The 71900-nt window shown below is 45.1% G+C and overlaps 1 protein-coding gene and 1 long non-coding RNA gene across 2 annotated transcripts in view; one reads left to right on the plus strand and one right to left on the minus strand.

Moving 5' to 3' along the window:
• The first annotated feature begins 11717 nt into the window (after nt 1–11717).
• LOC113992526 lies at nt 11718–33631 on the plus strand. Its single transcript, XR_005565893.1, has 3 exons — nt 11718–13266; nt 25817–25916; nt 30214–33631. It is a non-coding gene; the product is annotated as an uncharacterized LOC113992526 (long non-coding RNA).
• Nucleotides 33632–71554: 37923 nt separating this feature from the next.
• BRINP1 (BMP/retinoic acid inducible neural specific 1) overlaps nt 71555–71900 on the minus strand; it is a 90425-nt gene continuing 90079 nt past the window's right edge. The window contains exon 8 of the mRNA XM_027729917.2: nt 71555–71900. This exon is cut by the window's right edge and continues 1410 nt beyond it. The gene's annotated coding sequence lies outside the window, so the exon portion shown is untranslated.

The following is a 71900-nucleotide window of genomic DNA, read 5'->3' on the forward strand; positions in this document are numbered from 1 at the left end:
ATTAGCCGGAAAATTACAGCTGGGTTTTGAAGCAATGGCAATACACGAGCTTCTCACAGCTTGGGCTTGGAGAGAGGAGGAGAAGAGGTGCTGTGGGGAGGGGATGGGGCTGTAGGGTGAATTCCAAGCCTGCCTCACCTTTTCTGCTTTCCTGCAGGCTTGTACACGCTCACAGAACACAAAACTCACAGCTCTTCTCCAACACACAGACACAAAACACACATCGCCTCTCCGGGATCAATATTCCAGCCCAGACTGCAGAGAGGAATCAAACAGGTCCCTGGAGAAGTTTTCTTTGGCTGCTCAGAAACAAACAGGCAAACAAACACGGAGATAAAACCCGAGAGTTGCCTCACGATAGCATTTGCTGCCTGTGTTTTGCAGAAGAGGCTAATTAAGGAGTGTGCCTTGGATTTTGGGGACCCCAGCTTTCATTTAAAGGGGGCTTGATTTCCAGAGTGAAGCTGCTTTATTCCTGGACATCACAGCAAATCCTTCTGCGTATTTCCCCCTTTATTTTCCCTTTCAGAACTGCAGACATCATTAGGAGATTGACATTAGGAGTTCTGCCATTGCTGTGAACAGGGACAGCATTTTAGTCCCTAGTCCAAAAATGGTGGAAATCGGAGGATTAGGATTTAGGGGAAGCACAGAGAAATATTTTCCTGTGTCCTGATTCTCTGAGTGGTGAAGGGTAAGGCAAGCCAGCTTTAAGGGTCCTATCCTTCCCCCTAAAACACCTCACTTTAGGCCATTCTCAGCCTTTGGGAGCAGTTTTGATGTGAAAGATCCTTCTACCTGTTTTAAATTTCAAACCCCCGTGAAAGCAGATTTCCCAATCTGCCTGTGAACTGAGGTACTAATGATGGAATGATTAGGAAATTGCAAAATAAATTCTTTTAAGATTACTTTGTAATGGTGCAAATCCAACTAATTTGTTCTTTGTTCATGCCACTGGACCAGGTCTAGATAAATGGCTATAAGTAGAAAAGAGTCAGCATGGGTCCAGATTTTTTATTTTATATATAGTTTTCATAATTCCAGCCTCTGATGCTCCCATCCATGTAATTTTCCTCTCTGAGAATGCTGTGTTGATTTCACACAGGGCCCTGCATATACTAAAGCTGGTCCTTGAAGAAGAATTAAGTATTTAGTTCAGGAAAAAATACCAGACAGGAAGAATATAATGGGACTGTTGGTATTAATGCATCCTCCAAGCATATAATGAAGTTCCTTCAGTTGTCTTGCACCCCTCGGTGTCCACCAGGAGACCAGGGACAATGGAGCTCCTCCTGCTATTAAAAAATAAACAGTAATAACAACAATGGCAATAAACATTCACGCCACAGAATTTTTCCAGATGAACAGGAATTTCAAAATTAATGTGCATGGCTATTCAGTGGTTATTGCAACTTCCTCCTGTTGTGAATAATAAGACCAGGGACAGATGATTCAACTCAGCCATTGCAATTGAAAGACTGATACTAACTAAAACCTCTTCTGAGAAATCTTTAGAGATTTCATCTATACATATATATGTGTAAAATCACCAACTATGCTTGAATAATGAAGGACTGTGAAAAAAAAAAATGATCTGAGGAATACCATAAGCAAAAATAGAAGATAAACTCCTCTGATAAATAATGTATTGCAAACTACTGAGCTGAGTCCATTCCACCTTGCACAGGTTTAAATCCATATGGAGCATTCCTTCTCTCTGTGGGCAACCTCTTCCCAAATGCACTGAACAAAATATATGCAAAGTCTGTTTCTCTTGAATATTTCAGACCACATTAGACAGTTCTGCCCCAATCAAACTGCCTTGCCTTAGTCACCCAGGAAAAAAATAATTGGCTGTGTTAATGCTTGGATGCACCATATCCTAAAATACCATGGAATCAGCAGGGATTGGAAGCTGTGGTAGTTTGAGTCATTGGAGAGACATCAGTTGGCAATCAGGGTGGGAGTTAGACCTAAGTCCTTGTGGGGTGAAAGTATCTTGAGCACATGAATGATGCCAAAGGATTGGTGTGTTTTCTGGCCCCAGGTTTATGGTTGTTGCTGTATCAGAGGTCAAAGACTGGGGAAGGAGAGCTGAGAGTGGCATCTTCAGCAGCAGGTTTAGATTCCCCTGTGTTTGACACTGCTGGGTCCCCCAAACCAGCTCCTCAGGCTGGATTGAAATGCCCATGTCCCACTCAGCCCTTGCCATCAGGCCAAGGGTGCTCTCCATGCCCTGCTGGGGGGCACCTGCAAGAGGGGGACAATCTCACCCTTGTATTCTATCACCCCTCTAGTACTTAGTTCCCCTAAACCCTATTTCCCATTTCCACTCTCATTTCCTGGGTAAACACACATATTGCCTGTGTGAGAGGTGATTCTTATGGGTTATCACCATTTTCTCTGCAAGAGGAACCTGCTGCCCACTCTGCTTCCTCCCACTGACTTGTGCCCTGGTTCCCTGGGATGCAGCCTGGCTGTCTCTCAGCACTGCCCTGGCCTCCTGCACCTCTCCAAAGCAGACACAGGTCTGCCAGCCAAGCAGCAGGAGAGGGGAGAAGGATTAAGGGAGTGGGGAAGTTAAGATAAGCACTTTGAAAAGTCAGAATCACAGAATAATCTGAGTTGGAAGGGACCCAGAAGGATCATTGAGTCCAATTCTTAAGTGAATGGCTCATACAGGGATCAAACCCATGACCTTGGTGTTATCAGCAAGGAGAAACCACAACAAACTCCAACTGGCCCAGGATAATTTCTGCTTCTGGGCAGAGGCTGCAAGGTCCTCAGTGACATGAGAAGAGGTTTCTAATGGCATCAAGTGTTTGTCATCCCTTTTTGCCTTTCTCCTACACAAACCCATGCCCACTGACAATGAACCCACATCCAAGCTCTGCTGTTCCAAATCTGGAAGGTGTTGGCTGAGGGAGGGGAGGATGTACTGAGTCATGGTCTCCATGCTGCATCTAGAACTTCTGGGGCTCACTGATGGAAACAAAAACGAGCTACCACCCACAAAAGTCTTGTGACAGAGGCTGTGCAGTCATAGTTCAGGCCTGTCAGTGAGGTTGGTGGGGTGTGAAAGACCTCACAGCCTCCCCATTCCCTGGAGCTGAAGTCTGGCCATGAGAGATTGGAACTCAGTCCAGTGGAAACAGGGATGTCTTGGTTGGTTGGTTGGTGGGGAATCACTGGGGTGGGTCTTCAGGGTTACTCAGAAACACATTTTTATGCTTCTACATCTATGGCCCCAGCAAATTCAGTGGCTGCTGTTTTGGTGAACATGCAGCTGAGTTTTGCTGTCTGACCAAGTGGGAAGTCTCTGGTAACAGCAATTCTCTATGTGGGGCTCTGGAAAATGTAGAAAAGACCTGCTGCTTCTTCTTATATAAGAGGTATAGAATAAGGGCGAGAGAAAGAGGGCATGAGGTAGGAGAGAGCAAGATGCAGAGGAGAACATCAGCAAAAAGAGGGAGTAGAGAGTGTGTGTTGTTAAAGAATCAACAATATGTGTAGAAAAGGGAATTACCCAGGGGAGCAGAGTGTGTGTGTGGAGCTGGGAGAAATGTTATGGAAGAAAGATATTAAGGCGAAGCAGCTGATATTTGAAATGTTATTTGAAGAGAAGGTTTAATCTGATAGGGCACAGACAGAATTAATGGGTTTTCAATGAGTTGCAAAGCGCTCCGGGACAGTGCTGGGAACAGAGCGAAAGTTCTGCTGCTGGAGGTCAGAGCCACATCCTGTTACGACCCGCCCCAGGAAAAGGGGAGAGGGGGGTAACTCAGGTTCCATCAAAAATTCCTTTGGGGTGGATTACAGCGAAACAACACTAAATAATCGGTGTATGAAAACATATATGGATAAGATTTATTTTAACAATTTTGAATCAGTAGGTAAGTTAACATTTTCGGGTGCTGTAACCTTTCTAGGGAGGAGAAAAATGCATAGGGGAGAGAAAGACAGGGTGAGAGTAAGGGAGAGCAAGAAAAAAAAAGAAGATGAGATAATCACCGCCCACTGGATCCAGCGATGTCTTGATCCGCAGGCGGTGGGGGGAGAAGGAAAAGCAAAAACCCCCGCCAAAACCCCAAAGTCACCAGTCAAAATCCATATATTTAGCACCTCCCCCAGGGCGGGGAGCCGTCCCCATAGGTTGGCGTCCCCCTTTTTTGGCGCGGAGTCCACGAGGAGGGCGTGGCAAACTCAGCTCTTCCCGCCTTTTCGGGTCTTGACATCTTCTGCACTGAAGGAGGGGGGGGATGGGCCCAGTTGCCCACCAGAAAGTCAAAAGCCTGTAGAAGTCTCCCAGAATGCATAAATCATTAACTGTTTCAGTCTCTGACACCACCCCGTGATTTATGCATTCAATGATTTTTTTTTCTTCTCTGTGAATCTTCTTTGTGGGCGGTGCTTCTCGTAACAGGAAGACAGAAGAGTAAAGGAAAGGAAGAGATAGCCCCAATGCACTGCAATTCTCCTCTCTCAAAAAAACAACTTTATAATAAAATAGTAAGCTAATTTGTATTAGCTACTCTCTCTCCACCCCGTGAGTGATCAGGGTGAGTAATAGGCTACAATCAAATTTCTTAACATTAATAAGGTTACAAACATATATACATACTTGAAATTATACATCAAAAACATTGAGTTACTTGGGAGCTGGTAAAAGGCTTTCTTATGTTCTCTTTGGGCCTAAATTTAGTTCTATTTGTTAAATTTAACCAAATATGAAATTCAATGCCTCTCAAGGCAGAGGGCTAACGTATATAATACATATTTGTATGATTTCAAATATGCATGAATACTTGTACTAACTCCCAGGTTATATTTGGTTGAGTTTAGATATTTAAAAAGACAAAATAAACTTGGCAATAATTAAACTAACAATACATCTCAGGAAAACTACACAAACAAGTTAACAATCCTTAATACAAGTAATTTTGGGAGTAGGGGAACACAAACACAATGTTTGTGGTAGGTTCAAAACTATTAGGATCATGACATTTTTAAGATAAAACACATGCAAACAACCAATGTGGTAAAAAAAAACAGTATAACTCTTCAGTTCTGTTGTCACTTCATGTTGTCATAGGATAATGAGAACTAATGATAACAGCAGCAGAAGGCTTTATCGGTATCATGTGGTGTGATCTCTTCTGCTGGTAGGTTTCTGCAAAAAGAACAAATCTGGCCCATTGCGGACCAATTGTTAAAAAGAAGGAAGAATCCATCGAGTGTTTATTCGATGGTCCTTCTCGTGAGCATCTGTGGCTACCCATGTATGAGGGTTAACCAGGGTTTTCAGAGTGAGTGGCACTTGTCCCACAGAGGGTAGATTTACTAATACGGGTTGGCCTGGATAATGGAGTGGTTTTACAGGATCTTTACTTTTGTTTTCCCTCAGTACAATAGTGGGGGGTTCGGGGCAGAATGCTGTAATTCGAGGGCAACCGTTTATTCCCCATCGGCTATTGATTTTGGTTACTGCATCAGAAACTCTGGAGGCCCATTCAGGGTTATGAGGTTTTATGGCTCGCTTTAGGAGCCCATTGGTACGTTCCACAATACCATTTGCTTGTGGATAATATGGAGTGTGGAAGGTCCATTGAATTCCCTCTTCTCGGGCCCATTCTTGTACCACCCCGGCAGTGAAATGGCTCCCATTGTCTGATTGGATAGACTTTGGTTTGGGTAGATAACTGAACCATAGCTTTAGAGTTTTCACAGTATTCTCTCCCGTGGCTCGTCGCACAGCTTCAGCCAGGGTTAATCCTGATATTATCTCTACCCCAACCAGGATGTATTGTTTTCCATAAGAAATTCTGAAAGGACCAATGTAGTCTACCTGCCAGGTATCCCACAATCCCTTATTATCCCTCAGGTGCAGGGGTGGATCTTTCAGTGGATCATGATCTTTCAACCTGGTGCGGCATAGACTACAGGCAGAGATCACTGTGTTGCACAGCTCCCTGGTAACTGGCCACCCTCTACTGATTGCTTCTTTAAACAGATCTCTGTTTCCTGAGTGGTCTCTTTTTACATGTAACCATTCTAACAGACGTTCCCAATTTTGTCCCTCTCCCTCTATTGTTATCTTAGCTAACCGTGTCAGTGAGTCTACTTGATTGTTTAACAGATGAGCGGGGTTGTTATCTGTTTGGTGTGCAGCAACCCATCCCACAAGGAATGTTTTTTGTTTAGCTATGTTTAGGATCTCTTTCCATTTTTCTTGTTGCCACACTGATATTTGATTCACTTCCCATTGATTTTGTTCCCAAAAAGGGAGCCATTCTGTACATCCTTTGAATACTGCATAGGAATCTGTGTAAATGTATGTGTCTCCTTCAGTGTCTGCTTCTCTGGTAAATACACTCCATACTGCTACTAACTCCCCGACCTGAGCACTCCCTTCTCCTTCTGTCACTACCCTGTCCCCTGAATCAACATGTAGGGCCACGGCTCGATATTTCCACACTTTTCCTTCTCGTCTGGCAGAAGCATCTGTAAACCAAACATTTTTTAAGTGAGGTTCAAAAGCGGGAGCAGGTTTTATACAGGAAGGAGGAGGGTTTGAATCAGGTAGCTTACAAGATTGTTCTTGTATTTGGAGTATTTTTGGAGCTCCTTCAGTTATTTGACGAGAGTGATAGTAATGATCAATTTGCGCATACCATCTCCGGACTGTTTCTCTCTGAGCTACCCCTGCAGGAGGGGGGGTTCCAGATATCACTGGCTTTAAAACCTTAAAAGGCCCTCGCAGGATGATTGATTGGTGTCGAATTGTCTTCTCTGCTTCCTGCAGGGCTAAACAGACCACAAACAGGCCTTTTTCCCAAGCAGAGTATCGTTTTTCAGCATCTTTTAGGCTGCGAGAAAGAAAACCAATGGGGCGAGTGGGACCTTCAGGTCCCCGCTGCCACATATGTATGGACAGACTGTGGATTGCAAATCCCCATTCAATTTGGAGTGGATCTGTGGGATGTATGGGCCCCAGAGTTTGGTATACATTAGCTTCAAAGATTAGTAATTTCAGGGCTTCTTCATGCATGGGGGTCCACTCCCATGTTGTTTTTTTTCGTGTCAGGTCATACAGGGGACGAGCAATAATGGAGAAATCTGGCACATGTTTCCTCCAAAAAACCAGCAAACCTAAAACATGCTGGAGCTCTCTTTTACTCTCTGGCATCTTTACTTGCTCTAGGGTGTTTAAGGTTTCAGGAGGGATGCACACTGCTCCTCCTTTCCACCATATACCTAGGAATTTTACTTCGGAGGAGGCAAGCTGTACCTTTTCTGTGGGAATTTGGAGCCCCAGACTTTCTAGGTGAGTGATAATATTTTTCTGGGTCTGGCTCACTGGTATGACATCGGAGCCACCAATTAATATGTCATCAATATACTGATATACCTTAGTTCCTTCTTCAGGAGTAATTTGAGCCAGCTCCTGTGCGAGTGCATGATGGGCCAGGGTAGGGGAGTGTCGGTATCCCTGAGGTAGGCGAGTAAAGGTATACTGATTACCCTCCCAGGTAAAAGCAAAACGATCTTGGTCTGCCTCCTGTAAGGGAACCATAAAAAACATATCTTTGACATCAATAGTTGCAAGAATTGGATGGGCCTGCTCCTGAATTGTAGCAATCAGCTCAGCTATGTTTGGTACTGCAGCTGTCAGGGGGCCACTGTTAGAGTTGAGCCGTCGATAATCTACTGTGAGCCTCCAATTTCCGTTAGGTTTGCGAACAGGCCATACCGGCGAATTGTATGGTGAGTGTGTAGGGACAACCACTCCTTGCTCCTGCAGTTCTGCAATTACTGGAGCAATTCCTTCACGTGCCCCTAAAGGGAGTGGGTAGGGTTTTACGTTTGTTATTTTGGAAGGAGGCAGACTTGGAGCGGTTTGTAACAGACGGACAGAGAGGGATGGGAGACCAAACACCCATTCTCTCCCTCTGGCATCTGTCCAGGCTCGACCCTTTAATAAATCTAACCCCAGGATGTTAGCTGGTAGTGGCCCCACAATCATGGTAGTTTCTGTGGCTGTCTCATCTCCCGGTAACCAGCATTTTACTCGAGCAGTGTATTGGGGTTGGGATTTGCCAAAGGCATCGGTTACCCATATTTTTTTTTGTCTGGCTTAATGCCACACTGGGTAGCAGCTTCAGTTTGGAGTGCTGAGACCTGTGCACCCGTGTCCACCAGGAATGTAACCAAAGATTTAAAAGGGCCGAGAGGAAAAGTGATCACCATATCTCCCTGGTTGTTTTCTGTGAGCCTTCTCATGTAAACCCACTGACCGCTCCCCGGTTCACTTAATGGGAGCGGCGAGTCCCGTTTCTCAACTCGGGATTGGTTAAACTGAATTCTGGTGGGGCTGAGGGAACCACAGTGTTGGATTCCTGGGGAGGGTTGCCCCCAGGGGGTGACTCACGCTCTTTGATCTTATCCCACTGCTTTATCAAGTGTTCCAAATTAGCTGTGGGTAGTTTATCCATCACTTCTCGAGGAATTCCTTTCTCGATACCCTCCACCCACAAACTGTACCTTGTTCGCTCACTGGGTGTTGCACTTTGCTGACGATTACCTGGCAAAGGTGATTTTCGGATCTCTCCTACCCTCCTGATATCTGTTTTTTGCTTAACACTACTTGTATCAGAGACCCCCAACTGTCGACCAGTAGTTACCAATTCTTGGGCTACCTCTAACCAGGTCATCCCCAGTGGAGCACCCCTTCTTCTGGGGGTTGTCATTATGCGCTCTTGTAGTTGTTTAGCATGAGTTTTTAGTGCATCAGGCAGGCCTCTTATCAGGGCAGGAAATCTTTGTGGATCCGCTTCGAGTTCCATAGGGGAATGCCGCTGCGAGTCCAACAATCTTGTATGGATTAATTGGAGGCATGCAGCTTTTTGTACGCTTTCGACAATGTGGCCAATTGTGGGGGTTTTAATTGTGTGAGGATCTCCCCTTTCGATAGGGTCTAACCCGCCTGCCCAGTAGGCAGCTCTCTGGGTCAGCGGCCACGGGGCTCGGTTATCATTTGTGGCCAGGAAGACCCCTGGGCCCCAAAATCCTCTGGCCTCATCCTCACTTAACAAAATCCGATCCCCTCCTGTAAGGGACACTCTCCACACATATTCAGTCTCTGATTCACTGGCTTTACGACTGTATTTTTCCTGAATTTTGGCCAGTGCTTCCCCCGTGTACGGGGTAATTCGTGTGGTAGTTTGCCGATCTGCCCCCTGGCCAGTGGTTTCAGTTTTAATGAGGGGACGCATATGTATTGCCTCGTCCTCCGGGTAACTTTGCTTCAACTCTTCTAATTCCCCAGAGGGGTACAGGGATTTGTTAACATCTACCGGTTTAGGGTATTTTGAACTAATGTCTCGCAATTCACAATTTTTCATTTCCAGTATCTTCTTAAGCCTTTCATTTTGTTTCTCCTCATCTTGCAGAGCTGATCGAAGCAATGAGTTAATCTCTCTCTCCTTCTCCAGTGCCTGTCGTTCAGCAGTTAACTGCTGGCGTTCTTTTCCTAATTGCTCCTGTAATGCCTTCATTGTCTCTTGAAGAGACCTTATCACCTCACCGGTAGATTTTTGAATAGCCTCTTTTTCTAGCTGGTCCTGCAAAGATCTCATTGACTCTTGGAAAGATTTTATCCCTTCACTTACAGATTTCTGAATAGCTGATTTTTGCTTTTGCACTGCTCTAAGGAACACGCCTAAGACAGCACCCACAAAAAACAATTCTAAACCAAGGATAGCTATCAGGAGGGAATAATCCCCATATAATTCAACCTGGGGTGTCATCCCCTTTGCCTCAGTCATTAACCCAGCTTAGGTTAATGTCTTTCTCCCCCTTAACCCTCTGAGGGCTGGTTTGACTCTCTCCTGGAAAACCTTTCAACAGGTCCAGGTACCAGAGAACCTTTCAACAGGTCCAGGCCACACCAAGAAACCTTTCAACAGGTCTGATGTGCCCGGGTCACACCGAGAGGAGAAAAATTCTCACTATAATTTTACAGCGAGGGGACGGTCACCATTTGACTCGCCCTCGGTATCAGTTTTAGAATACACCGATTACTCCACCACATCCAAAGGATCCTGCCGACTACGCCAAAAATGTTACGACCCGCCCCAGGAAAAGGGGAGAGGGGGGTAACTCAGGTTCCATCAAAAATTCCTTTGGGGTGGATTACAGCGAAACAACACTAAATAATCGGTGTATGAAAACATATATGGATAAGATTTATTTTAACAATTTTGAATCAGTAGGTAAGTTAACATTTTTGGGTGCTGTAACCTTTCTAGGGAGGAGAAAAATGCATAGGGGAGAGAAAGACAGGGTGAGAGTAAGGGAGAGCAAGAAAAAAAAAGAAGATGAGATAATCACCGCCCACTGGATCCAGCGATGTCTTGATCCGCAGGCGGTGGGGGGAGAAGGAAAAGCAAAAACCCCCGCCAAAACCCCTAAGTCACCAGTCAAAATCCATATATTTAGCACCTCCCCCAGGGCGGGGAGCCGTCCCCATAGGTTGGCGTCCCCCTTTTTTGGCGCGGAGTCCACAAGGAGGGCGTGGCAAACTCAGCTCTTCCCGCCTTTTCGGGTCTTGACATCTTCTGCACTGAAGGAGGGGGGGGGATGGGCCCAGTTGCCCACCAGAAAGTCAAAAGCCTGTAGAAGTCTCCCAGAATGCATAAATCATTAACTGTTTCAGTCTCTGACACATCCCCAGCACAGAGCAAGCCAGGGAAGGAATAAAAAAGCAATTGAGAAATCAACCCCTGTAAATTCCTCAGAGATAAGGGAGAGTTTTAAAAACAAGCCCCAAAAAACCCTGTAACTCCAATATCTGCTTTTGTTTTAATTACCCCAGAGTTTGGTTTGGGTGATTGGAATCAGGGATGGGGAGGTAAGCGAAGGAAAACAGGTACCAGTGAGGCATCTTGCACGTCCTTCAGAATAGGAATGGCTGTGCCAAGCAGAGCCCTGCTTTGTGCAGAGGCAGGAGTGTGGGAGGGACTGGCTGGGCTGCCAGGAGGAGCAGTGATTTGGGGAAAAACCTAATCCCAGTCCAAAGCCTGCTTGGCAAAGCTGGTTGGGAACTGTTCGCTGCAGTGGCCTGCATGGCTCAGTACCCCCTCTGGAAAGCAGGACAGCTCGTTTTTGGAGACATTGCTATTAAATAGCAATGGAAGGGAAAAGAGAAAGAAAGAATGGAGCCAGGGAAAGGGAAGGGAGGGAAACTCTGCTCACATGACAGAGCAGGAAGATCCTTATTCAGATAAACACCAATATCTTGGGGATGAACAAAAATTCCCTGGACCACCTATAAATGTTATCAGGTCTTTACCTCACTTCTTTTTTTTTTTTTCTTATCTACTTTATTCTGGCTTGTTTCCCCCTTACTTCTTCTTTTCTTTTTCTTGTTCTATTCCTTTTACAGGATCAGAAGCTGCAGGTCTCTCGTGTTTCCCAGAATCCCAGTTGAGATCTTGTTGGCATCTGGAAGGCAGAGAGTGGCAGGGGTCAGGAAGGCAAAGAAACATCAAGTTGAATCATTCCTATTATTTGAGTCTTTCTGGGAAATGCAGACCACTGGTGTTTGTATTGCTGGTTTTTACCCCTGGAAGTTCCTTTCCCCCAGGGAAAGAGAGCTTGGGTCAAAACCCTGCAAAGCAAGTGATCACACTTTTTCTTCTGTTTTTCAGACTCAAACAGCTGGATGGAATCAGTAAAGACTCTAAGAAGTTCCTGGTGAGCAGGGAAGTTGCAGCAGGAGGTCCAAGACTTTCAGAAAATAAAAATTCAACAGGGAAAAAGCTATTTTAGAAAAGCCCCAACAATGAGATCTTCAACTGGCATTTGCAATCAGCCACGGACAGAAATACATCCAAAACTAGGCTTCCTTATTTTTTCATTCTTGCTTCTCATATCAATGCCATCAGTAGTACTGCTTATAACCAATTTGCAAGAGAAATGTCTCTCAGCAGCAGGTTGAATTCTTTATTACATCTATTTCAGTATCAAACCATCCCAAGAATCCTTCTGAGACTGAGCTTCTCCCAGTGCACCATGGAGATGCACTGCACCTTTTAATCAGGAGGGACATCTCTATTTAGTTTGCAGACTTCAAAATTTCTTCTGTTCAAAATGCTGTGTTGCTACCTGAGTGAAACCAGAGATAAAACTCCAGCTGATACCATGGATTCAGGAATCGACAGATAATTAATTTTTAAAACTTGGGACTGAGTAATGCATTTCCTTTGTGGTTTGATTTTTTATCTATTTTTCTTATAAACCAAACTTCACCCTCTCACCACTTAAATTGAAACCATGTCTTTCTGGAAGAGGATGGTGTTGGGACTAAAATACTCTCCTGGGGCACTCTGCTGGGCATGTCTTGGCTCCTATGCAGTGTCCTGATGTGAGCAGTTTTTACATAGGATATTAAGTCTCTGTCTCTGGATCTAGGATTAGGAAGGCAAGGTCCATAGAGATTCAGTGAAAGGTCCAGGTGACTGCTCAGAGCTGCGAGCCAGTGTCTTGTCCTTGGGAGCTGAAGTGTCAGAGAAGGACCACAGAGAAGGACCACAACCTCCCAGCAATGACTTGCCCAAAGGAGACTGTGTTTCTCACATTGTCATTTATGCCTCTGAACTGAAAGCCTAAAATAGCAAATAGACAGTGGGGATGATCCAGTGACTCAACCATCAGCATTCAAAGCAGTCACCTAAGATATCTGCTTCCTTTGGCTTCCAGAGAAACACAGACCACTCCAGGGGACAGCTTGGAAGCCGAAGGAATGGTCTCTTTATTGAAATGAAGTTGCAATATGAGCACAAATTCTGCTGTATCTCTGGTCTTTTGTTCCTCACATGCATAAAACAAACTCCCTGTTTCCTGCCTTCCCAAATCAGGGTAAATGTTCCTTCAGGGCAGGAATCTCATCCTTCCTGTTGTCCCTGAGCAGCATCAGCATGGGGGCCAGGACAGTCCCCGGGCGCAGTGACAGACCCCAGTGAGCCCTTACCACACCACAGAGACACAGAGGAGGAGGTGGAACTCCAGCTTAGATGTGGGACTTATATTGTCCTGCCCAAACAAACCACCTGGATTTAACAGCACAGAGCAGGGAGGATTTCCATGTCCATCATCCCACCAGGAAGAGCTTCACTCTGCTCCTCTGCTGCTTGTCCCTGTGTCAGCACAGGGATTGAATGAAGTGATGGAGCTGCAGTTCAAAGAATGTGTGCAGCCAAAAATCAGGTAATAACAGTAACTCCCAGTCCTGAATCTTTTCAGAAAAACATTTACAAGAGGCTTTTTCGGAGCAGTAAAGATTTTTCTCTTCTTCTTTTTTTTTTTTTCTTTTTCCTTTACTACAGTGAAATCTTTAACAAATAATCATTTTACACTGTACAGTTCATCAATAAAAGCAATAACACCAGGTTATGTAATAAATTAAATATGATGTGTAGTTGAAAGTAATCGTGCTTTCAGGCATCAGCTTCTTGTCACATTAAGGGCTCTGGCAAACAGGTTTAATATTCGTGGAATGAACAGAATTATTGACAAGCAGAGGAGGAACTAGACAGCAAGTGAGCATCATATTAATTTTTCAAAGCTCAATATTGCTTTTCCTGCTGACAGTGCAACAAACTTTCGGGGCTGGCTTTTGTAGCAGAGGGGTTTGGTAGTGGTGGCTCGTTTCTCCTTGATCTGGTTTTCTGTTACTCTGTCAAGTCTGTGCATTTTGGAAGGGAGGAGGAAAGAGGGAGAAAAATCGTGGTAAAAGGAGCTTTATCTTTGAGTTTATTCTTCTGGATAATTCAATTTGAGGTTAACCCAGATTAACTCCAGTTCTACCTTTCACTATATAAATGGTCATCTTTCAGTATTTCAAAAAGTGGTCCATAATTCCCGTCACATTTTTGGAATATACAAGAATTTAGGTACTTCCCACTGCTCTTTGGCTTACGGAGAATCTGGTGATTGAAATGTTGGAGATCCTTTGGGACAGAGTTTCTCAGTATGGACAGTTAAATTTCAGAGAAGTCAACTGGGTCATCTGAGCTTCCTGATGTTCAGAACTGCTCAGGGGTCACACAGAAATAGAAACTGAGAAGTCAAACTTCCTGAGGTCCAAGAGGACCAGTTTCCCAGAGCTGAGTGTAGAAAGTGATGACAATTCACCCTTTTACCTAAGGATTCCCAAAGTGCTACAAACACAGCTGAAGGGAAAACCAAGTGTGAATGGCCACTCTGAGGCTCCTGTGTTGTCTGAGACAGAGGTAAAAATAGCCTCTGACATTTCCCTTGTCTCATACTTGAGCCTTAACCACCACACCCTTCCTCTGGATGTCTCATGCAATTTGTCACCCGAGAAAGAGAAAAAATAAAAAAAGGTGCTAAATAAAATCTTCTGTTGAGAGGCAGAGGAGGTTTCTGTGGTGTGGTGGTCAGTGACTGATAGCACAGGTTACTGATGGAAGTTGTTGCTGGAGATGCTCCAGAAAGAGCCTCTGCACCTCTGAGATTTCTGCACCCCTGGGAAAAACACTTCCCAAAGCAGCTCCCTGGACTGCCTTTTCCATTGTGAGTGGAATGGACTTGAGCTTGTCTCCAGCATTTCTAAGGCAATGGGTGAGATATTATCTTGTTAAATTAAATGTAAGGATCCCTGCAGGAGGCAGTTTGGGAATACTCTCCTTCATCTACATCAAGGCAGTCAACTCCTTGTTTCTGAGTATTTTCCATAACCCCAGGAACATGGGGAGGAGGAAAATGGGAAGCAGGTGAGGGCAAATAACAGCTCTGGGCTGGTCAGTGGTGCTCCACGGGCTCTGTTCAACCCTTTCTCTCTCCTCTCTCCTCCCTGAGGGTGTCAGCAGAGCTGCCAGGACAGGCAGTGCTGGACTGAGCTGGGCAAGCTTTTGAGCTTGGCATCATTTGATTGGCCTGAAAACAGTAATTTTAGAAGGGGGCATGGCTTTGCAGGCCCCACCAAATAACACTCAGGTCAGATCTGCTCATCACAGTGAGTTTTTGTGGGCTGACCTGGGCACACATGGCCAAATTTTCAGTCATGACCTCGTGTCTCTGCAAAAATCCATCACCAGTGAGTGTGGTCCCAGCCACAGCTTCCTTTCAGCTATGAAATGTGCCACCTTCCTCCTTCCAAAATAACCTGGTATAACTTCATTGCTCCAAAAAAATATCAGAGCATGAGGGAGCCAAAGAGGAGTGGGGAGAGAGCAGAGCTGCTCATCTGATCCCACTCAGACCCATTCATCCCACCCACTCCCACAAACTGAATCAAATCCAAACTCTGGAAGGAACAGGGATTTCTTTTTCACTGAAAGGTGAGGGAACATGTGGGTTCCAGTCCTCCCCTGTTTCACCAGAAAGCTGATGAGCTGATGGATGTTGTCAGCATTCAAATCTGCCCGTGTGATCGTCCTCGCTGCTCTCCTGGGATTTGTTTTAAAGATTTTTGTACCTAATTGTATCCAAGACTGGATAGATCACTGGGCTGACAGAGTCCTGGGAAAGCATATAACTGAGTGGGATGATCTCAAGAGCAATAGACACAAATTCTTTCTCTGCTTTTCTTCTGTTTCACCCCCTCCACGCAGAAAAGAACCCAGGAGTGAGAGATGTTAAAGCACCAAAAAAGGAACCAAGATTTATCTGGAAGTTTGGGACAAAAGTGGGAGAAGAAGAGAGATATCAGCCTAGGAGCACCCTTTGGTAATGAGCTGTTTCAGAAAATGTGGAAAATGTTTGAATTTCAGGCACCAGCTGTGTGTCCTAATGGAGACCAGCAACCTAAAATACCTTGGAAAATGCTGTTAGAGGCAGGTAACAGAATAAACACAGGAGAAGCATGAAGGTGTTTGTATCTGAGGCAGAACCTGTCTGCAAAGTGCTGGAAGGTTGGAAGAGAGAACCAAGCAAGGACTCAAACATCCAGGGTGGGACTTGTGCCCACAAACAGGCCCCTTCCTGCCAGTGGGAAGGAAATTTCCTGCTCTCGTAGTGAGAGAAGGCAGAGGGAAGGCTGATTAATGTGCTGAACCTGTGGGGCTATCACAGCACAGCAAAGCCTCGTGGCTTCAGAAGAGCTCAGCACTCAGAATAGGGCTGAAAGAGTCAAAACAGGAGCTCCAGGAAGCATCTTTAAAAATCCAGACTGAAATATTAATAATGAGAATTGCAACTAAGGTCTTTGAATTGCTCTGGGGGGAGCCCTTGTTCCAAGGGGTGCCTGTTTCCCTCCCTGCACTGTTGCCAGTGGGACAAAGTCAAAAGGCTGGACTGTCATGGGTGAAAAGTGGGGAGGTTTTAATTTATTTTTTTTTTATTTATTTTTTAAACCAAGCTCTTTCAAAGCTGGTGGTTATTACGTGTCTTTCAGCCTTCTGTGCACCATCGAAGCGTTTCTTTCTCGTGGCAGGTGAGGAAATCCTGCCATTCCCATCACCTGTGGTGCAGCAGGAGAGAGAAAAACATGCAGAGAATTATGTGTCGGGCTGTCAGGCTCTGAAGTGCATCTGAGGATCCCAGTAGGTACTTAACTGCCTATAAAAAACTGAGGCCATTAATTCCCCCCAGAAATCAGTAGAAGATCAAGAACATGCACATGGGTTCCTGAATCACGGGGCGTCCCCTTAATCTAAGGTGCCTTTTCTGAAAAGAGCTGCAGTGTTTCTCTTACAGTGATGAGAGTTAGAAATGGATTTGTTAAAGGAAAACAAAGCAAAGCACAGTCCTTTGTGTTAAATCTGTGCACAAGTGATACTCCTGGGTTCCTTCCAGATTTTTTATTATTGTTAAAATAAACAAGGTTTAGTTTTATCCTCACACTTTGCCTATTCTCTTTAACCCAGGTGCTATTTTTGAGTTGAAAGCGTGCACACACAAAAAAAAAATGCAAATCCCAAATTTCAAAGGCACCTTCCACTTGGAATTGGATCTATTTTTGTCCCTGTGACTATCTTGCACAGCTCTAATTGTCGTGGCCCGCTCTGAAATCCACAGTACGAGCCTCTTGCCAGTGTATTTTTGGATTATTGCTCATTGTGATCAGCCTTTTGTGTTCCTCTTGATATGGGCCAAATTTTGACATGAGGTGCTGAGTCATTCACAAATGTGGATCTTATTTGTGTCTCAAAGAAATCTTCCTTTTTCCGTTCCCCTGTACCTGGGCCAGCACCTGGCAGAGTCTCCCCCATTTCCCAGACAGACAAGGGAAAAAAGCACCTGAAACACATCAAAGTGCTGAGCAGCTCAAAACAATTCATTTAATTATTATTATGAAGTGTCTTAGGGAGTGCCAGCTTGGTATTGTAGTTTCTGTGCTCATTTGTTTTGGGGAAAAAAAAGCTGAGCACTGAAAAAAAGTTCCAAGAAGAAAGGGAGAAGTGGAGCAAGAGAGAAAAGAAAGAAAAAGAAAGGGAGAAAAAGACAGAAGGAAGGAAAGGAGGAAGGAAGGAAGAAAGAAAAAGAAAGAAAGAAAGAAAGAAAAAGAAAGAAAGAAAGAGAGAGAGAAAGAAAGAAAGAAAGAAAGAAAGAAAGAAGAAAGAAAGAAAGAAAGAAAGAAAGAAAGAAAGAAAGAAAGAAAGAAAGAAAGAAAGAAAACTTTTGAAACTGAGGTATATGGGCTTGGGGGTGAAATATTTAATTTCTGCCCACCAAAAACACAGTCATACCTGAGTGGTAATTCAATGAAAAAAAAAAAGTTGGAATGAGGGAGATGATGATTAATTTTCCGAAGGCAAATTACGTATTACAAGCAGTTTTAGGGAGTGATGGAGAGGGAAAAGGGCACTTGATGTAATGGGGTGGAAAAGCCAAATAATTCCATCTCTGCTGTAGGACTCTGTTTCCTGCAGTGCTTTCCCCACATCCCAGACTGCAGTACAGCCCTGGCTCTGGCACTGCTGCAGCTACCAAGGCTGGTCAAAAAAGTTTTCACACCTGTGAAAGGATCTTTTTGAGTCTCCTGCAGCTGAGATGACTTTGGGGATAACTATTTTTCCTTCTCTTTCAATTCCTTATCATATGTAAGTTCCATGTGATATTTTCTCAAGAGGAGGGAATTACTTTAACCAGGCAATGCAAAAAAAAAAAAAAAAAAAAAAAAGATGCAATAAGGGGGTGGATCTGTAGCAGTCTCTGCAGTGGCCTCTTCATGTGAGGGGTCCTCCCTTTCTCTGAAGGGCCTCTGTGAATGGCTCTTCCCACCCTGAATTTTGGGACGCTGGATGCAAAATGTCTGATATTGGTGCTGCTGCTTTGTGCCCATCCAGAAAATGCCCCTGCCCTTCCTGCAGAGGTGTGTGGGGATGGGTGGAGCAGGCAGGGGCTGCAGCCCTGCTCTTTAACCTGGTGAACTCGTGAAGAACAAGCTCCAGCACCAACAAGCTGTTGGTGCTGCCCAGTTGTTCCACAGACCGCTGGGTTATTTTAGTTCTGTTGCCATAACCATTTGGCTCCCTCGGTACTGTCACTTGCAGATGAAAATGAAAAGCCCTGAAAATCAGGTGAAAACGATCCAGCATGTCCAGGGATGGGTGTGTGTGTGAGCACAGAGCAGAGCAGGCTGTTGTCAGTACATTGTTACGCACCCCAGAAATGGAGGGTTTGACACTGCAGAGAGAGTGAGAATGTCTGAGAGAGAAGGGGAGAAACACAGACAAATGTTCCTCTGCTTATTGTGATGGGAGACCAAATCTCCTTGAAAGTGGAAATTTGATTTTTCAGTACCCAGGGCTCCCAGCACACTGAGTTTGTCTCTGCTGCAGAGCCAACACACACAGGTCTTAGAACTACAAAATCCTAGAAATATTTGGGTTGGAAGGGACTTCAAAGATCATCTCATTCCACCCCCTGCCATGGGCAGGGACACCTTCCTCCATCCCAGGTTGCTCCAAGCCCCATCCAACCTGGCCTTGAACATTTCCAGGGATGGGGCAGCCACAGCTTCTCTGGGCACCCTGTGCCAGGGCCTCCCCACCCTCATTGTAAAATCTTCTTTGGGATAAAGAGCAGAAATTTCCCTGCAGTTCTCAGCCTTGTCATGCAGAAGGTCTGTGGAAGAAGGAGGTGGTGGTGTGGATATAAGAAATCAGAATTACATGGGAAAATCCTTACAGGCAGGCCAAGGGGAAAATTTCTGAAGACACTCCCAGCTATGGCCACAGCAGCCACTTGGGTGGCTCTTGACATGGTCAGAGATCCCAGCACCTGTGGGTGACACTATCAGAGACCCCTGGGTGGTTTCCTCCTGGGATAGTAAGGGTTGATGAAGTCCTGCCTGCTACCTATGCAGGTAATTCCTGCCATCTTTCCCCATCTCCATGTTTCCTTTGTGTGCAGATGGAAAGGGAATGAGCAGACTGTGCAAACAGTGCAGACCTTGGACTTGACAAAGGTGTCACCCAGTTTATGTCATTTTATTTAGAACCCGTAGCAGAGCTCTCTTGGATTCCATCAGTGCATAGGAGAGGAGAAGGGACTGTCCCAGGAGAGCTGCCCAGGGGCACACAGGTGGGGGTCAGTCCCATATTTCCATCCAGCTGAGGATCTGTGTCTTTGGCTGCATCACTGACCGGAATGGAGTTCACCTTGATTTACACAGGAGGTCGAAAGGGGAGAATTGAGCACAGCAAGCTGAATCTTAGAATAGAAAGAGGCCACTGGAGAGGGAGACAGAGTGCAAGGAGGAAAAGCTAACACTTTGGTCCCTGTGTCTGTCTTTGCAGGTCCCTCAGGCAGCATGACCATAAACAGTATCTTCAAAAAATGTGAATATTATGCTCCTTTCTGACAGTTTTTATACCCAATTTCCTTCTGCCTTTACAAGTTGCTGGAGGAAATAAATATTTAATGACACATTTCAATATTTTAATGTGGGTTTCTTGGTTAAAACACCACAACTCTGTCAGTGAAAGGGTGACAATAGAATTACAAAGTAATGAGCATTGCAGCAAGTGGGAAGTTGGTTGGAAAGGGGAGGGGAAGGGAAGGGAAAGAAAAGAGGCAAAGCTGGCGTGGCACAACTTCTCCAGGTGGAAATCACCACTGACTCATTCCAAGAGCTCATTTCCAGAGCTTGCTGGGGAGGAAAGACCCAGGCTGTTTGTTGTCAGACCATTCACCAGCCCTTTCTGTAAAGCACAGCAGAGTTTCCCTCCTCCGTGGCTTGGCTGGGATGTGTTACTCTGACCAGGATCCTCACGAGTTCTGAGCCAGAGGGACTGAGTGGAGCAAACACAGCCCATGGCTCAGCTTCCCAGCTCCCCAGGGACAGGAGCTCCTGCACTGCTGTGGCAAAGAGCCATCAGTGACCTGTTGTCCCTTCCCTGGTCAGCCTGTGCTGGTGATTCTTCACTCTCAGTGTACAACAAGGGGGTTGTAGACCTGGGCAGCTCCACCACATCTTTTCCATCTCTCATTCTGCCCCAGGACACTGAGCCTGCTGCTTCTCACTTTGTACCAAGTGGATTGGTTTTGCTCAGTCAGGTGGAATCATTAAGGCTGGAAAAGGCCTCCAAGACCATCAAGTCCATCCTTTGACCCATCACCACCTTGTCAACTAAACCAGAGCACTGAGTGCCATGTCCAGTGTTTTCCTGGACACCTCCAGGGGTGGGGACTCCACCACCTCCCTGGGCAGCCCCTTCCAATGCCTGACAGGCCTTTCAGTGAAGGCATTTTTCCTGCTTTCCAGCCCGAACTTCCCCTGGCACAGCTTGAGGCTGTTTCCTCTCCTCCTGTCCCTTGTTCTCAGGGAGCAGAGCCCGACCTCCCCCAGCTCCCCCCTCCTGTCAGGGAGTTGCAGAGAGTGAGAAGGTCCCCCCTGAGCCTCCTCCTCTCCAGGCTGAGCCCCCCCAGCTCCCTCAGCTGCTCCTCACATGACTGACTCTCCACACCCTTTCCCAGCTCCATTCCCTTCTCTGGAAGTGTCTTTCTTGCAGTGAGGGGCCCAGAACTCGACACAGGACTTGAGGTGTGGCCTCACTGGTGCTGAGCACAGAGGCAAAAGTTAAGTCCTTAAGTCCTGCATGTGGCACTGTCAGGAAGGCCACGTTTTCACTCATCCTCATCTACATTTGAGGTTGTTCTCTTGCACAGGCAGGGACTCGTGTTGTGCACCCAGTGCAGTGTATCAGTGGCAACCACAGGAAGAGAACACAGAAAATCACATCCTTGAGTCGCTGTGGACCTCGTGCCATCCTGTGTGTCCCCACACAGTGACTGCCACAAATAACCCCCATTCCTGGTGCTGGGCCAAGGCTGCTTCATTAAACAACACTCATCAGGGGGTGCATGCATAGACTGTCAGCCTTATTCTTCTGAGACAGAGGTGGGCTGCAGCCCAGGAAATGTGGCAGTGAGTGGCCTCTGTGCAGACACAACCTGGGAATGAAATCTTGGGCTGGGAACTGCAGTGAATATTTTATGCCACTCCCTCCCTCCCTTCTCCGTTGGAGCTCAACAGCAGTCTCTAGCCAACATAATTCTTTGTGAGTTACTTTCGTTAGCAAAACCTTTCACCCTAGGAAGATGTTCTACTTAATTAGTAAAAGTTCAATTTTTTTGTCACCGACAGGGCTCCATACATCACCATGTCTGGAGAGTCATTAGCTGTAAAATTAATCAGGGTGGATAATGGCTGAATAGAGTCAGAGCCCTTTGTGTTCCTTCCCACATCTCTGCCTCCAACGTGAGAACTTTTTCAAGAAGGGGAATCCAAAAAGCATCTCCAAATATCCAAGAGACCAGTTTCTAGGGTAGCACTGGAGTCAGGGGTGTTCCTGAGCCTGAGGTAGAGGGGGGCAATCAGGGAAAGAATGGGATGGAAAGCCAGAGGCTTGTCAGCTTTGATCCACCTTCGTCAGACCCACCAGGAACTCCAGCTGAGGGACTTTGAAAGGATGCTTGAGGGGTGAGGTTTTCCTTTCACCCACTTGTGGGAACACATCAAAGTAAATCATTTGCCCCTTCTTCATGGGCAAGTTTGGTGTAAGTTTGGGTTGTGAAAAAAGGCCAAACAGAAGGGTTTGCCACAGACCATGGCTGAGGGCTGTGTGCCATGAGAGGGTGTCCTAAGGAAACCCAGGCCTGCAGGAGAAATTCAGACAAGGAGATGACTGAGTTATACCCCAGCCTGTTCCTGTGGGGCACCAAAGGAGCCCTGACACAGTGCTCTGCCTCCTGGCAGACACTGCTGGGTGTTTTTGGCAGCCCCACTTTATGACCCCTGATCATTCTTCAGGGTTGGTGTGTGGGAGGGATGAAACCAAAGTGCCTTTTCTCCTCTGCATTGCCCAGGATTGCTGCCAGCAGAGTTTTCTGCAACACATCACAGCTCAGCCTTGGACTCCTTCCCCACTGGATACTTATTTCTGCTCAGGAAATCTCTGCTTTAGGTATTTACTGCAATTTCCTACAAGCTCACCTATTCCAAGTGGGTGGGCAGACACAAGGAGTCCAAATGACCAGCGGCTCAGCATAAATTTGAAAGTCAGCTTCTTGCTTGTTTTTTATCCTTTCACCAGTTTGCTCCCCATTTATGGAGCCTGGGCTTTTCTTCTGGCATCTGGAGCCCCTCTGTAACCACATGCAGATCGGGAATGTTGCACCAAGTTGTGCAGAGGATGTTGGACACTTTGCAGGAATCTTGGGATGGGTACATTAGCTTAAGATGCTCTAAGAATAATGAAATCCTGTCTCCTGAGCACAGGACACGTGTCAGTCTCACATCACTTTTTCCTGCTCTGTGAACAGGGAGATGCTGGTAGCTAGTTCTGATGAAAAACAGTGATATCCTTTATTTACTTTCTGTTGCTGTTATTATTATTATTATTATTGTTATTATTATTATTAGGAGGAGGAGCAGTCCTTACAATTTGATTGGTAGCAAAGAGAAATAATAAGGGATAACACAAGTGACTACAAGCAAGTTGATTTTACTTATAATTTTCCACAACTGATCGCAGGATCTCGTTAAAAGTAAACTCCTCGTGCTGCATTTCATTTTGCTACAGAACAAGACCAGACAGGAGGGGAGGAAGGAGATATTTCATTTGAACAAAAATATATCTTCTCACTCTGTAATTTTCCTCCTCAGAAAACATCTGAGGAGCCGCTGCCCTGGGAACGACTTGCCCGGGCTCAGCTCTGCCTCCTGCTCATAACACCGTGGCATTCTGGAGTCTTCTTTGACTAACCAGTGGCTCAAGGCCTCCAGCTCTGTCCTCACACTCCTGTCGAGTGCAGTTAAGTGAGTTGTTAACAAATGGGAAGTGATTTCTCTGCCACATCCCCCCCTGGGTTCCAGTCGCACCCAGCCGGAATCACAAACGCCGGGGCTTTGTCCCTAAGAATGAAGCATGTGTGTCTGGGCAAACAATTTTGTCCTTGGTGTCTGATTGATTTATAAAGCTTGTTTTCAGTGTGTTTGTGAAGGGATAAAGTAGGAAAAAAACAGAGCCTCATGCCTCAGAACTCCTTGATTCCTTGCAGTGGGACATCCTTTAGGCGAAGTGTCTCTGCAGAGCTGCTCTTGTGCTTCCCTGGGCAAAGCAAGGGGGTAAAACAAATGTTAATATTCACCCAAAGCAATATAGATTATGCATTTCTCTCCCCCCTTAATCATTCCTTCTGAAAACAACAGGAAAGGGGAATTTCTCTTAGGCTCAATTGAAAAGTTTTGTTTTCCATTAAGCATAAAGTTCTTTTTCATCTTTGGGAATCCTTAAGCTCAAGACAAATACAATTTGGATAACATAAAGCCCTGTTTTCTTCTGAAGAGACTCTTCATTTCTAAAATGCCAAAATGGGATATTATCTTTCTTATTTGCTCTTGTTTCCAGATTAGCTATTTGAGGGAGTCAAAACAAATTTGTGAAAATCTTCCCTGCGCCCTGAAATTACTTTTTCAGCAAACAAAAAGTTGACTTCTAACATTATACCCAGCTACAGTTATCAAGATTTGTTTCAGGCTTTTCCCAAGCACGTTTCCCTCTTAAGCTTTTATTAACAAGGACTGAAAAGCTCAGTTTCCAAACAAGGTGGACTTTCAGGCCACAGGAGGGTTTGACAATGTCTGTGGTGTGCAGGACCCCAATGGGTGGGCTGGTAATCTCACATATACAGGCAGAAAGATCCCCCAATCCCCATCAAGATCCCATCTTTAAAGCACTTAATAGGTGGACCATTAGCACTTTAAATATTGTGCAGATTATCCCTGCTGATTTAGACAAAGAATGAAATGGTATTGATTCAGGATTATGGCCAGGTAAAGACACCATCATGCTGTTTGTTTTGTGCTTGATGTTCATTAAATGAACTAATTTATAGATAGGATTAGTGAGATCTATAGGACAGAGGGCAGGAACTGAAAGCAGTACCTGAACTACCCGAACTGCCTAAATGGAGACTGGATCAGGGTTTAGGGGAAGAAAAGAAAAGGAAATATGGGGGAAAGATGGGTGAAATATGGGTGAAAGACAAGATGTAAACTGGCCTGAATTCTAGTGTAGTGAGGAAAGTTCTCTCAAGTTCTGTTCTATCTGAAATTCTGCTGCTTTGCACTGAATTCTCCTGAGCATAAATGCACAACTTCTCATTGCCAGTTTGGGATCAGATAGACTGGGAGAAGGTTCAGGTACAGAGCTGTAATTTGCTTCCCCTCTGCACCCATAAGTTATTCCCAGTTATCCCCAGAGTGCACATTTCACTCCTCTGGAACATCAGCTACCACAGCTTTCTCCCAGAGGTGCCCTGGTGCCGTTTGGCACTTGGGGTAGTCACGAATCTTCTCCCAGATTTAGCAATTAGTTTGATATTTACCTGGGGAGTCGATGAGAACATTTTTTAAATGACTACATCTCAGGGGGGGGGGGGGAAAAGGGAGTTTTCCATACAAGTATACACAAAATACAGTAAATTGATTTCCAGATTCTCTTCCTTTCTCCCACCCCTTGGCACTCAGCACCCCTCTTGTGCCGGGGAAATCTGCTGTAAGTAGATCTTGACAGCCTGAGAGACAGTGGTCTCTGAGGGCTCAGAAATCACCCTGTGCTCCAGGAGACACATTTCCAGTCTCCCTTGTGAGGGCTGTGCTGATCCTGGCTTTCCTTTTCCCATCTCACCTGTTCCATGCTGAGGGAACATTTGGTTCACAGGTCCACAGTGCTCAGCACAAGGCAGCCTTGATCTCATGAGAGGCATAAGGTGCTGGTATCATACCTGTAAGGAAAGCAAAGGTTCTCCATCCCCCCTCCTCTTGTCTGAAGCTGAGAGAGGAGTACATTGGTGTCCACAAGAGGCTTGAAAAACAAATCATTTTTGTGTTTGTTAAGCGCTGAACTTCACACAGTACAAAACAGGCAGGCAAACCTGCTCAGCTAATTAAGATCCGGGGAAGGAAGCAAAATGGGGGCTAGTGAAACTTCCCAGGAAGGCTGGAATAACTCACCAGTTATTAAACTCTATTAAGCCAAAGAAATGCCAGCACAGGATGATCTCACAGCCCAGCATCATGCAGATATCACAGAGAGGGGAATCAGGTTTTTCCAAGTGTTTTCCAGCTTCATTGCAGCATCTGCCCCAGGCACAGAGCACCCAGACAATTTGATCCAATTTGTTAGCAAGATACATCAGGCTTCTCCATAGTCTCTTTAGTCTCCCAGGTTCCAGGATGAAAAACCTCTAAGTGCAATTCTAGAGCAAAAATGGCTCCAAGGCACCCAGGTTAGAATGAATGTGCTTTAAAAGCATCTGTTAACTCTGTATTTCTTTTCAGCAATGAAAATTACTTCACACGCTGCCTGCAATTTCCATACACAGGACTTCAGTGCTTTGGTGGATGGAAGGAAGGAAGCCTGGAGCATGCAGAGGGGAAGGTACAGCACAGCACTGTGCATAGCACATTTTGCAGTAATCACTTAATCTGAGTTCTTTTCAGACTCTTCCCTGCAGGGTGATGTCTATGCAAGAGTCTGTTTTTCAAAGCATCACCCATCCCCTGCTTGTTCACAAAACACAGACCAGGACTCCTTGGAGGATTTGCCACAGGAGGCTTTGCAAACTCACATTTGCCTGAGGGACTCCTATCCCACCTCTGGTTTTCCAGCTGGCTCTGCCTGCTTGGTAGTGGCTCTTGGGGACCAGGGGAAGCCCTCCTGGCCAGCAGCTCTCCATCTCAGGTCAGCCAGTGGAGTGGCACAAAGAGGCACAGAGGAGACGTGGGGTGTTGCTGGTGATGTGGAGCTGTAATCCTTGAGGGGTGAAGGTGGCACATTCAGCCCTAAGGGAGATGTAGGGAAGTAAATCCACCATCCCAAGGTGATCTGCTCCTCCAGCTCTCTCAGGAAGCCTGTCCCTCCACAGGCAAATATTTCACTGGGTATCACCCACCAAGACTCAGTGGGCACTCACCCTTTCCTGCTACAAATATCTTCAATTGTCATTTGTTCCTGATTCCCCACAAAAACTTGAGCTCAAGTGCTCAAGTCCTTTTTTTATCTTTCTTTACTATTGTCACTGTTTTTCCCGTTCCTCCTCATCATGCAAACCCAAAAGCAAATAAATAAACCCCAACTTAATTGTACATGTGCATATGAACGGCACAAAGGAGCCATTAACACAATCAGCAAAAAGCACTAATTCCAACAGTCTTTCCCAGGGCCCTTTGTGGAATGTGATGTTGGAAGACCCTCTGTCAAGCTGTTCAGGAGTGAGGTCGCATCTCTGTCCACCTCTGCTTCCAACCTCCTCCCATCCCTTGAAACCCCTGCTTTCCCTGGCCACTCTCCTACTATGATTCTCCCTGGCATCCCAGGGTTGCTCTTCCCCTCTTCCTGCCTCTCCCTGGGCTCTCTTTGCACCCTCAGATGTGGGATGCCCAGGGTGGAAAGGGCATCTCCTGCCAGTTGGCAGATGGAGGGAGCAGATCTGGATGTTGCCACTGGAGATGGCAACAGATGCTTCCTGGTGGAGGCTGTGCTGGCTAATTCAGGGCTTTGTGGTTTGAGACAGAATCCCAATTATTTCCAATTAGGAGATTGCAGTGACAGCTGCTCTGAACAGGGCCTAGTCTTGCAGCTGAGGAACCTGTCTGCACGTTCAGTTGGGCTTGGATACCTGCATTTCCAGCACGGAGCACTCATCCTGGGTTTTATTATAACCTCTTCTTCTTTCCCCTCTTGTTAAGGTCCCTCTCTCCCAGGAAAAACACCACTTCTCATGAGGAATTTGGCAGTGGAAACACCCTTAGCTCTCCCTCACCAAAATCCATTTCTTTTTCCTTTCTATATGCAGGATTTAATTTTCCTGTTGTGCTGTCCAGCTCCCCCTCTTCCCAGTTCTCCCATTACTCCTGCCTGCCCTGTGATGTATGGCCCTTGTCAGGCAGTTTTGGCCTGACCCAGGCAGCCAAAATCAGAGGAAAACCTGGTTTTATTTTGCCTGGGGAGAATTCATCACAGAAAGTGTCTCATTTAGGGAAATTAAGGATGAAGGAAAGGGAGAGCTGGAAATTTATTCTGGTTTAGTGTTAAAAACATATCTATCTACTGCTGTGTTAAAGGCTGGTATTTTCTCTCCACTTTCCTTTTGCTCTTGTCCAACCACATCACACAGTCCAGAGGCAGAATTCAGGAGAAAGGGGCACAGGGCCCCTTGCTGGCTTGAAAATGCTGCCTGTGGTAGAGAGTGAACAGGATAAGGAGATGTTGAACAAGAAGACACGTTTCTCTCCATTCTGTCTCATAACTACTCATCATAGGCAAACCTAATCCTAAAAATACAAACTAGACAAATCCTTTGGAAGGAGAAGGAGGAATCTGCGGTTGCTGGCTTTGGTTAGAATTCAGCTACATCCTTGTTTGTTTGGATACTGAGCCTGTTGAATCACAGCAGGGCTGAGCAAACCCACAGTGAATCCTGAAGTGCACTGTGTGCAGTCCTGGAGAGCCTCTTCCACAGCTGCTGTCTGCCCTTCCCCAGCACAGGCACAGGGATCCTTCCCCATCTCCCTTTTCCACCTCCCTGTCCAAGGTGCAGTGAAAAGTTCATGGTTTCCTCAGGGAGTATTTCCAGAGTGTGTTTTCTCATATAGGGGAAGGTTTGCACTGTGGGCACCAGGGAGCTGTAAAGCAGATTTGGGGGCAGCTGAAGGGCAGGTTTGCCATCAGAATTCCTTCCTCTGCTATAGCAAACCCACATCTGGAGAGAGCCTCTGACCTATCTGGAGAACCATTTGTCCTGGGGGGACACTGCCCATGCTGAGAAGGTGATACCAAGGGCAGGCCAGGTCCCACCTTGATCCAGGTGATTTAAACAGCAGTGCTGGGCTGGGAACAAACCTCTGCTGCTGTCAAACTCACTGACACCAACAAGAATTTTGACAGCAGGTTTTGTCACATGGTGTTTTTCTTGATCCCTGCACAGCAGTGGTCTTAATCATGCTTTCCATTTTACCTGGGATCCAAGAGGGAAGATTTTAGTCCAGGAGATTTTTCAGTGTGGTGTTGGAATGAGTGTTGTCTATTAATTCATGTGGAGCCCTTAGATGCTGCAGAAGATAAGTGCCTTGTAAATACAGATAAACAGATCAGATTAGACCTTGACAGTGCTTCATGCAAAAGGCATTTTTATGTGCAAAAATAATAACATTGTAGAGAAACAGCTATTATTTGAAACCTTGGGCTAGAGCTCCCATAATTGATATTGTTGGAGGAAAGATGAAGCTAATGGAGAAGAGCTGCTGTGATTGCCCTTTTGTCATTGACTAATTCTTCCAGCAACCAAAGCCACATTACCCAGCTCCCATTTAGACCTCAAAGCAAGTGGCCACATTTTTCAAGAGGGCACAGCTCAGTGAGAGCTGAGTCTTTTCAGAACTCCTCTTGTGAGTGCTGCAATGGCAGGGAGGAGGGAAGGAGAGGGCTTTTGGAATTGCGTCCTCTCTTTTACATCCTGACTACTTGGAAATCTGGAGCGTGGCATGGCCCGGAGAACTTTCACTGGCCAGGAACGTGGGCTTATCCATGTCCTCCTCAGCAATTTCAAAGGAAGGAGAGGGATGTGGGATTCCTGTATTATCAGCTCAACAGGGGCTGATCACAGCTGCAGTGTAACTGGTTCCTGTTCCAGCCCACTCAGGTACAAGCTCCCAGCACATGGGAGATTCCCCCACTGATGCAGATTATTGTCTTCCTAAACTGCACAGCTCTGGTCTACTGCAAAGGCAGACCCTGGATCTCAGTTTATCCCCACAAAAATGAGAGATGGAAAAGCAGAAAATAAACATCTGAGTGAGCTAGGAAAACCTGAAACAAACAGCAGTTTTGTTCCTCAAACAAGTTCCAATTAAGTAACAGCATCACTCCCTCAGCACTGCATGTTCCCGCTGCATTAGGTCCAAAACCCAAGTGCTTAAAAGCCAGGGGATAAATAATTAAGAACATCATGCATCTTTCATTGCCTACATAAAGCATATAAAGGGTGAAATCCCGACCCATCCGAACACAATGTCAAAGTTCTTCTTGACTTTAGATGAACTTGGATTTTACCTAAATTGTTTTGTCAAATACAGTGAAATGTGTGGCATAAGATACCTCAACAATCTTAATTCTGACCCAGGAGAGATAATTTTCTATCATCATTTCTAGAATTTAAACAGAAAACAAAGGCTGTTTAAAAAAGATGAAACACACCTACAAAATGAATGTTGATTTGAAGACAAACAATATTATGGAAATCCTCTCTTTTTTTAATATAAAAATGAGCACATATTCCCCTATTGCAATTGCAGATCAACTCAATAATAATGGCACTTAGAAATACTTCAACTAACTAATCATATTTGCCACTTAAGAATATTCCTTAAAAGAAAATGTTTGTGCACCAACTTCAATCAAATAAAAATTTCACATAAAAGAGGGGGAAAAAATCCTAACAAACAATCCACAGGTTAAGCATGAAGTTGTTTTGTCAAAATAAAAAGTGCACTTCTTTGTACTCAACTTAAAAACATATATTTATTATGTGGGCAGTATAGGGTTTCAGGAGTCCTTAATCATTCATTTCCCTGTTTTTAAGTGTGAGGGCTTTGCAAATGATGTGATAAGTAAGTACATTGTTGTCACTTAGCAACCTTAACTCGTTTCTGAAGTGAGTTGTTTGTTTCTATTATAGATGAGGCACTCGGATACCATGGTGATGAGCAGCTGAGACCTTGTCTGCTGTGCCAGAGCCCGGCCTGGTAAATGGGATATTCCTTGGAGGGATGAGGTCCTCGCACAGACCTTGTCCACAGCACAGAAAAGTGGTCACTGGCGGTGTTTGTGCTGCCTTGTGAGGACCTGACAGCTGAAGACAAGACTCCTTCTCCTTTCAGGCTTTAGAAAACCTGGAATGTTGCCCTTAGCTATGGTCACCTCCCCAAAGTCCAAGACCCTTTCTGTCCATGGTGGCTTTGCAGCCAGCTCTCAGATGCTTTTGTTGTTATCATCAGCCTTCAGTGAAAAACTTTATTCTTTACTCCACACACTGAAAACACCAGGTTTTCATCTCCAGGCATCCTGTAGAACCACATTGGGCCTCTTCTTGTCCCCTAATTACTCCTTTATGCACTTCTTCTGGTGTATCACAGCTATAAAGCCAGTTTAAGCAGCTGGTGGAAGATTGCTGGCCTCTGGGAAGCCTGCTGTGATAAAGAACCTCCAGTGTGGTCCCTGCACATAGGAACTGATGCCAGACCTTGAGGTCTGTGCCTGGGGGGAAAAGGGAAAAAAGACAAATAGTATGGCTGAGACAGAACTCCCTCCCTCAAATGTGAGCTCTTGGTTTCTGGGAGTAAATTAAAGCAGAAGGGTTAATAACAAATGCCAAAATAGATTTTAGACAACTGTGTTCTGGTTTAAAACTCTATTTAATTGTACAAGGCTTCATTAAATCCCTGGACACAGTTGATCTGCTAGAGCTCACCTGATTTTTCCAAGTCTTCTCTTCCCTCACTCCTTTCCTGTATTTCCTGACTTCACACTCAATCTATTTGCATGGCTGTTACAGCTTCTTGAGTTTAAATTAATCTTTTAAAGAAGGCTGAACCACATGAACTTTCTTTTGGTTTTAGAAACCACATCCATATTCATAATCCACTAATCATGTTTGATAAATCAGAATTCATTGTGAAACGCACTAACCCTTCATGTTGCTTCACTTTTTAATCTCGTGGGGAAAGCAATCATCTCTGCAAGGGGGTTGGGCTGGGCTGTCTTGGGTGTCTGCTTGAGTCAGCTTCCCTGTTTGTACCATACAGCTTGTGCTTCTGGATCTAAGCTATCATCTCAAAATGTAATTAAGTCTTCAGCACTTCAGGAGCAAGAGGAATCTTCGCAGTGTGAATCAAACACCATCTTCTCAGTGACGCTGGCCTGAGTCTGCCACTCCTCTGGGAGAGCAGCTCAGAGCTTTCTTCTCATTCCAGAGGTGTAACCACACTGCAACCTCGAGATCCCTTTTGCTTCCCAGTCACAGTGGTAAGAATTGTACCTGCAGTCAAAGAACAAACAGAGCTGACTGTTTGTAGGGATCAGTAGGGGCTGTTGTCATTCAGTGGTTTCTTTAACCTGGCTACAGTTTGTGGGTAAGAGTGAGGAGATGGCATTTCTGCCCCTCAGTCATTTGCACAGGAATGTTCATATTCAGATGTTTTCTAACTGTTTCCAAATGGGGTTTTTTTGGCAACATCTACACAAGTGCAAGTTTAGCTACCTCACCTTTTTTTTTTTTATCCCCATTGTTTCATTAATCCTGATCTTTGCTCTAGAGGAGGAGTCTTCACATGAGTCCAGATCCTCTGCTCTGTTCTCTCTGCTTCTCCTGCCACCAGCTCCAAGATGGTCCCTTCTTCCCCACAGGCTGAGACAGGAGCCCACAGAGGGGGAAGGACAGAGATAAAGGGAAGTACTCTGGACCACGGGCCACCTCCTGAGGATGGTGTCAAGGTGCTGGCTCCACTCCATACACTGGAGCAGCTCCCACACTCCCAAGTTTTGGGCTCCTGTGCTTTCCCAGAGAAATACAGCTGTTATTTGCCCAGGCAGATTCTAAGCCTGCCACACTCAATAATTCAGTGGCGAACTTTGGAGCTGCGACCAGGTTGAAAAAAAATAACTTGCTTTAGTAAGTACGAAATCCCCATCCCTGCTGCCCTCGCCTCTCCCTCCCTCCTCCTCTCGGGCAGCCCCTGCGATCCAACCACTCCCCGCTCTTACAGGGAGCGCAAAGGAAAGGCGGGTGGGGAGGGGGAAAAAACTCATTTCCTCTCGGTGGGATGTTTATTGTTTTTCCTGCCCTCGGCAGCCCGAGGTCCCTGTCGTTTTCCGTGGTGTTTTACAAAGGGAACGGTTCTCGCAGGCACCGACGAGTTCATCCGCAGAGACACCCGGAGCCTGGAGATTTGAATTTCCACCTCGCTGATGCCGCTGTAATTGGGGCTCCCGGGGGAGGAAACCCTGACAAGTGACACAAATAAACCCTGCCAGACCCCTCTCAAGACCTGCAGCACGGTAACCCCGGGAGGGCTCCCGTGATCAAATTACCCTTAAACAAACGCTTCTGCGGGAACCGAGGATGTAACTGCTGAAGGTCAGCGAGGTGCACGTGGGACGTGTTTGCTGGGTTTTAGTCCCCATCACCCTCTCCAAATCAAAGACCAGGAGTTGCAACACCGGCAAAATGGAACTGGGGGAAGCTGCAAAGCTAATTAAACCTCGTTTCTCCAATTGTCTAGGAATACATTTATTTAGGCCTTCCCTACGCCTCTAGCTATTCAGGCATAATTACAGCAGCGCTGTTTCCCTGAATATAAATGAATAATATAAAGCACACACGTTTTCTTTCCTGTGAACTGAAATTTGGCAAGGTCTGTGACGTTCTTTTGGAGAGCTGATGAAAACATTTTGAAGATGTCAGCATCTCAGGTTAGGAAAGATTGATAGGCAGATAGATATGGAAATGCAGATATATCCATAGATATAGATATATAAAAATGATTTACAGTTTGCTTTCTTTCTCCCACCCTTTTGCAGTAAGCTTTTTAGGGAAATGACTTATTGTATAAATACATGTAATTTCCATGTAGGAGGAAAAATAATTAATATTGATGTAAGTGTCATTTAAACAGCTGGCAGAGAGTGTATTTCAGGTGCTGCACTGCTTTAACCGATGGTTAAAACAAGAAAAGTCCCCATAACTGACTCACAAACTGGTGTAAAAATTGTGTACTGACCTTGTACAGACCACAAATAGCTCCTTCTGACAGAAATAGTAAGGCAGAAATTACAGATGTAATACAAAAGTCATGGGATGAAATTCTCAGACTGGATTATGTAGGAAGTTCAAATTTGAAGACCAAAAGAGTTCATAATTATTGATTAAATTATTATTATATGTTAATTTATTCTGGATTTCCTCCAGAAGAGGCTGCTGGGTTTGAAACATAATCTTACTTATTAGTTAGCACAGAGCTTTGCTGTAAGCCCAAGGCCTGGAAGAATCTGTAAGTTCCACGAAAGCTTGATGGGACTCAAGAACTTCAGAAAGATTTTCTTAGAAGGAATTAGTCATGGTGTCAAGGGACTCCTTTGTTCCTTGCTGATTGTTTGTCTCTTAGTCATTAACTGAAGTTCACATTCCTGGAAGGAGCCCTGTTGACAGCTCATCTCTTGGGGTTTTGTTGCAGCAGAAGCAAGTCCTGGCCCTGGATCTCCTGTCATTCCATCCTCTCTGTGAGCTGAACTCTTCCACAAGAGGAACAGTTTGTGCCAAGAGGTTGGCATTCCCCGGAACAAAAATCCCATTCCAGACTCATCTCCCTGCAGCTTTTCATATCCCTGTAGTAAAGGACAAAGCCCAGGGAACTTTTCTTGAATGACATCCCAGGGGACGGGAGGAAAATCTCCAGCCCTCATCCCATCCACGTGTCCCAGTGCAGGGAGTGTCCCAAAGGCACTTCAAGGTCCTGAGGAGTCCAAAGTGTCCCAGGAGGTGCAGCCACCCTACCATCAGCTCACACATTTCCAACAAGCCCAAGTTTTCCTGCTGTCCCAGTCCCTCAGGGCCCCAGGCCATGCTGTGCTGGTGGTAAAAATCACGATCACAGCATCGGACTTTTGTGTGTTACCCTCAGCTCACAATCACCAGAAGATGATTTAATTGCGTGAGAAAATGTTCTCTTTAATCTTTTAGAATTAGTCATCTCTTCCTCAGTCATCTCTCTATATTTTTGGTTAGAGAGACTGAAAATCTTAATATATCAGTGACATTTATAGCACATGTTAATATTATAAAACGTCAGAGCTCTATTTGCAGAAATGAATACTGATGTGATAGGAGTGTTTTATTATGTCAGTGACTTTTATTATAAATATGATAAAACTGTGTCATCCTTTTTTTTTTTTTTCCAAATAAAAAATAAAACCACCTAATCATTTATCCCAAGGTTACTGCTCTGCTACCTGGTTAATTTATTCAACAGCACTGCAAAAAAAAAAAAAAAAATACAGCCTGCAATGGATTTTCCCGTAGTGTGGTCACTTGATGGATGTTGTCATTGACCTGCACGTTTGTTTAGGATTAGAATGTGACAATGAGCACAGAAACAGGGCTCACAGAGCAGCTTCCTGTGGACACAAAGCCAGGAGATGAAACCTAGTTTTAAGGGGATAATTAATCGTTACCAGAGAGTGAAAGGTGGCTTCATATCGTGGCATCTCCACTGCTGAGAGTGCCTCAATCCCACCAGCTCTGTCTGCAGATGATGCTCTTGAGAAGGTTCCCTGCCTGATTCTCCCCTGGCCCTCAGGTTCATTCCCAGACCCACAGAGATCTGGGAGCTCTGGATGGTATCTTGAATGAGCCCATTTTATGGGCTATGATACCATCTTACTAATTAATCTTTATTACTTTATTAGCTGGTGTTTGCTGTGGTGAGTAAGCTGAACTGCTCACAATAGGTTGTTGCACTTCCAGCCCCAAAAGGTGGCAAATTCACAAAAAAATAAGAGCTCATTATAGGGATAATGATATTTGATTGAAAAGATTAGTGATACTAATAATTCTATACATTTCTCCTCTCTTCTTCTGTTTGAATTTCCTTACTAATTTTTTTTTTGAAAATGGCAGAACCGTAAGAATCATCTTTACAGGCAATAAAATATCAACGTATTTAAAAGAGACAAGAGGGAAACTTGATTCAATTCATACAAAGTAACATAACTCCAGGGGCTGGGATTTTTCAGCGTGCCAAGAAATATCAGGAAAGTCCTCCAAAATTGGGAGCAGCCACCATAATGAACAGGCACATCCTTGGTCCCTGCGTGAGGAGGGATCTGTTCCCATGGGGAGCAGCACAGGGAGGACAGAGGTGGCAGCATTGAGGTGCTGTTGCTATGGTTAGTGGTGTGTAAGACTTCAGGATTTTATAATTATTTTTTTTAACTTTAAACTTTTCCTCGTCCCCCTCCCTTTCTGCCTCTGTGCAAAGGGAAACCCAATATTCCAGTCCTCGTAAGGAAGACATCTGGTATGGGTAGTGACTTGGAGGAGGTCAGGGTTGGGCTGCTGTAGCAGATAATAAACCCAGAGGAAAATTTAATAAGTGGGTGTTTTTAATGGTAGGCATCTAAAATGTCTATTGAGATGCCCCTTCTGTTTTTGCAGACCCCTCTGCTGCTGCTGAGACCTGGCAGAATCATTGCACTGTGAGAGGGGATGGCCAGGGGAGTCTGAATGAAAAGCTGAGGAGCCAGAGCGATGGGAGACTCTTCAGATGGCACCAAACCCAACAGCAGCACTGGGCAGGGAGGCTCCCTCAGCTGCCACTTGAATGAAAACCATCCATGAGCTGCCTCTGCCCAAGTGCCCAGTCATGGGATGCTCCGTGGGAAGAGAAACAACTCCAGTGCAGAGACCTCCCAGAGGGGAAGAGGTGAACTGACCCTCCCTTGGGGCATCACTGATGGGACACAGTGGGATCTGTCCTGGCTGTGCAGGGCCACCCCTTGCCCACACAGCAGGAGCATTGCTGAAATCCTGCCTGGGTTGTCAGGCTGCCTCACAGTGTGTTTGGGATGGTTCCCCAAGGACTCCAGCCTGAAGTAGCATGATCACACAGCCAGAGAGGGCTTGTCCCTCCCTCAAGGGAGCCACAGCAGCACTTCAGCTGGAGACAGAACAACAGCTCTTTAAAAGAAAATGCTGCAGCTTCTCTTTTAAATGTTCCACTGGGCTCTTGAGGAGGTTCACAGACGTCTGCAAGGCTCTGAATGCTAAAGGATGCAGTAATGAGCCCTCCTGATTCACAGCACTGCCCAGCCAGCCTTGTAACAGGAGCAAGAGAACTCAAGGTGTCCTGTGGTTGTAAAGCAGGATGTGAGAATCAGCTCATTTCATTGTTTTCTGTACTTTCTGTCCCTGTTCTCAAACCTTAAGGAGGGAGAAGGGATATAATCCTTCGTCCCTTGGGTTGCAAATGGCTATGGGTAAACTCAGAGTAAGGGAGTCAGAGCAAGTTATTTACCACTCAATGAAATACCTTGTTAAAGAGACATAAATCATGGTTTATTCAGATGATTTCCAAAATTAGGCCTACAAGACCTACAATCCCCTTCCACTTCTACTTGCTCTCAAAGAAGCTGCTCCCAGTATCCTACTGGTGTGAATGAATTGTTGTCTCTGTGGACTTTCATAGGGGTCTTGTTACTCTACAGAAACAGCCTTCTGTATAGCAGCCCATTGCACTCAGGAGTTTAAAGACCCATAGGAAATAAGGCTGGAAATAAGGTCTCCTGAGGCATGTGCAGATTTTTAAATCCCCAGTGTCACTTGGGCTGTTGAGATCTGGTCACAGATCTTGTGGGAGGTGTGCTGCTGGCCTTGGAGCCTGGCTAAAAGTGGTGTTGATGAGGGTGGGAGAAGGGAAAAGAATCTATAAATAGTTTTAAAAGATCTTTAGCTATCAATACATCTATATATCTGTCTATACCTGCCCAGCTAAGTACCAGAGTGCTTCCTTGCAGCCCTCCTTTGAGCTGTAGTTCAACTCCTGCCCTTTGGCAAGGGTGAAGTGCTCACACCCACAACAGGGAATGCCAGTCCTGTCCTCGCTTGGCTGGGGTTTGTTTACATTTCTCCTGCAAGTGAGCTTTTATAACCCCCATTCCCTCTCATCTCATGCTCCAGGAGCTGCCACTGGGAGAGAGATCACGGGAGGGAAGGGATTCCCTGCTGTGTGTGCTGAGATTTCAAAGCACAGCACTGGAGAGCAGAGCTGAGTGGAGGTCACCCAGGAGATGCCTTTAGTGAGCTCCAGGGAGAACAGCGTGGTGTGATGGTGCATACAATACCAGCCAAGCAGTGGACCCTGAAGCAGGAGAGTGTCTTCAAGCTGGTGTTACTCTGGAATATAGAAAAGACTGAGTCTGAGTGGCTAAAAAGTTGGGAAGTTCTGGCAGGGACAACTCATGGAGAGGGAGGAGCTGAAGATGAAGGTCAGCCTGTGTGAGATGACAATAGGGAAGAAACCATTATATAATGGCAGAGAAGAGAATGAGGGGATGAAATGAGCAGTCAGAGGGAATGTCTGAAGGGCCTTAATGCAAAGGCAGAGCTGCCAAATCCATGATGTTGCTGATAAACATGAGTAACCCAGGGAAGGAGCTGGGGCATCTCAGGAACTGAGAGAAGGACTGGAACTGAGGATTTTGAGGGAAAAAAAGCTTCACAGAGATGCTGGATAAAACCAGAAGCATTGGCCTGAGGCAGAGAAGAGGGGAAAAGGATGTAGGAGTGAGGTACAGAGATACAAGATTGATTTATGGAGAGAGGAGAGCCCGGGAGAGGAGGACAGCCAAGGGGAAACACTGGCAAGAAGAATTCATTTAAGGGAGGAGTAATGCCATGGACAGGGACAGCCTGCCAGATCCTGGTACTCTCTTCATTTGAGTTTGTCAGTTTGCTGTGATTTCACCTCCATCTATCCCTTCCACAACCACCTTACTGAGCTTCTTAAGGATGACTCATTAAAAGGGAAAAAAAAGGGGGGAGGGGAAGCAAAATAAATGCAATATCCACCTATTTCGTATCTAAAATGAAAGGGCAAGCTATGCTTTCTGTTTGGGCTAGAAAATGCTTTCCAGAGCTCAGCTGGCATTTAATTTGTTTACTCTTTCTCAGGACTCTCACTTGCCTCACTCTGCTTCTGTTTTTCACAGTTACTCCTAAATGGAAGGCAAAGCCAATAATGGCCAGGTTGGAGGTGAACTTTCAAACCCACAATATTGGAGCAGGTTCAGAAGGAAACAAATGGAAGCTTCTCAGGCATAATTTAGGAAAACACTGGAGACAGATGTGTGTTTGGGGCTGAAACAAGAACAGGAAGACCACGAACTTTGGGGTAGCAGGAGGATTTTCTGCTGTCTCGGGGGTAAAGGGGGATGCTGACAACACCCCCAGGAGTGGGATGGAGCCCAGTGAAACTGGCCTTGCCCTGCCTGGAGATGTGACCTCGGCACTGTGGTGGCAATGGGTGGCAGTTAATGCTGACAGCTTTCTGAGCATATCTGTAATGGTGAGGCTCAGCACCTGGACAGCTCCAAACGGGACTTTTAAATGCCATTAACGCAGCTGTGCAGCATTTTCTGTTTCACAAGAACAGCAGTGGCAAGGTCTGGGCCAATTATCAGCGTCAGGATGTGCATGTGAACATGTATGTGTGCACTACAGCCCTGCCTGCTTTCCCAGGGAGAGGAACTTTCAGGTGTGATCTGAAGTGAAAGGGAGCTGGAAACACAGTGTCCTCTGAAGAAAGGAGCATCACTGCTGCGGGTCTGGTCCACACAGATGGGGACACTGAGGCAAAAGAAGACAGATGTTGGCATCTGCCAGCTTGCCATGCACAGCCTCATTCCCTGTCATACTGCCTTCTTCAAACCCCAGACATCCCAACTGCTTCCCCACATCTTTTTTCAGGATCTCTTTTCCCTGAAGTCACACTCTCAGCACTTCTGGATGATATTTATCTCCAGAGTTTGTGGTGACTCAAACTAGAAACCAACAGATCATCAGGACCTTATGGCAGGTTGGAGTGGGAGAAACCAGGCACAGGTGAGTGGGTATGAGGACAGGTTTATCGAGAAAGCAACTAAGAGAGGCAAAAGAATGTCAGCCTTTGACACTACAGCAGATCACTTAGAAATGGAAAATAAATGTAAAATGTTCATGTTTCATAGAATCATAGAGTGGTCTGGGTTGGAAGGGACCTTAAAGATCTTCTCATTCCACCTCCTTGCCACGGGCAGGGACACTTTCCACTGTCCCAGGTTTCTCCAAGCCCCGTCCAACCTGGCCTTGGGCACTTCCAGGGATGGAACAGCCACAGCTCCTCTGGGCAACCTGTTCCAGGGCCTCCCTCCCTCCCAAATAAGAATTTCTTCCTAATATCTAATCTAAACCTGCTCTCTTTCAGTTTGAAACCATCCCCCTTGTCCTGTTCACCTGGACACAGTCAATTTGATAAAGGCTGTGTCTGGAGAAATCAAAGGAACACGGTCAATGTTTAACTCCTGGTAGGAGCTTCCCAAGCCAGGAATCCCTGGTATCCCATCTATCTACATCCCAGCCTGAGTTTTGGGAGTCACCCATCACTCAGCCAAGCTAAGCCTGGCTAAGCCATGCTTTATTCTGGCAGAAAGCTCTGTACTCTGCCTTAGCCCTGCCTTGCAGCAGGAGCCAGCAGAGCAGCCAGGCCGCCAGCATCTCTCTCCCTTTGGGCTTGCACAGCCCTTTCCTGGGATCCAGGGGATTTGTTTCTATTAAAGTAATTGGCAAACACATTGTTCAAATATTAGCAGTGGCTGCAAACCCTTTGTGTGGGACCAGACAAGGCAAAGCAGTGCCTTCACTCCAACAGTCAAACCTGGGCACTGCTGCCAGGCATGTCAGGTGCTGAGTGTGATCCAGAAAAACCATCCAGCTCTGACACTGGCTGAGCTGCTCCAATCTTGGCCATTATTAATTTGACTGGGGACAAAACTACACATAAAGGCCTCTTTCTGCAACTGAAAGCAAGTGAGAAAGCATTTAGCATGAGCAGCTGCCTCAGGTGTGGGAGCAGCACTGAGCTGAAGGAGCCTTCCCATATCCACATGCCAGGTTCCCTGCATCCAACCCTTTACTTGCTCCAGTGTGTCATCCCAGGAAGAGGTGAGGTGGGAAGGTTGAGGCTGGGGAAAGTTTTAATCAGCAGCTTCAACACCCCAGGAAAATGTCCTGTTGCTGCTGCAAGGAAGGAGTAAGGAGGTTTTGCAGGTACTTCCTTGGACAGGACTTCATGGGAAGTGTTTATAGCAGTCAGCCAAATCCCACAACCCCGCTGAAATCAATGGCACTTTATGCCAGGTATGAACTGGGTCAATATTTTTATGATGATGCCTTCACTGATAGACTGTTTGCCTCTAAAAAATGGAATGGAAGTGATCATAAAACTCAGGTTACGCTTAAGTGTATGGACATGTGAGTAATGTAGTTCCTATATGACAATAAAAAGGGTGGAAGGAAGATATTTTAAATTCTTTATTGATGAATTTAATGTAGCAGTTAATACCAAGTCGATGACACAATGAAGTTGACTGTGATTTGGGCCAGTCCAAGGGTTGATGATGATAATTTGGGTCATTAATTGTTCATCTCCCTGCTGAGGCAGCAAAAAAGAAGTGTCAATAAGATCATCCAAGGCAGGAGGGTTGGAACCGGATGATCTTCGAGGTCCTTTCCAACCCAAACCATCCCATGATCACAGGGATTTCCAGGTTGCTTTCCTGGGAAGTGCCAATGAGAGGAAGCTGGAGAAAGATCCCTGACCCTGAGGATTAATGAGTGTGCTTACATATCACTGTCCTGCCTACAGCAATCCCAGACATCTCCTCCTTCATCCCACTGTCCAGTGGTCCCAACTTGCTTTGGTCCTTCAGGTAAATCCCCACTTCTCAGAGATGTATATTAAGGAATACTCTTCTTTTTTTGGTGTAGGAAAACATGCAGGGCTTTTTTTTCTCTAGGTGCACTTGGAAAAAAAACCCAAACCAACCCACAACTCTCCACCACCATGATCCCAGCATATCCTAAAGATTTTAGAGAGAGAAAACACAGAAATGAGAATTCAAAACACACTTGTAAAAACCTAGTACATTTTTTTTAGCTATGCTCTTGCTGTTTGAACACAAAAAGCTGGGAATACTCTGGATACACCCTGGAGCTTTTGGCACATTATTGTGTTCGTTTAAAATTTGTTAAAATTAATGGGGGGAAATAAGAAAACAAAAATCATTGCGGGAAGTTTATTCTTTTAATATGTATAAACTCAAAGAGATTGATGAATTGATTTTGTATTTTTCTACAAAACCCTTCTGTTAATGAAGTGTTTTGTTGTTTATTTACCTTTACAAATATCCAAGGACAGCTTCACAGCAGGGCTTGTGTTACTCCCTAGGAAGCAGAAGGTTTGTGGGTCTAGGGAAATGTTTAGATTTAACATTTATACCAGAATACAGAACTGATTCACATGCAGAATTTTGTCCCACTAAGATATTTCAATGTATCAACAGGATTGAGAGTGGAAAAAGTCTAAACATAAATGCAATTTTGGTGCAAAATACTTGAAGGATAGTTTGAAAATACTGAAAATTTTAAGTTAAAATCCTCCAGATATGTCAACTTGCCTCATGATAATGATATTTTGGGGCACATTATTCTCTTCCACGGTCTTCAGAGTAGGACTTATACCTGTCTGCTTCAAAGGAAATGTTGAAGCAGTTTCTGTGATGCTGATATTTTTCAGTTGAATTATTTTTTTTTTATTTTGATAGAAACCAACTACTGTTTTGCAAATATTTTGATGAAAAACACTTAGCAATTTCCCACAATTCAATGAACTCGATTAGATTCCTTGAACGGTCTAAATTCCATGAAAACCAGCATCCCAAATCTGTCTCCAAGGGAATATGTGTATATTTTTATTGAGTTTATGGCACTTGGATCTTCCTTGGCCATGTCCCTGTGATTTCTGCTGTTCCCACAGATGATTGAGCACTGTTATAATTTTGGGTGCTCCTCACTGGGGTGTTCTGGCTGCTCGTTGCATCCTGCAGACAGTGACCTGAAGAGCTGCAGGGAAATAAGAGAAGAGGGAGGATTCTGTCTGAGGAGCATCATTTCACCTCCAGTCCAATCTTTTGTGACCACCCAGCCCTAAAATGGCATTTCTGTCCCACTTCTCCATCCCTGGACAACTGTTGCAAGGAATCATATTCATTGCTAGCAGGTTGCCACTCATTTTTCCAGCCTGTAAATACTGATATTCCCGTGGAAAACACAGGAACAGGAGATCAGATGCAGCTGCAAATCTTGGACCATTTGAGATGTTTGCAAGAGGCTCCTTTTATTATCTCTACCACTGAAATTCTTTGGCACCAAAAGCCAACTAAGCATGAAGTGGCTGGTTCAGCCACATGAAGCTGAACACATCTCACTTTATGTGCCCCCTCCCTGTGGTAGAATTTCATGTTGAGTTTGGATGAGCCTTAGGGATATGTGCCCTTGGATGATCCAAAATTGATAAAATAACAATGAGATCCCAGAAGTACTAGTAGGAAAATATATGTGGTGAGAAGAAACAAGCAAGAGACAATACAAAGAAAAGCAAAAAAAAAAAAGAGGAAACAAGAGAAGAGGGAAAGGAGCAAAAAGGAAAAAAAATGCAAAAATGGCAATAAGGAAAAGGATAAAAGGACAAAGTGCAGATGGAGGAGATGGGATGGAGAAGATGAATGGCTGGGTTGAAGGAAGGCAAAGGAAAGGGAAAGCTGAGTAAGGAGTGATGAAAGAACTCCAGAGTGATGGGGTTTGCAGGTGCATCTCAGCAGGTGCCTCTGATCGGCTCTCTCAGGGACACAGCGTGTTACCTGGACTAATTTATAAAGGAAATGAAAAGGAAATGGACTTGTTATAATGAACACCATTAATTCACCTCTTCAGACTTCACTGTTTGAACAGAGAGCATCAAACCACTCAATTGTCATTTGTCTGTTCCATTCTTCTCTGTTGCCTGTTGGAAACGACTGGTGAGCACAAACGCCCCCGAAAGGCTGCGCAGCCACTAATTAGCATATATATTGTTTGTCCTGGTACAAATTTATAGCAAACAGCAATATTTTACACTCCAGTAAAGTTAATAAATGAGGCTTTAGGCTATAAAAATTTCATGTTCTTTTGTGCAAAGGTCAATTATAAATAGTTAAGCACAGATTCATCCAAAAGCTCTGGGCTTCGGCGCTGGAAGAATAAAATATATTTTGGTCAGTGTGTTTGCCAGCTGGACAAATGACTCTAATGCAGAGCCTGAAACACCTCTGTCCAACACACCACTCAGTTGCAGAGTGTTGTTCCAGCTGAGATGACTGGTGTCCCATTTTTTTTTTAGAGGAGGAAGATGACCTGAAATGTTGGAGGGAGAACAGGATTTCACTGGGCCAGACTAGGGGAGGCTTTAATGGCTGGAGTTGTCTTCTCTGAGGAGTTCTGGGGTTAGAAAATCAGATGCATTCACTCAACAGCTCCACTGATGTTACAAAGGACAAAAACACAGAAGTTAAAATGAGGAATATGAAAGCCCTTCCTGATTTTCAAGATAGAAGGAAATTTGTGTTTAAAGATATCTTTTATTTCATAGAATCACAGAATGGTTTGGGTTGGAAGGGACCTGAAAGACCATCTCATTCCACCCCCTGCCATGGGCAGGGACACCTTCCACTAGCCCAGGTTGTTCCAAGCCCTGTCCAACCTGGTCTTGGACACTTCCAGGGATGGGGCAGCCACAGCTTCCCTGGGCAACCTGTGCCAGGGCCTCCCCACCCTCACAGGGAAGAATTTCTTCCTAATATCCAATCTAAACCTACTCTCTGTCAGTTTAAAAACATCCCCCCTTGTCCTATCACTCCTCCTTGTCCTATTTGCATTATGGGAACATGTAGGACTCACATTGTCCTCAACACTATAAATATATGAAAGAGGTGGCCTGTGCTTTAAAGAGCACTATCTGCATGAGTGATGGAAGGAGACACTGGCAGTTCTTTCATTATTACTAATATTATTCCTTTATAATACAGTTCCAACAGTAAGACTATATCCTATTATAGGAGGTCACATGTGAACATATAGACATCTCAAGACTGAGTGTTTATAGGGTATGGGATCAATGATATATGGATTTATCTTCTTTCTAGTGCAGGAGGAGAGAAAAAGTATTGATTTTCCTGCAATAGCCTTCTGAGAATGGAGGCACTAAATCAGAATTTTTTTTGAGGGACCCTGGGGAAGTTAGTCTGTGACAATGGGACAAGGTAATTCAATTGGAGGACGTTGGAGATTACAGGGCAGACCAGATTGAACAAAGGATGCAGGAGGTTAGTTACCACAAAGAGACACTGTGAACAAGAGCATCTGAAGACTTGACACCACAGGAGGTTGGGAAGAGAGAGGGCTGGAGCCCAGAGCACGGAGGAAGCAGTGTTAAGCAAACTGTCATCCAGCATTTGTCACCAGCCTTAACCTGGTAACCAGGCAACTGAGAGATATGTAAGAAGCTCCCTGAATCACCCAGAGTGAAGGGATGTGTTTGGAAGGGCTGAGAAAGGGCTTGAGAGCTCTGTGATTCCTGGGATAAGCAACCCATCATCAGGGGCTGCCAGGGTGGCAACTGAGGGGACACCCTCAGGCGTTGTAGGGTAGATCAGGGGTGAAGCAGGAAAGCATGGAAATGTAGGGAAAGGATCAGCACAGATCTCTGTACTGGAGATCCCAACTATTGCCATCACTGCCTGCCTCTGAGCAACTCCTGCAGTTGTCCAAAATTTTTTACTTTGGTTTTGTGCTTTGCCTCTCCAGGGTTGTGCATCCCCTGTGTCTCTGTGGAGCTTCATTCTCAGCTATGGGACTCATTCAAGCACATGTATCACCCCTTCACTGCCCAGAGACCATGACAGGCACCACCAGCTCCAGGAAGTAAAGCCATGGGACTACAGAGAACTTCCCCACAGCAGCAGGTGGAGATGGAGGAATACAGTCATGAGAACAGACCACTGATATCCTGAGACCAGCATGTCTGCAGCTGGGAGCAAGGAGCCCTCCCTGATGCAGTGATGGCATACAGGGAAGGGTTTGAAGTTCCTGCACAAGAAGGAGTAGTCTGGCAGGGAACAGAAAGCTGTGTAGAAGGGAGAGGGAATCAGGAATGCTTGGCACAGACAAAGCCAAAAGGAAGGAGTATGGAGAAGGGGTGGGAGGAAGGGGAGGTACATCTTGCTGCTGGAAAGGTTGTTAATGCTCTGCATACATCCAGGAGGGAGAACTCAGCAGTCAAATCTTGGCTTTCCCACTCACCCTGCTTTTCACTGGGTGAACTTGGAAGCTGTCCATGGGAACAGAGGGTGTGCAGAGTTACCATCTCTCAGCTGTCTGTGAGGAGGAGCACTGAGGAGGTATCCCAGACACCACAGACTTCTAGAAGGGGCTTAATGGTAAAGTTGACTGAAGTTAAACTCTTTCCATCCTAACAGCCTGTGGATTCATTTCCTTGCATTTCCACCTGATCCATTTTTCTCTGCTTAACATTAAAGCAGCTGTGCAGCAGCAGGCAATCCAGCAGAGAGCAGAAACAGGATTGGAAGGGAGAAGCCATCACCCAAGATCAGCAGAAGCTGTTGGCTGCAGTGCCAGGGTGGCTCAGCAAAGGTCACCCCAAACAGGCAGAGCTGTGTGTTCTGCAAAAGGCCAGGCCTGAGCTGAGGGGTTTCAGAGGTGCACCACAAAGGGAAGGGAAGGGCTGCTGTTGTCTGCACTTGGTCAGGAGGAGACAAAGCTCAGCAAAGAAGCCAATCCAGCTGTGACTGTCACGTTGGCTTTGCTTCATTTACGGCACCTGTTAATTACACAGGGTTTGTGTTGGGAACAGCTGGTGAGGTCCCTCCCTCTGTCCTGCTTCTGCATGAGCTGCTCTGGTTGTGTTCTTCCCAGCATGTCAGACCCAGGAGGTTCTTGTCCTTGTGTGTCCAGACACCAGTTCTCACTGTGGTTCTAGTTATGTAACTTCCTAATTTTAAATTCAGCCATGAAACAATTTCACAATTTCTTTTCATCTCAAACCATAAAGGATGACAAAAGAAGGGAGTGAGGGGAGGAGCATCTCTTCAGCTTGGATGTATTCTTCAAATTACAGGGAATCTTAGATTAATTTCAATTAATTTCATATCTCCCTGCTCCAAACCTATGTTCTCCACGTTGTCCCTAGGTGAGGACTTTTACCCTTTACACTCTTGGAATTACTTGAGTCAGAATGGAAAAAGCTTCTGAAGTTTAAGATACAGAACTTTTTTTATACCCTCGAATTCCAGAGAGATGATATTTGTTGGGCAGTGGCATACTTGTGACTGGAGAGCTCACTTTCAGAAGATGTTTACACAGATTATTTCAGATATAACTCCTGGGATTTTAAGGCATCTAAATAAAGTTTGGTGAAGACTTTGAATATGCTGTGCACAAGGAAAAATGACAAGCCTTTTGACAGCACACCACCTTCACAAGGGAAGCTGTCAGAGGTCCTGCCAGCCTGGAGTTCAAGCCAAGTGAGCAGAAATACGTCTGCAAAAGTCCAGGAAAAAAATGGATATAGTAATATCCTGCATTAAGAGGAGATTTGGATGGAGGTGGCCACTGGTTGAGAAGGAAACAACCACAGAAGTGTCCTTTTCTGAGGCCACTGTCAGAGGTCAGCAGTTTCAGCTGTTTCTAAACTTGCCACCGATGGTGTGGATCAAACCCCTCCCCTGGTACTGCAGGAATCATCTGGTATTGCAGGAATGCTGAGTGCTGGGCACTGCTGTGCTGCTCCTGAAGGCAGGAGGAGATGTCAGAAGGCACATCAGAACTAGAGCACGTCCAGCTCTGCTGCTGTGATTTCCACCTTGGAAGTGGGGCTGCAGGTCCAACAGTGCCCTTGAAGGAGCCCAAGGACTGTGATCCACATCTGCTGTGGTGATCCTGTGGTTGATGGATACAGGTTAGTTGTCCACTTTCTCACCTGGATATATGAACCTCTCAGGAGTTAAAAAACTCATATAGATTCAGAATTTTGGGAGCTCAGGCTGGTCTCATCAAAGCTTCCAATCTTATAATCTCTGCTAGTCAGAGGCAGATTCCAAACACCCTCAGGAATTCACCTTTAATAAACAGTTTTGGGGTGAGGGGGTGGAGAGCACCCAGCAAGGCCCCTGTTATTATATTTTCCCCTTGTTCAGTACTGCTCTCACTCAAATATCTCCGAGCTGTAGGGGGTTGCTGGTGGTGAGAGGGATCTTATTGCAATTCATTTCTCACCCAAATTAAATTCAGCACATTGGGTTCACCTTGCTGTGCTGACTGAGAGCTTTTGATGGAGCAGAGCGAGGCCCTTGGCCCTTGGCAGTGACAGAGATGGGAGGTGGACACTGGAGACTCTGGATCTGAGAAGATAAATGATCACTGAGCTGTTGCAAAATTAAAGCTCACCCAAATTACCCCACTGAAGTCCATAGTCAAGCTTGGAAACAAGAAGATTGACTTCAGACCACAGCCTCGTGAGGGAGTGATGTCTCAAGTGTCATCTGCAGCTGGAGAAGGCCCAAGTAGAAAACAATACCAATGCTGGGTCAACAGGCAATGAGTAAAGTCATCTGGGTGCCCCAGCTTGGCTGGGCCCTCGAGGTGTTGGTCAAACCACTTTTCTCCTGGCAACAATCATCCCGTGAGAGCTGGCTCTGCTCCAGGTGTCCCCTCAGGCTCTGCTGCCCCCCTCTCCAGTGTGCAAGAGAAGCATTAACAACACCCAACTCTCTGCCACAGCAACAGGTCCCTTCTGGCATCTGATGGTGGCAGCTTAAGGCAGTTTCGTCCCCGGAGCAGGATTTGGCATCTCCAGGCGATGGGAGGGGGTGTGGAGGGAGCCAGGCTGGCACAGCCCCGCTCTGAGTCATCTCAGTGACTTGCACAATTTGACTCAATAGCTCAAGGGGTTTGGATGGTTGTTCTTGGGCTTATTCCCAAATCTTCAGCAGCAGGAACACAGCCTGAGCATCTTCAGCAGGAAGGAGTCAGTAGCGGGGCTGCTCTGCACTGCTGTTCACAAATCTAAATTACAAATGCTTCCCTTTGAAATCCCCTTTCACAGGGGAGCAGAGCCATGGGCTCCAGGGTGTTATTTTATGTTTTACTATTTTATTCCCACTCTTTCTTTTTTGTCTTCAAAAGGTGCTTCTCACAATGCAGAGGGAGGATCTATTTCTTAGTTTAAGAGGGGGGAAAAAAGTCAATGTGGAACAATACCTGGCAAAATAAACCTATAAGGTGAAATCTTCCAGCAGTTTTGCTTTTTGTTGCAAGTTATTATGTACACCCCCTGCTCTACATTATTTTATGATCTTAAATACTGCCACACATTAAAAATAATTAAATACAAATATATCATTACCTCTTTACCTGGCTTAATGATGGACACCTTGGGTAAGGTCACCTGCAAGGTATAGCCAGCTGGTGTCCCTGTTGCCTTCAACAACTGCTCTTGTCCCTGCTCTGACCCTGCCTCCTCATTTCTTTATGCTGCAGGGCCTGTTTCCTTGAGAAACCACCAACTGAGAGAGAAATTTGAGCATATGAAACAATTTATTGTCACATATATACAAGCTCTGACATCAACTTCATTTCTTGTTTTTATTGACCCATTCTGTGCATCTGAAGTCAACTTTCAAAGCCTGTTAGGGGCAGGTGCTCCCATGTTCTTGTTAAATGGCCTCACTTTTCCAAGTTCCCAAAGAGCATAACCAAGAAGCATCACCTTATGTCCAGGGCTCAAACCCCTGGTGTCAGCTGCTGCACTTCCCTGGAGCTCAGGAGTGGGACAGCCTTGGAGCCAGGCAGAGAAAAGCTGTGAGAGGCAAAGAGGAGGGGGAAGGACTGGAACTGGCTTCAGAATAAAGGATGAAATTAAAAGTATAGCAGGAGAATGTGATTTTCCATGTTAGATCAGGATAGAAAAAAAGTAAGAGAGAAGAAAAGGAGGATAAGATGGTGTTATAAAAAACAGGGTGGTGGATGAGATAGAATCAGAGAATCACAGACTGGTTTGGGTGGGAAGAGACCTTAAAGCTCATCTTGTTTCACCCCCTGCCATGGGCAGGGACACCTTCCACTAGCCCAGGTTGCTCCAAGTGCTGTCCAACCTGGCCTTGGACACTTCCAGGGATGGGGCAGCCACAGCTTCTCTGGACAACCTCTACTCAAGGCAAAGTGTTCCATTCTTTTCAGAGCTGAACAGATGCTTAAGTGCTGCCCAGAATTGGGGCCACATTGCCCAGCACCTCCCAGGATCAGTCCCTATCAAAGGAAGGGCTTCATTCCCTGTGTACTACCCTGCAGTAGCTTTTTTTGTGTCATAGACATCGTGGATACCACAAATAAGAGTAATGTAGTTGATGAGGCAGCAGGAATGGAGGGAGAATCTTTACAAATCTTTACCTAATTCTGCCATTATTGCCCTATTACTGAGGCAAAACTGCCTTAAGAGGCCTCTGAGGATAGTAATTCCACCTATTTCACTGTCTTTTAGCAGAACTGGGTCCATGGATACACTCATTCCCGGGCCTTGAGAGCTGGAAGTCAGCCAGGGTTGATCAGAGACTCCAACCTTCGCCGGCTTCCTCACTTGAAATCACTACCTGCCACCTCGGGAGCTGCTGAAATATGCTCTCCACACCTCATCTGAGCTCCCACTGCCAGAAGCCTCCTTGGATTTGCAATTTAACTCCTCCAGGGAGAGCGTGCCTGGAAGGCAGGAACATAATCTTACTAAATGAATCTCTTAATCACTGTCATTTGAGTCCCCAAAAAACTGGCAAAAACAATGGTATATTTTTTGCAGACAAATGGAAGTCCAGAAGTGAATTCTCCTTTCACCTGATCACATCCCTCTTGAGAAATCTTTCTTGTTGAGCTGATTATCTTTATATATATATATATATAAAGCATATTTCCTTTGATATTTTCCCTATTCAGCAGGGTGAAAATGCTAGTCAAAAATGGTTTATTTCTATGCAGAGAGAAAAGTAATGTGTGTGCAAGCTTTGAAGCCTTCTTGACTCAACATATTCATGGTGTTTTCAGAGGAAGCCAAGCCCAGGACACGTGTTGATAGACCAGGCTGTGACTTTGAGTTTGGGTTAAGACTGAGAGGACTTTTGCCTGTCAGTGGTAAGTGCAGGGTAAAGTTGAGCAGCACTATAGACTCACATTTCCAGTTCTCTATTAATGCAGCCAGATTCAGAATGGTGTCAGTGTTGCCCCCTGCTCCCAGCTGGTCAAAATTACGAATATATGAAATATCATCGTTAAATGAACCTGAATGAATAAAGTCTAAATTACTTTTCATGTTAAACTCTCATAGAATCACAGAATCATTAAAGTTGGAAGAGACCTCCAGAATCAAGTCCAACCTTTGACCCATCACCACCTTGTCAACTCAGCCAGAGCATCAAGTGCCACATTAAGACGTTTCTTGAACATTTCCATGGAAAGTGACTCCACCACCTCCTTGAGCAGCCCCTTCCAATGCTTGACAACCCTTCCAGTGAAGAAATTCTTCCTGATGTCCCACCTGACCCTCCCCTGGCACAGCTCAAGGCCATTTCCTCTTGTTTTATTGCTACTTTCCCGGGAGCAGAGCTCGACCCCCCCCTGGCTCCACCCTCCTGTCAGGGAGTTGGAGACAGTGAGGTCTTCCCTGAGTATCCTTTTCTCCAGGATGAAGTTCTCTCAACTGTTCCTCATATGACTGGCTCTAGCCCCAGGGACCAGGAGGCAGCAGTAACACACCTTTCTCCTCACTCTGAAGCTCACAGGATTTAATCATGTTCAAGTTTGGCCTGGTGATCCTAATGCACCCCTTGTGAGTGAACTGTCTGGTGAGCCTGGGGTTCTGGACAAACAACTGGGACAGATATTGTCTCCTTGCTATTAATTGTCCTGAGGTGAGTCTTGCCATGAGGAAATAGTTCTGCCTGCAGAGAAGTGATGCTACAAGAAAAGAGTGGAATGAAATAGCAGAAATCTCAGTAGCTGCAGTGCTGTTACCTGCATGCAGGGCGTTAAGAGAAGGAAAGGTATGACTTGAAAGCTGAGCCCCCACCTTTCATCCATGCAGTGGGCTTCCCACACCAGGGGATTGTTCTCCCAGATTCCAAAAGAAGCCTCACTATCCTCTGCTTCCTCCCCCAGCTGGGTTAAAATTGTGCATTCAGAGAGCAAGCTGAAATGGATTCCACTTAATAAATTCTGTTTGAAAGCTGGAAGGTTTGCAGCCAGCAGAGGAGGGAAGCTCTGGGACAGCCTTCAGCAGGAGGAGTGGGTGGCAAGCAGCAGCCTGACTAGTTTTATGATGAGGCTTGATCAGCTCAGGAGTGGGTTTGTGTGGTGCAGTCACCCGAGATAGCAGGGACTGGATACAACGACCTTTGAGAGCTCTTTCTATCACATGTTCCTTGACTGCAATGAAATCATGGGATAGAACAGACAGAGTTCAATATTTCTTGTTTCATGGAAGGTACTTCAGTTTACACCAGCTGAGAATCTGCCCCAGTGTGGCCAAAGTCAAGGCTGGCAACCTTTAATCCTTGCAATGTGTGATAACACCTCAGTCCTCTCAGCCCACACCTGGCTTCCTGATAATACCAATGATGTCTTTATTCTGCAGTGCCTTTTTCTATTGCAGAGATGTTAGCAATGGCCTATCTGGTGGCCACATTCAAATATATATTTTTCCCTTTGTCTGGCAATAAAAGATACCTTGAAAGAGCAAGGATGGTGGTGAGAGTGTCAGGTGGGGTCAGGAGGCATAGGCATTCCACAAAAGGGAACAAAATAACAATGAGAAAATACCTCAAAACACTTTCCAGAAATAGCAGCCTAATTAATACAGCTTTTGTTTGCTCAGTGGTTGAACCTCCTTTTCCTATGCTCAGAAATGACTGCTGGGGAATATTAGAATGGACCTGACTTTGTTTCTAAGCTTTAGCCTTAACAACCTGCTTTGATAGAGAAATGTGTATGAAATGGGGGGACTGATACACAGCATGTGAACACTGGGTTGTGTCAGAACTAACCAGCACAAAATGAACGTGGGATGCAGAGTACTAACAATGCACTGCCTATTTTCTATAGACCTATCTATCTATATATCTCACAGAGAGACAGTGTGCCCCCAGTCAAAGTGCTGGATGGACTACAAACACAGAACAAAAAAGACAACCTGCAGAAGCTTACAATTCAACCTAAGTCGTGACACAGAGAAATAATTCCAGGAAAAAAAAAAATATTTGGCAAATAAATCCAAAGAATTAATGATCTCACTTGTAGGAGGGTAACTCACAGAAAGGCAAAATGAGTCTAATAAATTAGAAAGAATTTCAAAATCAAAATTAGCCTAATAAACCTGTAGCTAAAAGTTAATCACTGCAGTGCACAGGTTCAGTGTAACTTCCCTCAGAGTGATGCCAGGCATGGAGAATGATTCAGGGGGGATGCACCAGTTTGGCCATGTCAGAGTTGGGGAGGAAAGCTCTCCCAGCCCTCTGCTCATCAGATGTCTCAGTGTGTACCCATCCATTCCCGCTTCAGGAGACTGACACCAGCTTTGTAGAACCTGCTGCTAAGCTTTGTAAGACTTCCAGCATTGTAGGGCTCTTTTCCCAGTTTCTGTGGTCAGCCAAAATGGCATCTGCTGTGCTGTTGTTTCTCCAGGGACCTTCAGAGATTTGCTGTGCATGCACTGCTGGCTTAAACAGGCAGTGCTGGACTCATCGCCGTGCAATTGAGGATATAAAAAGAAGGATCTAGTTCTGTAACACCATAAAAGAAATTTGTCCAAGCTGCACAGGAAAGCAAGCCCAATTGCACATTCTCTTTGGATTAATTTATCCTACAGGCAATGGCTCAAGGGTACAAAAGTTCCTTGATTCTCTTACTGCCCCATATTACCGAGACATGGGAACAGTAGTGAGGTGTTCCCCCATCTTCCCCTGTGAATCAGAGTCACAGAATGGTTTGGGTTGGAAGGGACCTTAAAGATTATCCACTTCCAAACCCCTGCCATGGGCAGGGACACCTTCCATGGGGAAGGAACCTATCCCAGGTTGCTCCAAGCCCTGTCCAACCTGGCCTTGGACACTTCCAGAGATCCAGGCGCAGCCACAGCTTCCCTGGGCAACCTGTGCCAGGGCCTCCCCACCCTCACAGGGAAGAATTTCTTCCTAATATCTAATCTAAACCTGTGAAGGAGCAGGTTAGAATAGAGGATGTGCCAGGTCAGGACTCTGTGGTCCCTACCTGTAGCCATGAGGGAGGGAATGATGTCCCCAGCCTGATGTCCTGCACACAGAGTAGCACGTTTTCTGTGCATCCCCACTGCTGGTGAGGAAAGACTTGAAATGCTGTCTAAAACTGCATTTTTAAGAAACCTCAGCAGCTGCCCAAGGACAGCAGTTCACTTAATTGCTGTATCAGTGCATTCCAAGATGTTCCCTATCTCACTATCACCCCGGAAAAACGTGGATTATCTGTTTGTCCTTGAAACCAGCCATCCCCTCCCAAAGTGATTAAAGCCCTCCTGTGCCACATGAACCGTGCACAGCTTTTCCTCCTGCTCTCCCCAAAGATATCACCCCCCTGCCTTCCCACCAGTCATGACAGAGATTCTTCCCTGCAATTTGTAATGTTTGCACTCATTTGTTTTTCTCCAGCCAGTCTTTGAGGCTCTGCATCCAGTGACCTCTGGCAAAGGAATGGGAATAGCACACACTTTTATCCTGGCACTCGGCAGCAGCAGTGACAAATTGGTTTACTTTTCTGCCTGACACTGGGGGCTGTGAGTAGGGAAAGGGGGTTTATTAGCCTGGACTTATGCATCTGAAAAATGCTTTGTAATCTCTCCTCTCTGATGTAATTTAAAATACATATTTGGGCTTGTCTCTTACTGCCTTGGAATGCAGTAAGTTTTGCCCAAATGGATGGAAACTTCTGGTTGGAAATGAACTTGTTTTCACGATATGCTGGGATTTTTTAATTTTATTTTTTTTTTAATTTAACAGCTAAATATAAAAGTTCAGTTGTGTATGGATGTATTCAGCTATGTTAGGGAAAGGAACAGCACATGCATCCACACTTTCCAGCACAAAAATATCCAGCCTTTTACCAGTGAAAAGCGATTAGGAGGTGTGCACAGCCACAAACATTTCTCGAAGCCTATGGGAACATTTTGGAAAGAAAGTACTGTTCCCACTTCTCTCCTCCTAAAGGGAGCAGAAATAACCCAGCAGATGGGGGACTCTGGGTGATGCTTGGCAGCACAAAATGATAACAGTGATGAAGTTGGTTTCACTGTCGTGTGTTTTGCCAGCAGCCCCCTGCCCTCCGGCACTCACCCCCTGTATGGGGCACCCACCTTCGGGTGGCAGAGGAACTAAAGCAATGGAAATAACTTGTGTGGAATTCAAAACACTGACCATCTTTGCAAAGCCTGTAAGGTCTGCTGATCTAATTTAACAGATCTAACTAACCTGGGCTGAACTAACAGGTGGGTATTGCTGCCTTTATTATATTCTTCATTGATTTAAAAATTAAGCGAAGGTTGTAACACTTGAGGACTTTTCCTGTGTCCTGTATAACTATTTCTAAAAGGACACGTGTATCTGTGAATATTCATCTTCCACCCTGGCTGGGCTTGTTGCTGTGGTTCTGAGGATGATCCATCCAACACATCCCATTTAGTTCGCTATGACAAAACCATTTTCAGTGTTCCCATGTTGTGTCCTGACCTCAAAAGGACGATGCAAATGCAGCCTCCTCAGAAAACTGCATTTGTTTTCCCTCCTCCGCTCTCTTTTTTTGTGCCTGATGTTATCTCATGTTATCTTAATTACATGCTTTAAGGGTGCCTGCTGCACAGATCATTGATGGGGTTTGATGTTTGCTACTATCACGTTGCATTATGAAAATCTGGTACATTAAGAGCTTGGTGTCTTTCCAAATTATTCTGAAGATATTAAAAAAAACTTAATAAGCAACCCACTTTAACTAATACAGACTAATAAGTTGGGAAGGCAGAGGATGAGTTTGGGAACATGTTTATTTGAGGGGTTGTAAGTAAAATGATTTAAAGAGCCCTTGCAAAAGATTTGCTATTCAAGGCCAAGGTTTAGTGTCAAAATTTGGGTTAATGCTGGTGGGGACAGTAGACACCAATTTGTGGTGAGATCAAGTCAACCTTCCCACTTGTATTTAATTTTCCCAAACCAGCAATTTGTCTTTAAATATGAACACTTATCTAAATCAGATACAGATGGTTGTTTTTATCAAATGAATGCTGTTTTATCACTTTAAAAGCTTTTGTTTTTAGTCAAGTGAAGGCAGTGGGCAGCACTCCCTTGTTTTTGAAAGAAGAAGAGCATATGCTTTTTAATTTGAAATGTAGCACTAATAGCATTATCCACAGGGGTATAGGCTGTGCTATTGTGGATTGTGGATAATGCATTTATGCTCAAATATCCTTTATTCCCTCCTGAGTGAAAGAATTTAACGGCATATTGTATTATCATGCCATGGAGAATATAGTTTACTCGAGGAGTGAATTTCTTGACAGTATTAACTCTTCTTATAAGGCTTTGTTGAAAAAAAACCCTTCAACCTATCACGAACAGTGAGAAAACACCGTTGAGGGGGGATCTGGAGATAACACAGACAAGATCCAGAGACAGTTTCAAAACCACCTTTACTGGCACATCCTTTTTTTGCCTCTCTCAGTCCCTGCTCTCTCCTTTCCAGAAGTTACTGCTCACGCCACAAAGGTGCCAAGCTGGGGATGCAGCAAAACGGGGAGAACCAGGCTTGAGACACACAAACTCAGCCCGTTTGTGACTTTCTGCAGCAAACTCCTTTTCCCCAGGGCTGCAAGACAAATGGTTTAATAACCCAGAATGCTGTGCTCTTTGCTTCAGCAGAGTTGACTCTCTGCATTCAGCCCTTATTCACAGGTATCTCCAACAACCTCCTGGGAAAACGCTGAACAAACGGAGATCGCGGCTCGGGGGCCCCCGGGCTGGCCTTGCATTGTTTGCTTTTTATTATAAGGCTTATCTTGCTGTGTCATATGGTTAAAAACTGAAGCCTTGCCTCCAAGATAGCAATGGGGAGGCGAGAAAAGCTTGTGTGCATTTGTCTTCGGGTCAGTTTTATAAATGAATGTGCTGGTGCAGCCCTCAACAAAAATGCAAGGGAGAAACTGTGAGCAAGAACAAGCCCTAACTTCGTTCCCCTCGTGTGGTTTTCTGGAAAGGAAAAATCTGAACATTGCTTTCATGGTCTCCAACCAGAGAACTGGCTGTGCTCCAGTGTTTGTGTGAAGTGCTGGACTGGGTCCTTCCACTCAGAGAGTGTGGCCACAGCTAATCCAGCTGGAGGGATATTTGGAAAGCAAAACCGAGTCTTGGACCCTGTTCCCACCTGCTCCAGGATCTTGGGATGTCCTAGTTGTGTCAGGGACAGCAAACCAAACCTGTTAGAGATACCAAAATAGAATTAGGTGATAAAGGATGAGAAGCTCAGTGGAATGAAGGCAGCACAGCCCATAGGGTGTCATGTCCAAGTGGGATGGCAAAGGAGAGGTTTTTGAAATCAAGCTGGGCTCTGAGCGCTCACCTACTCCTTTGTAATTGCATTACCAGGCCATGGAGAATATAATTTAGAAAAATTGCTGCTGTGTTCCAGGAGGATTCAGCTGAGGCTGCAGCTTGAACATGAGCTGTCCAACTGGTAGGCAGCAATTACCTCAGTTGGTTAGGAAAGGACAGGAGGTCCATCCTGCAGCTCCACTTGCAGGATCACAGTGAACCAGTGGTTTGGTGTCCATCAGATTTTTGATTGTGAAGCACAGTGAGTGTTACTTTTACCCAGTTTTAGCCCTGTAGAAGTTTAGATGTCTAAGCCAGGGATCTGGCCCTCCTCTACAGGCTGTGAGCAGAAATGGAGCCATCTCCAGAGAATGAGTCACCTCTTCCAATGTACAGTGTCTAAAGTGGGTGGGATGACTCATCTTCCAAAGGTAACAGTCTCTTTCTGTGACTTAAATGACTAGTTTCAACTGAAAGCCTAACTTTATGCTTTGCTGAAATTAGCCATCTTCACTGTCACCAGCATTTGTCTCAAGTTATTTTCACAATTCAGAGCGAGGTGAGAAGGCTTCCTTCTCAGTAGACAGCATTTCAAAGGACCATTTTGTGCTTTCTCCTGGGATCTGCACATCTTTGTCCTTCAAAAATGGTTTGCTTAAGTTTCATGGAATCAGAGAAACCAAAGGATGTTGGAAACAGAAAGAGAAGTCACTTCACCCATCCCCAGTCCACAGGCAAGAAAACTGCAGTTAAGTTTTTGTTATCCTTAATGTTTCCTTCTTTCAACAATATCTTCCAACAGTCAGTAAGAGAATTTCAGTTGTTTTCAGTGGGCTTTGATCCAAGCCTGCAGAGAGAGCAATAGAGAAAATTCAGCTGCAGAGGCAAATCAGCAGAGGGGAGAGGTAATGGCACGAGAGAGCTGGAAGGTGTAATTGTGAAATGAGGGGGGAAAGGGAAACAAAAAGAGGTGCTTTAAAGACTGAACAGTGGAGGAACACAGGCAGTGCTCAGTGGAGAGGAGATCTGGGCACGGGAAGAGGGACAAACTCATACCCTTGAAACACACGTCTCTCCAACACTGCAGCATCACTTCAATTTGAAAATGCCTAACTGCTCTTCAGTTTAATCATTGCTGCACTTTTGGGTATAAGATGAATAATTAAGCCTGGGAGTAGAATACAGCAAGTGTTAATAGGGCAGGAGGTACTGCAAAGTCCTTATAAAAAGCTGTGCTTGCAGCACGAAGTGGCTGCTGTTCTCTGCGTCCCCAATCACAGAGTGAGGAGCATGAAGTACTAAATTAAATGAAGTGCATCTGTATCCATTCTGCTGGAGTTTTTTTCCCCCCCCTGTGTTTGATACTTTTGCCTGCTAAATAATACCCCGTCTCCAGCAAAGGATGAACAATGGGATTCTAAATTGTCCTTCCAAATCAAACCAGGACAACATCCTGCAGAGCCCTTCCATGCCTGCACCTGAGGACCCCCAAGCACAGCCCTCTCCCTTAGGTAAATTGAAGTCCTTGGTGCCTTAAAGACATAATTAGTCTAAAGTGGTGACATTCTGGGGTTCATCCTCTTTGAGGAGCTCAAGATTGCTTCCTGTTGGTGTCAGAAGACCAAAATGAAGAAATAAATGCCACTTCAAACCATGAGGTACAAGATACAGCAGTTAAACAAGGCCCAAGAAGATGGATGACCTCTAGGACAACCCTGCTCAAGCAGGGAGGTTGGGCCAGATGACTCCACTGTGATCCCTTCCAACCTATTCTGTGGAGATATTGGGCCAACTAAGCTGCCCAAACCCTTGCACTGCTGGCCACTCCCACAGCAAGGGAAGGAACATCAAGGAAAAGCTGTGACTGGAATAAAGTGCAGCCATTAATCCATGGACAAAGCAAGTCCCTGTGGTTTGTTGCTCTCTCTGATGTTCTCCTGTCCAGCCGAAGTGCCTCCCTTTCCCTGAGCACACTTTTCCTCAGACTGTAGACCACCAGGACAACAAATCAGCTCAAAAGAAAGCAGTTCCTATCTGAATCCCCCAAAATGTACCCAGGGACAGCGTGCGAGGAGTGTTGCTCATTGCTCTGGGAGAGTGACACACCAAACAGCAAATGCAAAGCTCTTCTCTCAGGTTTTCATTTTCCACACTCACACAACTGAACAGAACTATGTAAGTTAATCAAATCAGGTGGGGAGGAAGAAAGGCAGCTTGTTATTTTTAAATCCTTGGAAGATGTTTGGGACTGGGGAGGTCATAAAAGTAAAGAGGGAGGTCACTAAGTAGAAAGGAGGAAATTATTTTTAACGGTTGCAGATAAGGTATTTTTAGAGCAATCACCTGAAAGCTCCCTGAACTACCCAGAGTGATAACACAGCTCAACACAGTGGCTGCAGCCTGGCTCACACCCACCTTCCTTTGCTCCTTTCAAGTGAGTTTTCAGTCTAATGATTTTCCTCTTTTCCTTTCCCTCCCACCTCCTGTCCTTCCTGCTCTCCCTGGGGGCACCTCAGAGAGCTCGGTGCTCCTCTGGACATCTGAGGAGATTTCCAGTTGTTGCAAAGTGGGATTCCCCCTTCTCCCCTCCCCCTTTGATTTGTTTTTCTTCCTTTTCTTTTGGGCTGGTCTCCTCTGTCTCCTTTGCAGGAAGCAGAAGAGCTGAGCTTCCACGGGCAAGCACGTTAGTAAAGAAACCAGAGGGAGAATTCCAAAAGGACTGGAGCACCTTGGGAACAGGAGGATACACCTTTGGCTCAAACACCATGGAGGGGGTGCCACAAGTGGGGCAGGAGCACCCCCTCATCAGAGTCCTGGGCCCCAAACCTCCACACTGGAGGCAGCAGAGCTGCCTGAGGGGTCTGGCTGTGCTTGTCAGTGGTAGGAAAGAGGGAAATAACTGGATTGTTAATTTGATTTTTGACCCTCTTTGCACACTATTCCACACAGCTTCTCCAATTATCCTTGCCAGCAAGGAAGTGGGATCAACACCTTCATATTTCATAGTCTGGACACTGGTCCAGGCAAATGTAGGTGAAGGAAAACACCTTTGCATCAGGATAAACTTAGAACAGGCCTCCTACAGACATTCCCCTCTAATGCTGCAGAAAAAAGCACAGGATGCATTGACCATACTGTGTACAAAAGATTTTTTTTGGATCTCTACTCTTCTAGGAAAGGGGCAGATTTCAAGATGAATCAGCAGAAATCAGACTGTGCCATAATGTGAATTTAAAACAGATGTTTTCAAAGAGAAGGCAAGATGTCCCGGTGTCTTCCTCAACCTGAATTAGTATTTTTCCTGTGTGGATGCCAAGCCTTTGGATGTGTCAGTATGTTGGCATGTTGCCATAGTTTGGGGAAAACAATTGTTTTGGAACCATCTTCCCATCTGCTGTGTGAAGCTGATCATCTCTCTGCACCCTCCTGGCCACTTCACTGAAAGCGATGGAGCCTCTGCCTTCCTGGTTTTCCAGAGTGAGGGCAATGAGAAGGGATTTTTCTCTCTTTCAAGGATCAAAGCATAACACAGAAGATGCCAAAAGATAAATATTTGACTTTGAAATGTGAAAAAAAAAAAAAAGAAGAGGAAGAGCAGCACTGAGGGAATAAATCTCTCGGGGTGTCCTGCAGTGTGGATGTACATTTGTATTGCAGAGATAGGAGCTGTGGATGTGCTGTGTAAAGATGAGGGTTTTACAAGAAAATAGAATCAGTCAGGAGACCTCTGGGAAATCACAGAATGTGTGTAAGCTTTATGGCTTTTATAAAATTAAATGATTTTTTTTTCCTTAGCAGTATTGATCCTTGTTCTTTTATTATTATTTATTATTATTATTTCTTTTTGCCACTCTCATTTGATTGTCCACATCTCGCTCTTTCAGGTCCCTGATTTGAATTGGTCCTATTTATGTGAAACGGGCTGATAACTCTCATCTCTTCTCTCTTATGCTCTCAATAATTATAGGTCTCTCAGGAATGCCTAGCTTTGGTAGAAATTTTGTGAAGGTTTTGAAAGATTTTATTAGAAAACACTTGGATCCTGCACAATTATCAGTCCTGAAAGGTGCTGTGCCCACCTCCTCCAGGGGAAGGGCTATTGATCATCTCACAAAGGGAAGGCAGGTACTTGCAGAGGGAAGAGTTGAGGTCTGGTTGCCTTTTCAACATCAATGATAAAATTGCATCTAATGTTCACCTCATTCACCTCAAACTCCACTGGTCTGCACTAATTAAGGGGGAGCAAGCAGCGCTGGTTAACAGAGAACACTGTAATTCAGCTTGTGCTGGCCAGTGATTGCAACAAGAGGAAAAACTCAATAACTGATTCAAAAGAGGGGCTTTGATTACCAGGAATATCTGGGGGTTTTGTTCCCTGATTGCAGAGCACACACTGCAAAACCCTGCCACTGTCAGTGGCTTGGATGTCAGACCCAAAATACCTTCTCCACCTTTAAAGCTGAGCTCTAACTTGTCAGGTCGTGCTTTCGAACACTGCAGATGATCATCACAACTGCGCCTTCTATTTTGCAAAAACACTGTTCTGCTTGGCCATATGTGCCACTGTCTTGCTCCAAGGTCCTGTATATCCAGAGCAATCACATCCCACACTTAGCTGACTCTCCTTTTGGAGCAACCACCTTGTTCCCTCCAAGTTACACACTGGTGTAGTTTACAGGATATTTTGCTCCCAGATCTATTTTAGATATCCATATGTCTGCCAGGTTTGGTTGCCTCTATCCAGGACAGTTCTTCACCACTATCAGAGCAGACTGTGTTCCTTCACACCACAGCCAGCCACTCTCAAGACGTGTCCTCTGTGCCATGTCACCAGGGCTGCAACACATTCCCTTTGCTCCTTCCACCACTTCGAGGCGGAAAAATACACACACAAAATAATTTCATGGAGCAGTGGGGAGTCTCACAAGGGCAATTTGGGTGGGGTGTGATGCGTTCCCTTCATGGCTGATTCCCTCTATGGAGCGTTATCCATGCAAAGTGTGATGGAGACCAAATTTTGCAGACTGGCCTCAATATCAGGGTGGGAGTTGGAAACACATGGAGCTTTTCACTCCCCAGCCCTGTCTGGAGCAGCACATTACATCTGTGTAGACAGGAAGCAGAGTAATCAGGGATCACTCCTTCCTCTCAAGCCTCTCAGGAGCAGTAAGAAAGTTCTACTGTACTCAGCGAGGCCAACTTTTCACACCCCATTAGCCCAGATGTGATGAACTTCACTTCTCATAACTAGTTCTGCTGATAGAGCTGACCAATTTATTTCCCCCCAGCTGAACAGTTTTCTCTTGCAGAAATGCAAATTCAGCAAAACATAATTTTTGTTGACATTTGTAATGGGAAATTATTGAAACACTTCATTTCCAGCTTAGCATTTGGCTGGTTCTGTCTCATCTGCCATGAAGTAATCAAAACCCAGCAGAGGAGCCCATGCCTCTTAAATCATTCACCAAAGTTTCCCTGTCCTGAGATTCCTGAGCTGAAACACGATGGAATGTTGCCTTTCACCCTAAACTTTGACAGTGGTGTTTTCTGCTGAACTTTAGAACTTTCCTCCTCAAAATGAAAATACTGTTCCAGAAAGCTGCATTTCTAGGGAGGGGAGGTGTCCTTCAGCAGCTGAATCACAGAAATGATAGCTTGACTCAAGGCTTTTAAAGAATTAACAGTTTCCACAACAAGACTCCCTCTTGTGAAGCCAAAGCAGTGCAGAGAGGAGTTGGTACAGGGAGTCCTGCGTGGTTTAAGCTTTTTATAGTGACAGGTTTCTTTGCATAATATATTTTGGGTGAAGCTCCAGGTTTATTTTGTACTTATCTGATGTCAGAGAAGTATATATTAAGTCTTTAAAAAAAAAAAAAGGAGGAGGGAAGGTTTTTTAATCAGCTTATTACAGCCTTCCATGTATAATAAAGCAGTTATATGGCAGTAAACCTGGAATCCTACAGGAGTTTGTTGTAAAGTGACAGATTCAGGTCAGAGCTGTTCATGAGCAGCCAGATTGATGTGTGATGCATAATGATGGGAGAAATGGCATTATTGTTTTACAGGAGAGCACAGAGAGGTGGGATATGCCAGGGCTGTTCGAACAGCTGGGTACCCTGGTCTTAAATACCTTGCCTCTGGCCAAAGCCTGATATTTCAAATAAATTAGAGCTATTCCACAACTGGTGAATAAAGAAGTCACACAGTAGATGTGGTTTTGGCTCCTTAGCTCCCTCCACCCTGGAAACAAACCCTGAATTTCCCAGTTAAATCTTGCTCCTGGAGGTATAGACTTTAAAAACCACTGACATGGGCTGGGTATGACCAACTTTTTTATTTTCCTTCTGCCACTGACTAACTGTGTGACCATGGACAACTCTTTCTGCCCTCTTTTGGGTTTAAAACAAATCCTTTTTAGAGCATGAGTTTGTCGTGTCTGTATCAACTAGTTGGCTTTTGTGCTATTTCTTGTTCTAAATTTGTTGGCCTTTATTTTTATTAACTGGATCCTGTAATAAATGCATGAGCAGTGCTGACCTGAAGGAAATGCTGCTCACCCCATCAAGAATATCAGAGAGGTATAAAAACACCTTGGGAACAGGAATATATGCAGATGACAAAAACAATGGCTCCTGTTCTACATTTCCTGAGGAGAGAGGGCAGCAAAAAACCACCCTAAAAAAAGCAGACGAAGGACTGGTCCACCTTTACAGGACTGACCCTTGAAAACCCACTGGGAACTTTAGCTGGTGCCACATGTATCTTCCTCTTAATTAGTGCTCTTCTGAGGAGCTTTGTGACACCACATCTCCTTTTTCTTACGTCTCAGTAAAATGCCAGCTACTCTGGGGTCTTGGTGCACGACTGAGGTCCCTCAGTGCTCCATCAGACATATTAATTCTCATTAAGGAATGATGCAATTGGTGTTCCTTTGGACACGTGCTGGCTGTGGGGTGCACTGTGAGTGCTCGTCTCGGCCTGAAAGGCTCTGTGCACGCTCCATCACAGCTCACTGCACCCCACAGCTGCTGAGATTAAAGCAGTAATTCAGGCTGGCAAGTTGGGTTTTGATCTTGGGGCTCCCGGGCCTTTACAGCCCTGAGATCTGGGATTGTCCCTGAGCTCAACACGTGTTACCGGTTATTGAGAACTCTGAATTCGAGCCAAAAAAATATATGGGCATTATCTGAACTCTGAGGGGTTTGAACAGTCCCTTTGACTCTCATGCATCGCCCACACTCATTCAGACACTCAGTATCTCAATCCACCGTGCTCAGCACCCTGCAGGACTGAGCCCTTCACTAATCCTTCTAAACCCAAGTCTATTGACTTTCAAAGCAACCCGTGAGGGTTTCTTATCTACATTTCCTGAACAAGCTGCTTGCTTAAGCTGAGCCTTTTTGCATTAGTCTTCAACCAGAGTTGATTTTGAGCAATGAACATGATTAGATTTTCATATCAAGAGAGAACGAAAGCATGGAGATGGTTCACGGGTATCCTGGAGTAAGGTAGGAGTGATCTACCTTAATTGAGCAGCTTGTAAAAACACAAAAAGATCAGAATTAATGTCTGAATCCAACTCAGCCAATATCCAGGTTTTGCTTTCTTGTCCTGGAATGAATCTTAACAGAAGCCTGAGTCTAAATGTCTTAGGGAAGCCAGATCTCAGTTATCAGATGCATGACATTTGTATAATATGATCCTGTCATCACATTGCAGAACAAGATTCAGTCCCAAGCTACAACCCCAGCCCCACAAAGGAGGAGATGCTGCCTGTTGTCAAGGAGCCTATTCCAGAAAACAGGCTGAAAGGAGGATTGCTCCATCTCTGGAAAATTTCTATTATGGAGTTCACTTTGCCCCAAAATCAGGCAAAGGCAGTTCTTGCAGGCTTGACCTGAGCACTGGGGTGTCACAAGTCTGAAACCAAACCCACAGCGTGGCAGCTCATCATTGTACATCTTTCTCAAGGTCACTCTCAGTGCCTGTGAGAGCGGGGCAGTCAGACACCAGGAACTGTCAGTGGAAATTAAACACACCTGGAACAACAATCCCTGCCCTGGCATTTCTCCTTGTCTTCATACAAAGGTCAGTCTTAAGGCTGAGAGTCCAGATAGACTCTGGTCACAGTTCTGTGCAGGTTTTGCACAAAAGTCCATCTTGGGCTTCCTTTTCACACCTCTAAAAATCAGGTGAGCCCTAAACTGACTGTGTCTGTTGAAGTGACAGGATTGTATTAACTCTGTGTATGACCAGGACCAAACACAGACTTGGATTGTGATCAAAACCTCAAAACCAAAATTAAAAGATAAATAATATACACATACCAAAACTCAACTAAATATATACCTGCATATAGAAATACAGAAGGTGCAAGACGTGTTTCTCTCTTCGTGATTCAGTCTCTTGTATTCCTCACCTGAATTTAGCAGCACCATAACCCAGTTCCTCTTCCCTCTGTTCCTGGCAGCATCTTCCAGAGCTCCTGACCTTCAGTTCCCCTTGGCACACCCTGTTTGAGGAGATCTATGAGCACCTTGGAAAATCATCCCAGTTGAACCTCTTTTTCCTATTTAGACAAATCTATGTTCTAGACAGCATGACTGACAGTATTAAAATACAGGGTAATTCAGATTCTCAAAATGTAATATCCATCCCACGTGTTTCAATCACAAATTCCTGACTTTAAGTTATTTATTTTTTTTTTTAGACCTCGTTTAAAATTTCAGCCAAAATAATTCAGTTGGACATTTTCTACTGGAAGCTGTTGTGTATTAAAAATTAAGGTATCTCACAGCAATTTATCACTGACAAAAACATCCCTAATAAACAGAACGAGCTGGTGTGCTTTTCCCATTTAATTTTGCCTTTTTTTTTTTTTTTTTTTTTTTTTTTTTTTTTTTTTTTTTTTTTTTTTGCTCAGTTTGATTTAGTTGACTTTTTCGGTGGCATTAAAATATTATTTTGAGCTGTGCTTACATGATGTGTTGTTATATATAATATCTAATGGACTGGCTTTGTTCATTGCTGAGCCAAAACACAGTTTTGAGGAGATGATGAGAGACAGGATGGGCTTGGGGAGTGAAAGGAGTCCTCCCTGAGCACTGAGGGCAGTAATCCAATTTCTTTTGTGCCTGTTCAGGGTCACCTCACCAGATCTCAGTCCTCCACAGATTCCACTACCGTGATTATTTTTTCCAGCAATACCTTTTGTAGTTCTCCTGGGGAGGAACCCATGGCCTGTTTTTTCTAGGTCTCTACACAAGGTCAAATTTCCTTCTTGTCTGAAAAGCAAGTGCTGGAGGCCAAGAGGAACCCCCTGACAATTGCACTGCTGTACAGATAAACACTAAGGATGGGGACACAAAATGGGGTAACAGTACCTGGGGCTGTTCCTGTAGGTGTCTTTAATATCCAAGGGCCATAGAATTGTCTAATTTGTTTTTTTTCTTGTTACACAGAAGGAAGGTAATTTTTTGTTGAACATTGTGCACTCATCTTGCATCAGTTCAGAATTCAGGAGGAAGGACTGAAATTTCCAGCAAGGTTTTCATACAGCTTTTTAGTCCTCACTGTTTTCCATATTTATTTAGTTTACAGAAGAATAATAATCTCGGTGACATTAAGATAAGGCAGTTTTAGCTTATGGGGAAAAAGGTTAGTTGTGAGGAGGTGTTAATTGATACGTAGATTAGAAAAAGTGTCTTGGACAAGAAGGTCTGTAATCTGAATGGGTCCAGCAGGGCTAATGTGTGATTTCAAACTTTCCAAGGTAGAAAGAACATGGAAATGTCTCCCTCATGACTTTGTTTCGTGTTTCTCCCGTCAGCCTGTCCCCCAACACACACACCAGACCACCCTCCCCTCTCTCTGCTCTCAGAGAGGGACCTGCAGCACCCAACCCTTGTGCCTTCCTTCCAAGGAGGGTTGATTCCTCAAGGGAAGTGCTCTGGCTGGAGGCAGGAGCACAGAGCCTGGATTGCCTCTCAGAGTGTCTCCTGCAGCGCTGGCACTGAGCAGCCAGGCTGGGCATCCTGCTACACCCTGGCACAGGAGGCACCATCTGCCAAACGCCCTCCTGAGCAGCACTTCAGCAAGTGGGCTAAACACTGAAAAGAACATCCCACCCATGGCAGCTGAAGTCCATCACAGCTTGCTCACACGATTCTGGCTCTGGAGGGAGGCTGGGCAAGTGGCCAAGAAGCCTCTCTTACTCGCCCATGTTTCTCTTTGGGGAAAGGGAATCCTGGTTTGGCACGGCCAGAGATGGCTCTGGGCAGCAGGGCAGCACCAGGGAGTGTTGGAATTCCCTCATCCCAGGTGCAGCCCAGCCAAGAAGATGGAACTGCATTAACTGGGTTCACCGGGGAGTGGTGGCTGGTCCTGGTTTCTTTGAGGTCACTGGTGTAAGTGTCATCAGCTCCAAAAGCAGCAGATCTCTTGTGTTTTATCTGCAAGGGGAAGGGAGGGGAAGGTCTGGGAAGGTTGGAGAGGGAAGGGAAGGTTTGGGAAGGGAAGGTTTGGGAAGGGAAGGTTTGGGAAGGGAAGGGAAGGTTTGGGAAGGGAAGGTTTGGGAAGGGAAGGGAAGGGAAGGGAATGGGGAAATGGTCTCCATGCTTTTTTTATTTCACAGGCTTCCTCCTTTGTCATGCCCTTTCGTTATCCCCTCTCCAAGAGGACATTTCTGCTCCAGAATGTGGTTGTTCTTGGAGCAGTGGAGGGGTCACTGGGCCTCACTGGGGGGTCACTGGGGCTGTGCCCTTTGCCTCTGAGGAGGGCAGAGCTGCTGAGGTCCAGATTCTTCCTGATGATTCCATGCAAGAGCTAATTAATGGCCTGCCCATGTTTCCATGGCAACTCCCTGTTGTGCTCTTAGCCCTGATCCAAATGGACACTCTGTACACTTGTGCAGCCATAGCATCAGCATGTTAATAAGACTTGCTGACGTCTTTTGCTTTCTGCCACACCGGCTGGTAAGTCTAAATTTGAATAATTTAAAAAGAGCACATTTCTTGGTAAGCTCCCGCTGCATTCCCTCATGTGACTTGAAGCAATTGATCCCAGAATTCTTCTGCATTTGAAGGGAAGGTTCTGCCCTTTTGCCATGCTTTGGCTTTGGGACACCTGGCATCTGACTTTCCTGGTTTTCTCTGGGTTATTTGGAAGCTCCAGCTTTCATGCAGTCCCTGATTTAATGACAAGGGACAAGTATCTGCCCTGATTTGGTAGGACCATCTCTGCATTAGCAGATCTTGACAATCTGATGGATTGCTCCCTAACTCCTTCTGTAGAGGAAGCTGGATTTCATTCTCATGCAGTCAGAGGATAGTTGCTGTTATTTGAGAGTATGAATATCCCTTTTGTCATTAAACTCTACAACAGTATCTACTGATCATGCAGGATAGTGAATGTAGTGTTATGTGTGAAAGGATTCTCTGGGTCCCACCTAATTCTCCTCTATTAGTTACCCTCCATTCTAATAATTGTCTTGAGAACCACCTTTTTCTGACCAAGTGGAGTGGCCCTGGAGATAATTTGCTCAGAAGCCCATTGACACCATTAACAGCACTGGTGTGGCCTCTCCAGGGGCACCTGAACTGCTTTCTCTTGTTTAGACAGAAGTATCCCGGATGCTTCCACATCTCTTACTGCCTGCAGAACAAATTCCCTAAAATCTCTGGGATCTGGTTCTGGATCTGGCTCTCACAGCCTGTCCCCCTACCTGGGGAAAAGCTTATGGGACTGGGCAGTGGAAGAAGAGCATGTGCCCTGTTTAATTTATTTCCTGGCATCAAAGGCATCATCCAGGCCACGTTTGATTGAGTTGTTTGGTTTTGGTTTTCCATTTTCTCACTGACATAAACTTTGAGCCCAAAATGGTGGTTGAGCCGCCAAATAGCTGCATTTCCCCCTGCACTAAAGGACATGGGAATTTATTCCTGACATTTTGGCTTCATTCCTTCACAAAATTTCCGTCTGGCCGTGCTGGGACATGGCTCCACATTGCTGTGCTGATGTGCCACCATACCCAGGTGCCATGGTGCACCACCAGGTACTCCCAAGGCGAGTTCCACGTGCTGACAGCATTTCTGTGCCAAACTTCCTTCTGTCTGTCTCCCTGCACTGGTTTTCCACACTCCATGGGAACTTCATGATGGGAATGTTGGCTCATGTTAGTGCCTCTCTAACCCCACACTGTCCACTGACTGGGACAGCAAGGATTTAATGTTGGGTTGGCACCCAGTGTCTCGCTGAAGATTTATGGAGTTGCCCCCATTAATTCTGAGGGCTGCTCCTCCCAAGGCACCATTAAAGATACATGAGGGCAATTGATTTGATCCCTAACAGTGCCACAAATACCAGGCAAGATTTAGGTAATGTGTTCCTAGTTACCCACGAGATCTGAGATTTAATTGCAGCTTCTTTGGCTTTGAGTCACTGGAGCTGGGTTCTTATCTCAAAGGAAGGAAATTTATCGAATTAATTTCACTTTGTGTTGGCACGGCCACTATTCCCAGCCATGAGCAAATCCCATCATTGCATGCAGGCTGCAGCTCAGGCTGGAGGTTGCTCATAAGCAGTATTCAGTATTTTTAGAGCAATAACTATAGTTCTTTTCAGTGTCAGCTCTTTGGGTCATACATGTAATTTAAACAGTACATTTCTATTCCCTGCTTAGATGGATGTAACTGTCAGGAACATTATTTCTACTCATAATTACAAATTTGACATTCATTTCCCATGAATACTCTCTACTATTTGCTTAAAACTACCCTCCATGCATATTACTGCTGGTGAATTTTCTCTTATCAGAAAGCTGAGGCAGAAATGGCACATCTATAAAGAACCCTCTTTGAATGGTGGGGTCTGTAATATAAACCTCTTCTACACAAAGCAAAGACCAATCAAAAGGAAAAACAAACACTAGGAAAAGTAGGAAACCTTGTGACCTCATGTGTGGACTGACCAGGAGAGAGATGAAGAGATCTGGAGGCAAGTTAAGGAAAACAAAGTTACTACTAAAGGAAATCAATGGATGTCCCTAGAAATTGTTGTTTAATTCACCCCGCTCTTCTTCTGATACATGAACTCCCCCACCTTTGGGCAGGCAGATAGGGACAGATGTGTGCTTTTGTGACTAGGACTTCTTTTGGGGTTTTTCCTGCCCAAACAGCTTCTCTTCTGCCCTCAGTAACTACCCAGATTGCTTCTCTTCTGCCCTCAGTTGGTAGCTCAGCAGGAGAGTTCAGTGAATATCTGTTTTCCTTAAGGTGTCCAATTCCTTTGCAGGAAATTTGGATGAGCATCAACCAAAATCACAGGAATTGAAGTAAACCTGAAACCAAACTTAATTGCCCAAGTCCCTGGTGTCACAGGAGTAACACCACAATGCATTTAGGTCTTCCCAGAAGAACTGATGTTGTTCTCAGAATCTGAGCCAAAGCCTCCAAGTAAGGTCAACATTTCTACAAAGCTATTTTGGGCTCAGTCGAATCAACGTGTTAAATCTTGAGCCAAATCTGAATTTTGTCTGATTGGTCTGTCCCTCCTGCTCAGGCCTGTTTTGCTTTGGGATACACCTCCAGGTCTCAAAGAGTCGGGATCAGAGATTTATTTCTCCCTTCTCTGAGGGCAGAAATTCCAGTCTCCCACTAGCACTTCTCACAATCAACTTAAACTAAAAAAAAAACAGTGAAATTAAGAGAAACACCTCACTACTCACCTCTCACAGTGTTCAGGCTTCATCACCCAGCTCAGCTGATCCTGCATTCACACGCTCCATTCAACAGATTATATTTTTAAAATCCAAACACACGGGCACACGCATTCCAAAAAATGTTACCCACCTTTTAGTTATTTTAGTTATTTTTTTGATAACTCAATCCTTTTTAATTTGGCTTTATCCTTGCAAACTCAGGGTAGATTTGACTGTTGTGCTCTTCCCTCCCACCCCTCCCTTTTACTACTTTTGCATATATTTTAATAAAATGTTCTCATATATTTTCTGTATTTTCTTTTTTTTTTTTTTTTTTTTTGTGGACAGAGAAAGTGTAAGTGAGACAAGGATAGTATTCACAGCCACAGAAACATAAGAAAGTAAAAAGGATTTTTCCTTCCCCAAAGAACAAAAATGACCTATGTACCCTTCAGTGTCTCCAGGTTTCCTTGGAAATGGATTCTCTTGCATTGTGCTTTGGTTTTGGTGGTGATGAGGGTTTCCCAGTGCTACTGGAAAGCCCAGAACCTGAGGCAGAAAGCCAAACTCAGGTTTGCCTTTAAGTCCAGGTTTATCAAAGTGGCGTTATGATTTTGGCTTTCTCTGCTTTAGGAACACTATTGAAGTACCTGAAAGATGAGTGACTGAAGATTTACAGGTGCTGCTCCTCCAGCTCTGGCACCACTGAAGGCACCAGCAGCCTCATGCAGGGCAGGAACTCCATGTCGGGACCCAGCACGCCCCATTTTGAGTGTTGAGACTCTACCTCTGGTGAAAAGTGTTCCAAGATGGAAATCCCAAAGTGAACACTCCTGAGACCTGCACCCACCCTCCACCTCTTATGTGTCTTCTCCCCAAGGAGGCATCAGTTTTACTCTCAAAGAACTGCCATCCCCACCTGTCCTCCAGCAAAGCTCAGCACAGGCTGCGGGAATAACTCAAGGTAAAGCTGGCGTAAATCTCAACAGAAGAAATCTCTTTTATCTTTAACCATTTACTCCCACTATAGGAATAATGGCAGCTCTTTTACATTTACATATAACTCTTGTTTGTTTGTTTGTTTTGATTTTGTTTTTGTTCTGTTTGTTTTGTTTTTTTTTTTTGTATGTCTCTTTGTCTTGGCACCTGCATAGCAGAAAACTTTACAGTTCATTACAGAAGTTTGCCCCTCTCTCTGCTCCTCCCTTTATTTACTCTGCTGCCCCTGAGGACTAGCAAGCAACACCCCCAAGGTCAAGAGAGAGTAAGGTGTTACCCTTTTATGACGGATTATAGAAATAACAAACATGCCTGACAGTTTT

This window comes from Pipra filicauda, unplaced genomic scaffold, assembly GCF_003945595.2.
Source record: "Pipra filicauda isolate LSUMZ 115617 unplaced genomic scaffold, ASM394559v2 scaffold121_size3267253_pilon, whole genome shotgun sequence".
Taxonomy (NCBI): Eukaryota; Metazoa; Chordata; class Aves; order Passeriformes; family Pipridae; genus Pipra; species Pipra filicauda.